The sequence below is a fragment of the Talpa europaea genome, assembly GCF_964194135.1.
Source record: "Talpa europaea genome assembly, chromosome: 4".
Classification (NCBI taxonomy): Eukaryota; Metazoa; Chordata; class Mammalia; order Eulipotyphla; family Talpidae; genus Talpa; species Talpa europaea.
The window spans coordinates 114,215,226-114,287,314 of NC_140070.1; the positions used below are offsets into that span (position 1 = coordinate 114,215,226).

Genomic DNA, 72,089 nt, shown 5'->3' on the forward strand with positions numbered 1-72,089 from the left:
AGGCTCAGGGCAGCAATCCCAATGCCCACCTGTGACTATGCAGGTGCCTCTTTTCACCAACTCTCTCCCTCTGCAGGGCTGCAGCTTCCAGCCTGCCTGTGACCTGTCAAGGGCTCCCGCCTGCAACCGTGCAGGCCTCTCTTAGCAAACCTGTCCCTTCTGGGGCAGCTCTTCCCGCCCTCTTGTGTCTATGCAAGTGTCTTTAACTGTTTTATCCTTTCCCTAATAAACCTGCCCTTTAAATATAACTAATGTCTGTCTTGTGGAGAAACTCACCAGGAAAACTCGCCACATGTCGCTGAAAGGGGAGCTCTGGTGAAACCTTTCCCAGAGTGAATCCAAGGACCACGCTTTCCAAACCCACAGACTCCAAAAACCACAACACTCCCCATGGGTCCCTCACCCACATCTGTTGCAACCACTCCACGACCAAAAGGCAAGCACAGTTTCTTCACGTGTCTCTCGGCTCCATGTGTCTCCTCCAGGTCTCCTGGCTCCATCCTGCTTCCTTCCTTCCTCAGTCTCCTCTGCAGCTTCTTCTCTCTCTGCTCAGCTCCACCCTTCCTTGGGGAACTTAGAACCTCCCCTTTCCCTGGGGACCACCCTGGTATACTGGTCGTGACATCTTCCTATGGAAATTTCCAGGTAGTCTCATTATTAAGGGGGTATTATATGTGCCTTCTCAAGGTTCTTACTTTATTTTCAGTCTCTTATCTGATTTTAAGTGTTAGCCAAACATTTAAAGTAGTGTCTTGAGAAACCATTGCTATAATAGTTTGTTAGAAGTATGGGTTTGGATCTTCAACTAGTTAATCACTTATGTTATCATTTGGTAAGCATAGCATATAATAAGTGCTGTCCCTCAATAATTTGTTTAAAAAGAATTGTCTTGAGCTGGACAGGGACTGTACAGTGCTGCTCCCCTCTTTATTATTCTCTTGCTGGAGAAAATTAGAGGTTAGATTCTTCAGCTATATTAGCATCTACTGAAGCAATTCAGAGTGTGGCACTCAACATTAAATTCTTCACAGTACTTTTAAAACCATTTACATGAAGATAGGTAAAGATGTTAATAGAGTTGGAGAAAATTGAAAAAAGCATGAAGTGGCCTATTGAATTATGAAAGGACTGGGCTTAAATCCATTATCAATGCTTATTAAACTTTAGTGTGTAACCAAAATATGGAGGTCTCTACCCTTATAGAGACTAAGATAAAAGTGCATTAATCAGTACATCTAAAACTGGTATGTATAAAAATCAAAGAACGATCTATTTGAAATGCAGATACATGTGGATTCTGCCCATTCACCCAGATTCATTAGTTTGATCTGAGGTGGCACCAGTTTTTTATTTTGAAAAAATTTAACCCTACAGAAAAGCTGTAAGAATAAAACAATAAACTCCAAATGTTTGTCACACTTTCCAGTTGTTAATAGCTTATGATGTTTGTTCTCTCTCATATTAATCAGTGACTTTTAACTGAACTTGTTCAGAGTTACAGATGTAGTAGTGACACTTCACTCCTAATACTTCAGCATTCCATCCTCAAAACAAAGATATTCTTTTCTAAAAATATCATTATAAACCCCAAATACAAGAGATGTACAAAATATCTAGATTCAACATTTCTCAAGTGTCTCAATAATATAGAATCCAATCACAGATCACACATTATATTTAGTGGTTCCATCTCTTTAGTCTCTTTTAATTTAGAACAGTATACCCCTATGGAGAAAGGATTTTTTCATCAGAAATTCTGTTATGTATATATAAATAATATGTGTGTATATGTTGTGTGCTTGCTGTCTTGTGACCATATTAACCTGGTTTGGCTGTTTTTTCTGTCTTGATAATATTGGTCTTTTTGAAGTTTCCACACTGGTTTTGGTTTTTTTTGGCTTTTTTCCACAATGTCCCACATTTTTTAAAAAAAGATTTTATTTATGCATACAAGAACTGGGGTACATGCCAGAGGTGTGGGGGTGAGAGGACTCACTAGAGACAGAGTGGGGAACAGAACAGGCAGATGTACTGAAATACACTGTTGAGGGGGAGTAGCAGATGAGTTAGGAGAGGTCTACTGGGCCATGTGGGTAGCTACCTGGCCAGGATCAAACTTGTGCTGCAGTGGCTGCGGATAGCTTCATAGGTTACGTCTTTATCCCTGCCGCCACCAAGGAGGCCTACAATGTCCCACATTTTGAATGTGTCTGATTGTTTCCTCATAATTAAATTCAATTTCAACATTTTGAACAAGACTATTACATATAGGTGGTGAAGTAGACTCCTTCCATCACGTCAAGACCATGTGTAAATAAAATAAAAATAAATCTTTAAAAAAAAAAACTTAAGAGGATAATTCTCAACTAGGTGATCAAAGATTAGAAAATTTGACAATATTCAGTGGGATAACATAATCTTCTGTTGAAGGAAATTTAAATTAGTGTAATTTTTTTTTAAAGATTTATTTATTCATGCGTACAAGAACTAGGGCACAGGCCAGATGTGCGGGAGGGTGAGAAGATTCACCAGGGAGAGAGTGGGGAACAGAACAGGCAGATAGACCAAAATACACTACTGAGGGGAGCAGCGGGCAAGACAGGAGAGATCTGCCGCGCCATGTGGGAATCTCCCTGGCTGGCTGGGAATCGAACTGGCACTGCAGAGGCTGCGGACGGCTTCACAGCGCTGCGCTCAACCCACTGCACCACTGGGGAGGCTCCAATAAGTGTAATATTTTTGAGGATATTTTGGTAATATGAAGAATTAAAATGCATGTATCCTTTGACCCAATAATTTCAGATAGGATTTTTATATTTTGCATGTAACCGCACAAGCCTCACCGCCCATTCTCCCCTCCACAATGAACGAACACATTCATTCTTTTCTCGTTATTTTATTTTTTTTTCCATTTTTTTTCATTTTTTTTCATAATAAATTTTATTGTTATATTCCCCATACAATTGCAGCCCCCCATTCTGACCCCAATCCCTCCCCTCCCACCCCTGCCCCCCTAAAAGTGTCTCTGGTTCATAGTTTTTTGTTGATTTTGATTTTCACTTTCTTATAGTTATTCATTTTCCTGGTCCCTTATTTAAGTTTTCTAGATTCCTGCTATGAGTGAGACCATCCGGTATTTTTCTTTTTCTTTTTGGCTTATTTCGCTGAGCATGATCCCTTCCAGCGCCATCCATGTTGCTGCAAATTGCATGTGTTTATCTTTTTTGAATGCTGAGTAATATTCCATGGTATATATGAACCACATCTTCTTGATCCAGTCATCTATTTTTGGGCATTTGGGTTGTTTCCAAAGCTTAGCTATTGTAAATAGTGCTGCTATAAACATAGGGGTGCAGGTGTTCTTTGGAATTGATGTTTCTGTGTCCTTTGGGTAAATACCTAGGAGTGGAATTGCTGGATCATATGGAAGCTCTATGTTTAGTAGGTCCAGAAATCTCCACACAGCTTTCCACAGTGGTTGGACCAGTTTGCACTCCCACCAACAGTGTAGAAGAGTTCCTTTTTCTCCACACCCTCGCCAGCATTTGTTGTTGCTAGTTTTTTTAATATGTGCCATTCTCACTGGTGTAAGATGGTATCTCATGGTAGTTTTGATTTGCATTTCCCTGATGGCAAGTGATGTTGAACATTTTTTCATATGCCTGTTGGCCATTTGCATTTCCTCTTCAGATTAAAGAACTAGACATAAGACCTGAAACCATAAAATATATAGAAGGAAATATAGGCGAAACACTACGTGATTTGCACATCAAAGACATCTTTACAAACACATCACCCAAAGCAGTGATAGTGAAGGCAAAGATAAACAGCTGGGACTACATCAAATTAAAGAGCTTCTGCACAGCAAAAGAGACAATAACAAAAACAAAGAGAAACCCCGCCAACTGGGAGAACATTTTTGCACCCAACACTAATGATAAAGGACTGATCACAAAAATCTGCAAAGAGCTGATGAGACTCAACAACAACAAAGAAAATAATCCAGTCAAAAAATGGGCAGAAGAGCTAAAAAGAAACTTTTCTCATTATTTTAATAGTAAAATCTAACTAGAACTCTCCTAATTACCTACAGAAAAGAGATTGGTTAATAAATTGTATGCTGTGCATATTACCTAGTCATTAAAAACAGTGAGGCTCATTTTCACTCTGGGAAGATAGAATAGACACACTTTTCTTTCTCCTACTAGGTACAACTGAAAACTGCAAATTCTGGACATTGTACATATAGCAGACATAAGAAGACTGAGACACCAGGAAAAGAAGGCAGAGTGGGTAGGAACTCTGAGATACATGGTGGTGAGCTCCTTGACTTTTCTTCCTGCTGCACATATCCCCAACTGGAACTAAAGAGGTCAGCAACCCAGGAAAGTCAATAGGCACCCACCAAGAAAACTCTACAAACTGCTGTCTATCCAGGGCCCCAGAAAAGGGGCATCTCAGGAAAGTGGAAAAGTTTGAGACAACAACTTTATTTCAACCAAAAGCCATAGAAGAAACCGTGGTCCCATCCATATCCACGTGACAAAGGCCCCAGTAAGAAATGAGGGACACCAACATCCCCAACACCAGCACCAACACCATGGTATCAGAGGACACTGCAGGGAAGCCTGTCTCACCTCCCTCTGGCAGGAACAAAGGCAGTCTTCCCTACCACTGGTGTGGTGACAGAGGCCCAATGGAAAATCAGGACATCAATTAGGTCACTCATGGCTGTGTCAGTGGAGACCCTGTCAGTGCTGAAAGTCCCACTCTGGTCCTGCAGTATCAAGGAACACCCCCTCAGGTATCACCCCAAAATGAGGAACTTGGACTTCTAGCACCTCTGGTATTAGAGAGGTAGAAAGTTGTGCCAGAGTAGTGTCCAAAAAAAGCCAGCCAAAAGATTGAAATAAGATCTGATAAGCGCGTGAAAAAAATACTCACTATCCACTAGACATTAGTGAAATGCAAATCAAAACCAAAAGGAGATACCACTTCACACCCACTGAGATAGCATTATAAAAACAAAGTGAAACAAACAAAACCCAACAGAAAATATCAAGTATTGACCAGGGTATAGAGAAATTGAAACTGTTTTACTATGTTGCTGGGAATCTGAAATGGTGCAGCCACTGTGGAGAATGAAATGGTGATCCTTTAAAAAATTAAACAGAATTAGCACATGACCCACCAATCCTACTTCTGTGCTCACTGAGTCCACCTAATCTGTACTTCTGTGACTATAACAAGATACCACAGACTGGGTTGTTTACAAACAACAGAAATTTATTTCTCACAGTTCTGGAGGTTGCAAGTCCAATATCAGTGCCAGCCTGGTCAGGTTGTGGGAAAGGGTAGCAAACTGCTGACTTCTCACTGTGTCCTCAGATGGTGAAAGTGTCTAGAGAAATTTCTGGAGTCACTTTCACTTTCATTTACTAATTTCCAATTGTCAAATAAGTCCTTTTTCTGCATAGAAAAACTGGGGTGTAGGCCAGAGGTGTGTGTGTGTGGGGGGGAGAGGATTCACCAGAGACAGAGTGGGGAGCAGAACAGGCGGATCTACTGAATAAAATATACTGCTGAGGGGAGCAGTGGGAGAGACAGGAGAGGTCTGCTGTGCCACCTGGTTAACTTTCCTGGCCAGGAATCGAATTCAGGCTGAACATGTGACAGTGCTAAGACTTAACCCCTAGGTCACCAGGGAGGTCAGTCAAATGAGCCTTTATTGAAATATTTTCCTTTGCAGTTCTTAACATGGGGGTGTTCCACCCACCACTGCTGATGTCATGAGGGTGTCAGCCATCAACATTATCAACATTGCAGCCCACAGATCAAACATTCCCAAGATCTCTTTCATGGTTCCAGAGAGTTCTCTAGTTAAAGATTAATGTCTGATCTGCCTGACAATGCTAGCAATTTCATTAAGGGATCTTTCCACTGTGCCTAGTATTTCTGATTCTTTCTGTCATATGGCAGTTTCTTGAGGACTTAGTCCATGAGGGCAGAAGGTACTACCTGAAGGTACCACCAGGATAGCCTATTTGTTATGAGTGATCAGTTTCACTGCAATCCTCAGATCCTTCCAATCACCTTATTGAAGTTACACCCAGGGGGCAAACTTCGGTGGCTAGAACAGTCGTGGCACTGACTTCCCCACACATGCCCCTTAGGTATACAATTTTACTTGTTGGGTTTGAATTTAGGTGGCATGTTGGAGCTGGATGATATTGGATGAACCAGATTCAGCCAAAACCTAAAAACAATTCAATGGATGAATGGTTGAGATGTACAACATCTATGCTGCTCAGTTGAAAAAAAAAAAAAAAAGGAAATCTCTGCTAATTCATATGCACACCATCTGGAACAATCTCTTAACTATTATACTGAGTGAAAAGAACCAATCTCAAAGGTTACATAGTGTAAGATTCTATTTACAGAAAATTCTTGAAAAGACAAAATTATAGGAATGGAAAATAGATTAGTGGTTGTCAGGGGTTAAAGAGGGGTGGGACAAGAAAAAAAGTGCGTGTGACTATGAAGGGCGACAAAAGAGAGCCTGCGGTGAGGGAACTGTTTATATGTTGACACTATCAGTATGATATTGTCCTGTGCTTTTTCCAACATGTTACCTTTGGGGGAAACTGAGGAAAGTGTACCTGAGATCTCTTTGTATTGCTTTTTAAAATTGCATGTGAATCTACAACTGTCTCAGGTTAAAAATTAAAGATTTAATTAAAAATTGAAAGAATTTTAGGATAACATGGTATAATGGATTGCGTTCTGGTGCTTAAAATAGCACTGGAAAACAACGGTGACATCATTACTTGATCTATGTGCACCAAGATACATTGTAAATGGAAAATACTCATTGAAGAACATTCTATTGAGTCAGACCCTATTTATGTTCAAGATGGATCAGTATATGCATAGTTTTTTTAGAGAACCATGTTGTCATAGTGTTAGGGGGAAATGATGTCCTGAGTTAATCCCATACAGGCTTTGTGGACCCCACCCCCACTCCAGACTAAAGCCATCAAGACATTGGGAAAGACAAATCCCGTCACCACCAAAGGGAAGGTGGCTGGGACCTGAGAGTGGAGTTGGGCAGCCAGGTTGGATATAAAAATCCAAACACGTGGGCCTTGGGGGTCTCTCTCTCTCTGGCTGGAGATCGCTTGCCTCCTGGCTTCACCGCTCCTGGCTGGCGGCCAACACTGAGAGCGCCATTTTGGGATTCCTGATCAGCAGATTGGGTAGGACTCATTTAAAACTTTGTCTCCCACTTTTCTCCACATTTCCTCATTTCCCCTTCCCTTGTAAATAAACCTTTTATTAACCTTTCACGTGTGCCTGCAGTAGAGCATTGATAAGTCCTTTTAAGCGCGCGGGTGAGGACCCACAGTCAGGCACCCCGTTTTGTATCGGGGTTGCTCTACAACAATAGTTGCTACAACCGTGAAGAACCATGTTGCTACAAACAAATGCTGTGTGGTTTAAACAACAAGAATTCATTTCTTACAGTTTTGGAGACTGAGTGACCAAGATCAGGGTGCCAGCAGGGTTTGTGTCCGGTGCAAGCACTCTCCTTAGGTGGCAGATGGCAGCCTTCCATGTGTCCCCCCACATGGTCTTCCCTCAGGCATTGGTGTAGAGAGGGAGAGGAAACAAGTTCTCTTATATATAACAATTTGACCATTTCTGGAAAGAAAATGATTTCCTTTAGAGGGAATGCATAAATGAGAGAGAAGAAAGCTCTGATGTTTTACCCAATATACTATTATTAAGTTTATATTTTTTTGTTCTGTATACTTAAAGTACTAAACTTTTTAATAATTATAATATATAGACAGAATTGTTTGCCCAAAATTCATATGTTGAAGCCCCAATTCCCAGTCTGACTGTATTGTAAATAGGACCTTTTTCCCCTTTGTTTTTTACATCATTGTTCATTTTTAAACAGTATTTGCTTCCCCCACCCCTCAGGTGTAGTCCCCATAGAGTTCCCTTCACCAATGCACCAGTGCACCATCACCTCAGTCCCCTGTGCGCCTCCCTCCCTCCCTCTGATCCCTCTTCCTCGTCCTCCCCTGCAGGATGTCTCTGAGGTAAATAGGACCTTTAAAGAACTGATAAGATTAAATGAGGTGATGAGGGTGGGGCTCTAATCCAGTAATACTGGGGTCCTTAAAGAAGAGGAAGAGACACTGGGGGGTGGGGGGCACATGCATGGGGAGAGGCCCTGTGAGGACACAGTTAGAACAACAACTAGCTGCCTGCAAGGCAAGGAGAGGCCTCAGAAGAAACCAAACCTGTAAATGCCTTCAGCCTTCTAAACACTGAGAAAATACATTTCTGTTGAAGCCATTCAATCCGTGATGTTCTGTGATGGCAGCTCCAGTGAGCTAACAGATAAGAAGTGTCATTCTTGGAATACAAGCAAATCTCACCACGTCTTGCTGAAAACAAAATATATGTTGGAGTGTGATTACCTTATAATTATAGAAATATTTCCTTTCTCAAATGACCATAATAGGCTTACTTAAAAACGATTTATTCTGTGATTTAATTTGTAAAAATGAAGCTACATTTTTGCATTCTGTTACCTCTTAAAGTTTGCTTATTCTCTTAGGATCAGCTCAAAAAGTCTCCTGTTCCTTGTACCCTTCTTAATTACCCTAAAAATGTAGTGATTTCTTTCCTTTGGATTCCCATAACCATTCTGTTGTACCTCTCTTATGATATTCATCATATTCTAGCTTATAGTTTATTTTATTTTTTTATGTGTGTTGAAGTAATGTTGATTCACAGCACTGTCTATGTTTTAGGGGATAGGCTCACGCCTTTGCAAATGTAAGTCATCCCAGCAAGCCACCATCAGGGCACAATAGTCTTCCACCATAGTCCTTGGGACCCTTCTCCCCTTGGAGAAGCCCCCGCCTCCCCTTCTGCTAGCCTCAGTTCTATAGGCAGATTTCTAGGGTTTGTTTGGGTTTCGTTTTGTCTCCTTTTCTGGCTTGTAGGTTAGTATATGTGTTTCATCTTTTCTAAATCTTTTAAACAGCTTTTAAAGTAAACCTCCTGAGAGAAGGGAATATGTTTTATGCATATTTGTATCTCCCACAACAGGAAGATGAATACTTTTTTATTGAGGTGTAATTTACATATTATATTAGTTTCAGGTATACAACATACTGATTTGATATTTGTATATATCGCAAAATGATCATCACAGTAAGTCTAGTTAACATTCATCATCACACATAAATATTTTTTCCTTGTGATTGAGAACTTCTGAGATCTACTTTCTCAGAAACTCTCAGGCATGGACCTGTGCTGCACAGTTATGTTTCAGTTAACCAGGGACACAGATACAGGGGAGGCTCCAGACAGAGCTAGGCATGTAGTTGGCTTCCCATCTTGCTTGTGAGAATCTACTCTACAACAATGAAATCACCCAGCAATGTATCTCTTTCCCATAGTTAAGAGATGCAAGAATATATACAATACAGATTATTAACTATGGTCACCACACTGCATATTACACACCCCATCACAGAACTTGTATATTTAAGTCCAATGCTTTGGTGCCTTATTCATTTCTACGAGGTACAACAAATGTAATAGTTTAAAACAACACAGTTTTAGAGATCAGAAACTCAAAATGGGTCAGCAGAGTTGTATTCCTTCTGGAGGATCTAAGGAGGAATCTGTTCTCTGTCGTTTTTAGCTTCTAGAAGCTGCCCATATTTCTTGGCTTGTGGCCATGTCACTCTGACCTCTGCTTCCATTATGGTCACATCTCTTTCTCTTACCTCACACTAATCCTCCTTCTGTCTTATTAGGTCCACAAAGATAATTATTAGGTCCACATAGTCTTAATTAAGACTACTCTGTCTACCTCAAGATCTTTAATTTGGGCCTCCCTGGTGGTGCAAGGAGTTAAGACTCAGCACTATGAAGCTATCTGCAGCCACTGCAACACAAGTTCGATCCCCAGCCAGGGAGCCAACCCACATGGCGCAGCAGACCTCTCCTGTGTCGCCTGCTGCTCCCCTCAGCAGTGTATTTCAGTCAATCTTCCTGTTTTGTTTCCCACTCTGTCTCTGGTGAATCCTCTCACCCCCCACACCCCTGGCCCACACCCCAGTTCTTCTATGCATTAAAAAAAAAAGTTACAGGCAGGTGTAACTTTCTGGTGTGCCCTGAGACCCTGAGACTGTTGAGGAAATGTTTCAAGTCTTCAAGTCTTATTTGAAGGGAGAAGACAGTGGCAGGGCAGTGCCCTCTTTCTGAGACTTTCATTTTTATTTTCCTTTAATATTCTTTCAAAAGGTAAATTTAAAACTTTATATTTAGCCTTGATCTAAACAAAGTAAGCTAATGTTGGGGACATTTTCACTGATCTCACCCTGACTTTCTTGGATCCCTTTGGCTATAAATTGACACAAGATAGATTTGCAAGGGAAAAGGCAAATTGAACTTCCTGCACAGGAAAGTACATAAGATGTGGAACCTAGTAAATGACCAACACAGGCAATTTGTACAGCTTTTTAGGCAAAGAAATAATAAATCTGTGAAGAAAAGACAGGAAAAAAAAATTCTTGAAAGTTTTGGATTGGACAACTAATTTGCGAGCCAAGCAAAACTGTTTATAAAGCTTTCCCCCCACCCCTAACAAAAAGGGGATCTCTACCTCTGTGTAGGAGTTACCTTTCAGGGGAAACTGAGAGATAGAGATTTAGAGAAAATTCCTATCTAGGAAAGAAAGATTTAGAGTATCATTCATTTGTTGATTGATTCCTTAGTTCAAAATAATCAATATGCTACTTTGGCACATCTTGAGGTGGCCTGATCTGGAATCTGACAATATGTAGGTTACAAAGTAATTTAATAACCTTTGGAGGTGAGAGATCTATTATGTCAAGTACATGAAAATTTCAAAGTATTAGACTATACATAATCCACATTAAGGTTAAGAAATCAAGAATATGTCCAACCTGGTATCAGGGATGACACCAGACTCATGGAAAAAAAGTCTTATTTAGTTATTATATATATATATATATATTTATAATTACATTCAACAAAAGTTACAGAATATTTTCGGAGGTGTTTTTCCTGGGTTGTTCACATTGAATCTTCCTTTTATTGGAAAACACATACAACTACGTAGTGTTTCTTTAATCTACAGACTATGTTTGTAACAGAAACAAATTTGTTCACTTAAACTGTTAATGAACCTGATGTCTCTTTTGTTAATTGATTTAAAAACTTCAGATCTTGTGTTTAGCTGTCTCTTTGCTGGCTGTGCAGGCAAATAAATTTATGCAAGCAAAATAAAATGGTGATTCTAACAGATTAAATCTTTCTGGACTAGATGGTGCTGTGGGAACCTCATTTAGTTGATTTGATGGTTAAAAAAGTCAGAGTGCATTTCTATATGAATTAAGATTAATTGGATCAAAATTTCTCTGATAACATAGAGATATATGGAGCAAACACCCACAGCTCTGTGCATGACTCAGCCCCAGGAGAATGAAGCTAATGATAGGAAATTAGCTCAGTGTGAGCCAAAGGGGATCATGCATATTTATGGTGATTTACTTCATATCTTAGTTATTTTTACCTTTTTAAAATTACCTAAACTGATTGTAACAAATTCAAACAATCAGAAGTATAAAGACTGAAACTCCCTTCCCTTCCAGGTCATTCCTTGGTGAAAAGAATTGTTGATAGCCTGGTATTCATACTTCTTCTATGCTTATCCAAGTATATGCCACATAGAATTAATAAAATATTTTACTCTATAATTACTGTGCAACTTAATTTTTTTCTTTTCTATTATTTATGTGTGTGAGTTATTTTTTCTTTTCTTTCCCCACTGTGCAACTTTTGAGAAAATAAAGATTAAAATAAGAGTAAAAAAAGATAGATGTATATTTGTGGACAGTGGGGAATCACCAATCCTTCAGCAAGGGACAGGTTGAGGTACAATTATTAAACTTTCTTTTGGGGTCGGTCCCTGTCTTCTAATTTTGGCTGCTTTTCTTCTCTGCAGTTACCTTAGCTCCTGGAGGTAACAAAGTAGAGGACATTGGATTGTAGTGTTGACCCTTGAACCTGAAAGGGGTTGGAATGCTAAGATTCCTCTCCCTTGCTTGAGTGAACTAAGGATGAGGGTTCCCTGGGCAATTCCTTAGGCTAGCTAGCATGAGCTGGACTTTCAAAGCTTCCCAGACACCTCTGAATAGTTTGTGGATCTGGTTAGATTCTTTACGCTCTTATGGGTGTGAGGCCTCCACCTTTGCTCCCCACTCAAATGGGGATTTTTGTCCCCTTATATTAAAGTCTTTATTTTTGGTTAAAGTTGGAAGGTTGAAATTTAACCTCTGTCCTCTATTGAAAGCACACTGAAATAATGGCACAAAGTCCTGTTAAAAAGACTTAAGTACTCAAGAAAATTGGAAGGGAGACAACAGCCCACAAAGCTTCTTAAATTGGAAACCAACGGTGAAATGATGTCAAAGTTAGCAAACAGTAGAAAGCCTAATCCTGAACTGGGAATAGGGGGAGCTGAGAAGCAACTCCATTTATGGTGTAAACCAACTACAAAACTCAGGGATTGGTGGCATCATGTACATTTGACATGGGCATGAGAAACTAAAATATGAACACTCATTGAAAATCTTTCAAAAAACAAATTACAAATTGCCAGAGCACAGTGGAGCAAACATATTTCCACCCTTGGGCACCTCCAGACTGCTGAATCCAGCAGGGAAGAATTAGTACCAGCTCCCTGCCCAACCTGGTTTAGACCCTGTGGTTACAGAGAAAACTAAAATAAAAATGGAGAGGCACTTCACACAAAAATTTGCAGGAAATCCCCAGAAAGCAAAGGAAGAAAAAAGAAACACAGGGATCAGAAAAGTCCCCAGGCTAGTCAATGATATCCTAGAATAACCAGGGAATCCAGAGTGAAGAGGGAAGGAAGAATCACACAAAGTGAAAAACAATTGCCCAGGGACTCAGGCACAGGGGCATAAACAAGAGTGTCAACAATGTCTCCAAATGTTCATGAATTTGTATGGTTTGTATTGGACTATTCCTGAGGCCAACCAGAGACCAAAGAGTGAACTCTGGTTATGCTTATGGAGAGGCCCTTCACAGGATTGTGGGATACTGATGGGAGGACAAAATCTCTTCTCAGGTCCTCCCTGTTGCAGATGTGACTGACCTTCCCTGCTCCAAGAGCTAACCCCAGGCCTGTGCTGCCCAAACTCCTTTTGGGGAGCTACTGTGGCCCCCACATGTGATCTTTGGAGGATTTCCAGTACCCAGATGGGAACACTGGTTTATGAACACACTAAGGATGTGTCCATGCCTGCTCCTGCTTTTCTCCTTGCAGCCCCCCAGCTCCCAGCAGCAGTGTTCCACCTCCTCTGACTGTGATTCAGATGTTGAACTTAAAATTAGAACTTGGATCCCAATTCTGTCTGCAAGACAATGGAATAGTGAGGCTCCAAACACTCATGACTCTTTTCTTTCCCAGCCAAAGTAATGAGAAGAAATGTGAAATTAAATAAGGAAAAAAGATATCCAAAGTCCTGCTCTTACCCGATATTCTCTCCTTCACTCCAGGTAGTCTAGAGGTTTATTCTCCAAAGACATTGAAATAGTAGGTCTCTGGATGAGGGCCCTAAAGAAGGTACAACTGAATTTTGGTGGTTTTATCATGTTGTTGTTAGACTTGGGAAAGGCCTGCGAATACCCACAGGGATTTAATTTTCTGCTCTATTTGCCTTAACATCACCAGGCCTGGCCGTCCTGTCATAGGCATCTACTGGACAATCTATTCTGTTACTGTTGGCCCCAAGTCAAGACTTTGGATTGGATCACATTAAGTTTGGCATCAAATAGGGATTTCTACCAATAGTAAACAGTTGTATACATGAGTCTGGTGACCATGAAAAAGAGGGTAGAAATCAGGTTGTCAGACTTCAGTTTGGGAGTCACTGGCATGTTTGTCATTCAAAATCACCAAACTAGTTGGTCTCATCTTGGAAGGAAGTGTATGTATATGAAAACTAGGGATCAGACTGACAACAACTAAGTTCAGGGAAGGAGTAAGTGTGCGCAAAGGAGTCTGAGGAGAGGCCAGTGAAGAAGGAGAAAAAGAGTGGGCCAGACCAAGAGAATAAAGAGTTTTAAGGAAGGCACGCTCAACTGTTCAAATGCTAATGAAAGATTGTTCCTGTGATACCAAGAACCACCGCTGGGTTTGCAAGATGGATGGTATTAGTCAAGTTCAGAGGAGCAGTTTCAGTGCTAGGGATGAGAGCTTGATTTGTATGGGTGAAAGAGTAAATGGGGAGTTAAAGTTCCATGTGTAGTCGATTAATATGATCTGAAAATCTACCTGCAATAACTCCCAGAAGTTAGCTCAAATACAACAAAAATTATTTTATATCCACATAAAGGAAAATTGATATCTGCAGATACCCAAAAAGAAAAAGGAAGTAAAAACAGGTCAAAGTAAGATACAAGTTGATTCTATGGTACTTAAAGGCCCACCTGGGATTAGTAGTGGCTTCTTGGATTTACCAGTGGCTTAGTTCAATTAAAAAAAAAAATCTATTTTGTAATCATTCCAGCTTTGCAGAAAAGTTGCAAAGACGGCATGCAGAGTTCTTGATTAAATTCCTCACCCAGCTTCCCCCACTGCTAACATCTTCATGTTCAAAGTTTGAATTTATTTTACCAATGAAATTCCCCAAAACTCTAAGCTGAGAACTTAATTGTCCAAGCACAGTGACATCCCAAGACTCTTGGCAGAAGAGAGAAATGGATCTGCCAGAACTCTTTTTCATTCAGGCACAATGGATTCTCTGAGGAAAAAGCAAGCCCTGCTGCCGATGAGCTCATAATCAAAATGTACATGGAAACAATTCACCATGTGTAAGTGTCAGTACTCAAAACAAATAGTAGGATTCAGGGGCCATGAGCTTCAGATCATAGAAACACTATCTGAAAGTGAACATGAAATAAGAACAGTTAAAATGACTAAGACATGGAAGAACTGAATCCTAAGAATAAGACTCTATATAGAAAGTGGAGAGGTGAGTGAAAAACAGAGTTAGAGTTCTTCCTTGTCTTATCCAGGTTTTGGTCTTTGTGCAACTGTGGGAACAAATAAGAACCGCCAAACTGAGAAGGTAATTTGTGTCCGAAGAATGAAGGAGGCACACACATTAATCACACTTGTTTAGTGACGACAATTTGTGTATAGAGGTCCTCCACCCCGGAACTGGTGGACAGGAGTTTGGTTGGAGGCAGAACCCTATCTCTGCTCCACCTCTGCTTACTATGTGTGATCTCTCTTGTGTGAGGATGTCCGGTGGACAGGTCACATGCATCTGTTCTAATAGGATTAATAGAGTCGTGTATAGATCATAAGCATAAGTTAATACACATGAAAAAACAATGGGGAAATCGGCTGAATTCCCAGGGTGGGACAATTACTGGTAACAGGTCTAAGTTTGGTTCCATGCCACATGGAGTCACTTTGGTTTTCCAGCCTCTGGAAAATCCTTCCTATCCTCGCCTCTTTTTTTCCTTTTATTTTTAGTCATTGTAAACATAGGAGAAGGATAAAAAAAATTTTATAGTTTAGTAAATGAAACTTACAAGTGTTTATGTCTTTCAACTAAAGAGACAGTAATTTAGATATTATTCCTTGACCAGTAACTTCCTAAGAATGAGAACCACCAAGAAATCACACTTTAAATGATAAAGGAACTTACACAAGGCACAAAATAATCTCTGAACCAATCTATTTCTTTTACAATTTTTCTGCTTCTAATTCCCCGAAAGTCTGCCAGCTCATTTACATAGACCCCCAGCTCTCAAGGGAGCAGGACTTGCTCCCTCTGTGATTTCAATGTTATGAACTATCTGTGGGTTCCTTTAATGTGAAGGTTCTCACACTGGGACATCTGCATCCTTTGTGTCACAATCACTTTGCTCATTTCTGTCAATACGTCCATCCTCACATAATTCTTCTGGTTGTATACTTAGTGAAACCAGCCCCCAAGAATGAAAGCTTTGCCAAACCTAGTTCCGCGTTTTTCTGCCCATAGCTTAGCTGTTAATCAAGTTATCTTCTGCTTTACCATCTGACTGGTTAAGTCAATAATGTAGTTACTGCCGCAATAGCAAAACTCACGTGTTCTTCCTGAGCAGTTCTTTCTCTAGATTAAAACACACACACACACAACAAAAACATAGCTGTTTAGGTCCATTGCTTTGTCCACAAGCCATCCACACACCCAACAGGCCTGGGCAGGGCAGGGACGGAGCTGGTTTCTATGATCCCAGCAGACCAGACTGCTAAAAGAGGCATCCTGGAGCCCTCCGTGGCTTTCTCAGGCTTTCATTGAGCTTTTACATATAGTGTGGCAAATAGGTAAACGGCAGGCAGGGGTGCTGTGGGGGCCAGGAGGCCCAAAGGCCTCCAAGCCCCCTGCAAGTCTTCCTTCTGGGCTTCTCTCTCTCTCTTCTGGCTTTCTTTCTCCCTTACTCTCTGCTGCTGCTTCTTCTCATGGCCACTATCTCAATACTCCTCCCATGGCCCACAGAAGTAAACAAGACAGCTTACAACAATGTAACAACTGCAGGTGGCCCATGAGGCAGGGCAATTATAATGGTCGGAGGGCAGAAAAGCCTGAGAATCATTTACCCTACAGAGACACAACATGGGTTTACATCCACAGCTAAGGAACTGGAGAGGTACCTGGGGTGTAAAGGAAAGAGGAGGGCTCTCGCGTGACAAGGAGGGTTGATTTTTTTTTTTAAGATTTGTTTATGCATACAAGAACTGGGGTACAGGCCAGAGGTGCGGCATGGGATGAGGGTGAGAGGATTCACCAGAGACAGCAGGGAGCGGAATAGGCAGACAGACTGAAATACACTGCTGAGCTGAGCAGCAGACAGGAAAGGTCTGCTGTGCATGTGGGTAGTTCCCTGGTAGGCTGGGGATAGAACTCGTGCTGCAGAGGCTGCGGACATCTTCACAGTGCTGTGCTTAACCCCTTGCACCATCAGGGAGGCCTAAGAAGGTTCGATTTCATCTGATAAAACCTGTTTCTAAAGGTTTGTCCTGCCTCAAGATAGATTTATACAATGAAAAGTTTTATTGTAGGTTACTACAATAAAAACAAATCTGGGTACCCTGTATTCTTTGAGTTATTGTTACAGTTTGTCCTGAGGCTCACAGGGCCTCGATTCACCTTAATTCCACATACCAAGGTGACATGTATTGAAGAGCGTGCTCTGGACATCTTAGGGAAAGTCTTTCTGAAAATTTTGGGGTGTTAATCTTACAGAAGGGAGGCTCTTGTTCTCTGTGGTTTGGGGTCTATCCACACTAGTCTTCTAGGGATAGAAATTTTTTATTGCCAAAGTCTTCAGAAAGACTCTTTTGAGGTTCCAACATCCTCCTAGTACATATGAACTTTCACATATAAAAGAAAATCATATCCAGATAATACAAGGAATTAGTAATTTCTTAGGCAAACTGAAATTATATAGAAACTCTCAAGAACAAAGACAAGGAAGGATAAATGTACGCATTTGGAAGAGAAAGCACATTCTCCCAGCAAGCCTGTCTTGTTTCCTATAAAGACCTTCATTTTTGGGCTTATCCTCTGGGGGGCAGCAGTTCCCTGTAAACCAGGAGCTAGAGCCTCAGGAGGAGCTGGGCCTCCTGCAATTCCATCTCCCATTACTGCAGTGAGGGAAAGCTTGTTTCTTACTGGCACTCAAATCACATCTGAATAAGATTTAAGCCTAATCACCTCTCAAATATAGAAACATTTGCTGAGAAAGTAAAGATTGTTGGTTCTTCTGAGTCAGCAACTCACTGATGGTCTCCACAGGTCTTATGGATCACCTTTTGTAATGTCAGCCACAGGACAGTATAGTCAGAGCAGCAAAAAATACCATATTTACCATTTTCTCACCCACTGCAGATTTTCCAGCTGTTTGACATTAAAAGGTATCCACATATTTGTTATAGTAAAAGAATTTTGGGAATCCAATCTAAGAACATAAACATGGTCATGATATATGTTGAATAAAAAAGCAGAGATTCTTTGTTATAGTTATAGCAAGAGTCTCTCTTTGGAATAGACATTACATATAAACATTTGGGGAAAACATTTCTGGAACATTAGAATCAGAATTTGTTTCCTTTGACAGGTAAGATTATAAAAGTTTTGTCTTCATTATATTATTCTGCATTTTCTAAATTTTCGTTACTAAACATTGATGTACTATAAAGTAGTATATAAAAAGAAAGAATATTTCAGGAACTGTAGAGAAAAATGAATAGGTAATTTCAACATTTAAATGAATATTTAAATATGAATAACCTCAATAGTAGTCCTCCATTTTCCTGTTATTTGCTCTGGCTTTAATTTATTAATATTTATCTAACACATTGTTTTGCAACCAGGCAAGGTAGGTTCATCCATGGTTCAAGTGATTTAAAAGAGAATTTTGGAAACCTTGGCATCATTTCACAGGTTTTAATGGTAAGCAGGGGAAACATACAAGCAGGGAGACAGAAACTTGAGGCCCTTCCCCCATTTTTTAGATGTTCACAACAGAAACACTAACTATAGGGAAGACAAATCTACTTGTTATTCTTTCAGAGAAACTGAGCAAATGTCACTGCCTAGAGCTTTCTCCTCTCATTCTATCAGGGTCTAGATTGTCTCTCATAGAAGTCTGGATTCTTGGACAAAGGTGGACCACAGCTGTCACCTGCTACCTACCTCAGAAATATCTTTGCCTTAGGCCTCTACTTCACCTCCTCCAGAGATGTGGTGTGCAGGTCTTTTGCTGGAAATGCTTTTTCTCTTTTGTCTTCCCAGAGAACTTCTCATCATTCAACATTCAAATCAGGTGCACTGATTCTGTGAGGCCCAAGTGGGACGTCATCAGTGCTTATGTAGTGGACTCTATGATGAGAGACCTGAGTTCAAACCTGTTTTCCATACTAACATTTGCAATGTGATCTTAGCCAATTCATCTCACCTCATTAAGCCTATTTTCTTACCTATCAAGTAGGGCTCTGTAGGGGGGCAGGATGGGCCACAGTGCAGGTTTTCTATGACCCAAGCAGAGCAGACAGTGTAAGGAGGAGAGAGTCCTGGAGCCTTCAGTGGCTTTTTCAGGCTTTTATTTGGATTTACCAGGTACACAGCAGGGATGGGTGTTGTGGGGCTGGGGGCTGGCCTACCAGCCTCCCAGCCCCCAGCAAATCTTCACTCTTTCTGGGCTCTCTGGCTTTCTCTCTGCTTTTCTTGTGGTTTTCTGCTTCTGCTTCTCGGCTTCTGCTGGTGTCCCCGTGATGCCACCCTTAAAAACCCAGTCTTAGCCCAGGTGAATCCCATCTACATATGCCCACGCCCTATTCCTGGTGCCCGCCATCAGGCATGCATTCGGGACCACAGGGTTCTGTCATCTATCCTAATGGCGGAGGGCAGAAAAGCCTGATACTTTTTACTTTACCCTACAGGCTCACAATGGGATAATATGTATGGGATATTCAGAGCATGACTGGTTTATAAAGGGCAACTACTACTGCTCATCACAGCAGGGATTCCAACTGTGATTTGCACATTAAAATCACTTGCAGAGCTTTTCAAATATATCTTAACAGGTCTGGGTGGTCCTAGCAGGACATTTTAAAAATCTACCCAAGTGACTGTAATGTATAGCCAGGGTTGAGAATTGTGACACTTGATCAGCAGTTCATGAAAGTATGGTCCGTGGGAGCAGCAGCAGCATCTCCAGGAACCTGCAAATTCTTAGACTCCACCACTCACCTACTGAATGAGAAACCCTGGAGATGGGCCCCAGAAATTTGGTTTTAACAAGCATTCTACAAGATTCCGATGGACTCTAATATTTGTGAACCACTGTGCTATTCTCAAAGCTAAGAAAAGGCACTATGTGTGTCTCATTTGTTGCTGTACTCCCAGTGCCATGCATAAACTCAGTTTAGTTCAAGAAATGTTCAGTGAGTGCTGATTTTCTCAGCTTGCTTCCAGCCTATCAAACTTGGCCTTTCCTTCCTGTTTTCTCTGCCCTCTTATATACTTCTACCTACTGTTGTAATCTCCAAGCTGATTAATATATGTATATATTTGACATGGTTACCAAACTCAAGGTGTTCGTCCTCTTTGCATGTGCTAACCAATTAAACAGACCAAGTCAGAGATTAATGGTAAACAGAGTTTATCATTACTTGAATCAAGTAGGAGACTGATGGATTAGTTTTGCCTCCAGAAAGGCAGTTAGGATTTTTATCAGATTATTGATATTTGCACAGCGAGGGGGAGAGGGTGGGATGTCAGGGATCTTGGCCTTGATCATGCCTCTGCATGGATCAGGTGTTCAGGAAATGGCAGCCAAGCACCCCCTTGGGCAAGAATTTAATTATGTAAATGAATGTTAATGCCCGGTAATGTTGGGTCACCCAGTCCTCTCTGCTCAGGTTGCTTTGGTGTTTAACCAGTTTGGGTCAGAAAGAGTTCCTGATCCTTAAATAAGCAGTTCCAAATAGCTCTTTGTGTGTTCTTTCCTGACAACACAAGCTTGCTTTATAAGCTATCTGGGAAACAAAATGTCTTTGTCCTTCACTACACTGATTTCCTTAGGTCAGAAACAGCCTTTCCTCATTTTTTACATGGTGGTCAGAGGCAGTTGTGTGGCTAAGCCTGGTTCTGCTTTGGAAAGCAACTGATTGCTTCTACTAATGCCAAGTGATGGGAAAAGACCAATGGGTTAGTCGAATTTTGCTCAGAGAAGCACAATCACTTTGAGTATTATGGTATGTTAAAAAAACAAAATTCATCATAATGTAGTTAGAGATCTAACTGGCTTTTTAAAATGATTCATGAACCAGGCACTATCCTCCCCAGCAAGTATAAAGGTTCTGCAAGGACTTGCACAAAATCAAGGTTTACATAGTCAGAAGGAGGGTGGGACAAAGGTGTTAGCACAAGAAAATAGATCCTTTCAGGCAAAGCCACTTTCCCTCAGGATAAGGTGGGGACAGGGAGAAGATTTTATCCTACAGATTACCTGACTGGGGGCTGGTTTGGAACCCCCATTGATTGAAGTAGAATTCCACTTTGGGGAGAGATGGAAACTGTAATTAGGTTAAGTATTAAGTCTTGGTGTGGCTTGGCATGAAAGACTCCTTTTTGGACCTGTTTTTTGCTTGAACAATTGTAGGGGATTTATCTTAGAAATTAGACCTTACACTATTGTGGCAAGAGCTAGTGATACCGGAATTGTCAGGCCTAGTCTCCCAGCCAGGAACGGATTCCAGGCTGCAGGGCAGCGCTGAGCCCCAGCTGCTAGACCCCCCACGGGTTGGTGTCTCACGAAGCCGCAGCAGGAACTTCGCAGACCTCAGGCAAGCAAGCGAGCAAAGGCAGGTTTGTTTAGAAGAAAAAGTTTATTGAGGAGAAAAAGAAGAGAAATAAAGTGGGACTCCCAGGCCAGGGAACCAGGCCTGGGAGGGGCAAGGAAGCCAAAGTGAAGTCCTGTCTCAGGGAATATATACTTTCTTTCCCTGATTATTCTAAAGCTCCACCAGTCTCTTTGTGATTGGTTAGTTTTCGGCTGTCTCACTTAATTTGCTACTGAGTGGGAGATCTTCACATTCCTTATCTAACAGGTCTGTCTTTCCCCATTTGTTATATCTTTATCTTTATGGTCTAGCCCTCCCGGTGAGCATCTTTACACTTTATCTTATCATCTGAAGAAAACCAGGACCATCCTTAACAAGATTATCTGTGGTGCTAGGATGTTTGTTTTTCCCAGTGGAATTGGTTTCATTTCCTTGCTCGTCCTTATCTCTGAAGCCTTCCTGAATTCTTCAGAGGTCCCCTCCTGCACTGTCCCTAAAACTGCCTAATAACCCTAGCTTGCCCTGTCTCACTAGGAAAGTAAGATCTAAAAAGAGAAGTTGGAGGAGCAAAGGAAAGTACCCATCAGCCTTTCTCAAGAATTGGTGCTGTGAATCAATTAGAGCTTCTAGGGACATCTGGACGAACACATTCAGCTGCCTAGAGTGTCCGTGAAGGAACCTGTGGAAAGCCATGGCCCTGCTGGGCCCAGCATGGCTCTTAGGTCAATGTAACAGCAGTAGGGAGGAGAGCCCAGGGCAAAAATGGGAGGATGAGACCAGACTGTGCTCTATAGCACCTGTTTTTTTTTTTTTTTTTTTTCCGCTTTCTGCCTCTATCATATGATTTTAGAGAGTAGTGGTTCCTGTGTCTTTCCATCTTTCCATCTTTTTAACCCTCACAGATTTCTTCTTTGAACAATCTAACCCAGAAACATAAAGAAAAATTTTTTTCCTGGAAACATAATTCCTGTTTAGCTAAGTTGACACAATACTAAATCATACAGCCAGTAAATATTACTTATGTAAAATGCTGGTACATATATTTTCTCCCAGAGCGACTGTTTCATCCTTTTTTAATGGTCCTGATAGAATAGGGTAGAGTTTTTTTCACATACTCAACATGGTACCATCTTCAAATGTCACATAGAAAAGATAAAACAGAAAAGTTTTTATAATAAGCAGCTATATTTTGCTAAATTTGCATTTCTAGTTCAGCACTAGAAATAGAAATTAAGATTAATTTCAGAGAATAATTTCTTTCCTTTCTGTTCTGTTGATAGGGAGTCCTGTAATCAGGATCAGCCATGTCCTCCACAACCCTGGTCCATGAGTAGCTAATCATACTCCCGTATCCATACAGCTGGTGCTGCAGAGTAAATGAACTGATTTGATGTAGGATTTAGTAGTTTCACTCTTTGTTTATATATTGTTTATCTTAATATCTTAAATTATATTCATTTTAGGTCAGACTGTTTCTTCATGAGCTTCTAGAAATCTCAGACCAGCTCCCAGTGTCTCCTAGGGCAAGTTATGGTTAAGTAGGCCGCTTCAGGGATAGGGACTTCTGGAGAGTTAAAGAGGCTTCTGAGATAAGGACAGAAAATTCAGAGAGGTACTGTTACAGGAGAGAGGGAGAGGGAAGGGAGAGGGGCAGCCCAAACCCTGCAAACCTGCCTATTCTAAATGGGTTCTGCCATCCGCCGCATCAACACAAAACATATGAGACTTTAATGGGAAGGAACTTTAATAAAACTAGGAAACAATACAGGAAAGGCAAAGAGTCTAGTTTCTAAATGAAGCACCCAAAGTTACCTGTCCCCTCGTGGGTAAAAGTCCATCCATATGGGATCGGCCCAGAGCAAGGCCCCAAAGCCTGCCCCAAGTCTAAAGCATCGTCCAGTGGGGACCCACAGAAAAGGGTCAGAAACAACCAGACAAGCCCGGAAGGAAAAGAGCAAAATCAAAATCAAGATAAAAGCTGCCATTGTCACCTCCCCATGGGTCTCTCACCCACATCTGTGTCACCCAGTCCAGGACCAAAAGACAAGCGCAGTTTCTTCACGTGTCTCTAGGCTCCATGCGCCTCCTCCAGGTCTCCTTCTGGCTCCATCCTGCTTCCTTCCTTCCTAAGTCTCCCTTGCAGCCTCTTCTCTTCCTGCTCAGCTCCACCCTCCATTTGGGTGAGGCAGAGAACCTGGAACCTACCTCTTTCCTGGGGACCACCCTGTTACAGTACAAACCAAGACATATCCCAAAAATGAGGACAGAAATCCAGGAGGGCTAATGGGGGGAGTAAATTTTAAGAGACCTTGGACAGGGGTGGTAACAGAGAAACTCTAAGATAAGAGTTGGGAAAATGGGCACATCTTCCCAGAGTATGGCCACTGGGAGAGAGAGCCAATCACAGAGTAGGATGACGAGATTTTAGAATAGAGAAAAAAGGTTTAAACATCCCTAGATACAGCTTCTTTGCCCCTCTCAGGTACAGCACACCTGTGAGCCCTAGATTTCTTTAAATAAACTGTTCTTTACTTTCTTAAACAGTTTGCTTCTTTCTGCTTATCTTTAAAAGTCTGAATTCTTTTTTTATGAACTGTGGCAATTCAGAGCTAAATAAACAGTGCCCACTGTCTTCACCAGTTTCCTTGTTTGTGTCAGTAAAATGGCTATTTCCTTAGACACCTAGACAGGAAAACTTTTGGTCTTTTTTTTTTTTTAAAGTCGCTTTTTTTTTAAAAAAATATTTATTTATTTATTTATACAAGCACTGGGTACAGTCAGAAGTGCAGGAAGGTGAGAGAATTCACCAAGCCAGAGCGGGGAGCAGAGCAGGCAGAAGGACCGAAGTACACTGCTGAGGGTTGCAGCGGGCGGCGGGAGAGGTCTGCGCGCCATGTGGGACCCTCCTCTGGTGGCCGGGGAGCAGCCGGGGATCGAGCCAGCACTGCAGAGGCCGCAGGCAGCTTCACAACCCAGTGCTCAACCACTGCGCCACCGGGGAGGCCCAGTTTTGGTCATTTTTTATTTATTTCTGTCCTTCATTTTTTATACTCAGTAATTTGTTTAGAAGCTTCAGTTTAACACTGTTTTACTTTACTAACTTTGTCATCTGGTACTTTCCATTCTTTTGTGGCAATCCTCATATATATCTACTTTCTTTCATCCATCTGCCCATTTATCCATCCATACAGCTCTCCTGAGCTTCATAACCCCCCTATTTTCAAAATGATTTGAAAGAGTTCATAAAGTACAACAATGTAAAACAAAAATATTAAACTTCAAAAGAAAACAGAGTGGGACTCAAGCAATTGTTCTCATGTCTGATGTGTCAGAGTTAATAGAAAACTTCTGAAAAATACTGATATTCAGGACTATAAACAGAATTTTCGTTTAAATGGTCTGGAGCTCCCTAGATGATTCTAAAGTGCAGCCAAGGTTGAAAAATGTGTAGAATTGGACAGTCCACTTGATATGAGCTGATTACAAAATTTGAATTCTAAGTATGATTGCGAAAGGATGTATGCTGGGTAAAATATATCTCATTTTCTGACAAAACATTTCATTCTCCAGATTCAGACTCTCAAAGTATTATAATGAGTATGTTCTAGTAATGCAACAATAGCTACCCTTTATTAAGAGCTTACCATGTGCTAAACATTACACCAATTAAAGGAATTACCTTTTCTAAGTCTCACAACATGCCTATGAGGTGAGTATATTATTAACTTCACATTTCAGATAAGGAAACAGGGCTCTTGAGAAGTTAATTTGACAACCTTGCATACAGGTTCTCTAACTCCAGAATCCTGGTCTTAACCACTTCACTCCACCACCTCCAATGTGAATATACTGGGCAATGTTTCCAATTAATGTTTTGCAAAAAACATTGTGTTCAAATGGAGGTTCTTGGAAAATTAAAGTTGAAGAGTTAGCCTTAAATAATTTAACAGAAGCATTTTTGCAATTTGTTGAGGTAATATTTTATTTTCTGTTCGTGTAACTGCATACAGGGAGAGACACTGGTTCTGGAGGAGTCATATGTTAACATACCCACCAGATCTTCTAGAGTCTTCTCATAGGAACCTTGGGGAAGTCTGTTCTCCCCTGCAAGGTGAGGGCACAGAGCACCAGTGCAGGGGGTAGAGCTTGATCACTGGGCAGACTGTGACGATGCCCACAAGCTTTGTTTTTGGAACCAGGCTTACAAATGGGAAATGGAAGGTAGAGTAACAAGCCAATAAGGACATCTGCTTCAGGTGCTAGGTCCAGACAACAAGAGGAATGTGGGTTAGACTGGACAAGAGCAAATTCATGCACTCAAGGGGAGCATAAACACAATAGGTTGGGTGGTTCCAGAACCAACATCATAAACATGGGTGTGCCTTTGGCTGGTGTGTGGGAGGGAGGCAAAGATATTTAAAGAGTGAAAGGTAGGTACTGGGTCACAGGAAACTCATGATTATTTTATTAATGAAGGTTTCAAGTGGAAATACTTCATGTGGTTGAGTGAAGACAGAACTGTAGGATTTACATCCTACCTGAGTATAGGTACTTAGAATACTACCTCCAATATTGCATTTTTTTCAACTCTAATCAACACTACCCCCCAAAATGGGTCTTAAACACTCTTTTATCATATGTTAGCTCACAAACTATAAAAGACACTCTACTTCCTACTTTGGTCTAACTACCATTTGGGCTCCATTTTACCTTTTCAAGTTGGTTCCTCCAACTTTTCAACATCTTCCGATCACCTACATCAGATTGACTCACTGTTCCATAAATAACGACTTGGATTAAGTCTCAGAATCCAAAATCATGTTCATGCATTTTTTCTCATAATGACAACACTGATAATACAGCCTCATGGTAATGTGGTGTAATGGAGTCCAAAAGGTCTGAGTTTGAATGCCAGCTCTGTTGTATATTAACTGTGTGACCCTGGGCAAGGCACTGTGAGCTACCATTTCCTCATTGTAAAATAAACGCTATCACAAGGACATTGAGTGGTTGTGGTGAATAAGTTACACACCAAAAGGACAAGATCTAACATAGTAAATGGTTATAACAGGTATTCACTAAATGGATTTTATTACAGAAGGGCAATCTCCACCACTTTTCATTCTAAACTGACTTCCCATTTTCTTCTTTTTCTGGATCACAAAGATAATTTTAAGTTTTCTTTAACTCAAAGGTTAAAGATTTTCTGATAATGAAGCTATGGAAACAACCCAAAAATCCAAAAATAGATGACTGAATCAAGATGATGTGGTACATAGACACAATGGAATATTATTCAGCAATCAGAAAAGATAAAGTAATGACATTTGCAGGAATACAGATGGAGCTGGAAGTGATCATGCTCAGTGAAATAAGTCAGAAAGAAAAAGAAAAATAGCAGATGGTTTCACTTATAGGAGGAATGTAGAGGATCCAAATTAGGGATCAGGAAAAAAAAGTAATTGTAATAAAGTAAAAATCAAAATCAACAGGCAACTATAAACCAGAGATATTCTGCAGGGGGGATAAGGGAGTAGGATCAAAACAGGGGTGGGAAGAGCACAAGGGACTATGGTGATGGTTCACGAGTGAATGGGTGGTAGGAATTTCACAGGGACTATAACCAAGATGAAAATGCATACATTGTTAAAAAATAGAAAAGTGATGTAAAAATATATAAAATAAAATAATAATAAATAATAAAAACAAAAAGATTTTCTGATAATGAGAAGTTGGTAGACATCCTATTTTTTAAAAAGATTTACTTATTTATTTGTTTGTTTATTTATTTGTTTATTTATTTATACAAGCACTGGGTACAGTCAGAAGCGTGGGAGGGTGAGAGAATTCACCAGAGCCAGAGAGGGGAGCAGAGCAGGCAGAAGGACTGAAGTACACTGCTGAGGGGAGCAGCGGGCGGCAGGAGAGGTCTGCGCGCCATGCGGGACCCTCCTCCGGTGGCCTGGGAGCAGCTGGGGATCGAACCGGTGCTGCAGAGGCTGCGGGCAGCTTCGCAACCCAGCGCTCAACTGCTGCGCCACCGGGGAGGTCCGGTAGACATCCTATTAACATGGAATTTTTTTATTTTTTGGTTATTATCTGGATCATAAGAATGATAAAAAAAGATAAATTACTCTTCACTTTGGGCTGGAAATCAGGAGAGGATGAGAAAAACAGGTAGACAGTGTCCTCATAATGCTTGTGGAAATAAGTCAAGGAAGCACTTCTCTCTTTGTCCCACTAGGTGACAGTGAAAGCAAGCTGCAACCTAAATTTCCCCCCCAAAACCTCCAGATTCTTGTGTCACAAGGATGAGATGCTGACTGTTGTCCATTCCCTTCCCCCTTTCTTGTTCCTTTATAACTCTGGATAAATACCCCTGCACTCTGCCAAAGAGCAGGATGGTGGTCTTAAAGACATGTATCTGCAGCCCTCCTCCATTTGTAAACAAACTGCTTTCCTTCTCAAACTCTGTTTCCTTTCATTGGCTAAGGGAAGGGAGACAGACTGGTATTTGGTAATAGGCATATGGCCTGCTAACCTTACTTAACAACATGACAGGGTCTTGGTGGTAAGCAAGCCCCAACTACGGGATTCTTGCCTTGATCAGCAAGGGTACTTCAGAAGCAAGCTCTGAGCCCCTGCAGCGCAAGCCATGGCACTCCATCACTTGACTGTTGCAGGAGGGTGTGGTTGAAAGGAAACCACTGTGAATTAATCAGGACTGAGACTATCAACACAGAACTTTATTTAGCTCAGCAACAGAGTGATGAAATGACATTCTTCTCTACTTAAATTCCATCTCATCTTCTTGTCTGTGCACTCGGGGCTGCTGAGAGGGGCTGGTGGGGCTACTGTGCCTGCTGTGGGGGCGCTGCCTCACTCTCAGGAGCTGCACCAGCCCCTGCCTCCTGAGGATGGACCCGGTACTCACAGGACTTTAGGAGCCCCTGCAAATATAGCAGAACTCTGTTAATCTGATGTTAGCATTCAATAAAAGAAAAATGAAGCTGACAAGATGAGCCTTTTTTTCCTGATATCATTGATTTTTTATTTACAAATACAGATAATATTTGGAAAGGTTTTAAACTCAGGCTCAGAACCTTGCCAATAAAGTGAATTGGCAGTGGTGCACACATGCGCAGGTGAATGTAGCTTCTAAAGCCCTATTTTGTTTCTCAAGGCAAAATCACAGCATAAGTCATAAAATGTACGTCTCCTTCTCATGATAAGGCAATGAAATTTTCTCTTTTGCAAAAATCAGCTCTTCATTGTAGTAGCAAAAAGATGATGTGATTATAAAGTAAGGCCATAGAGGCATTTCCTCATTTTGTTTCTTCATTTTGTCCTGGAATAATTTGTATCACATCTTGTGATATTCCTTTATTATTAAAAAAGGGGAGTTTCTTAGCAAGCCTGCCTCTGTATTTCTTCTTCTGTTTTCCGTTATTTTTCATTAAACTTAAATCTGTTGAAAATGAAGGATTACTCAATCTAGCTTCAGCAACAAACAGAAAACTCTTTTTTGAGCCTTATTGCAAAGAATAGTTAATGAAGTTAATGAATAAACAGAAACTGTTGACTTATGAGAAACACTCTTATGGAGAAAGAGGATTTTTAGCTTTGTGAAGTGGGAGTAATTATATGGTATAGTATAGCCCATATTATAAACAGATGACAATTCATTGACTTTCCACTTTCCTCCCTCTGACCAGTCTGTCTTTCTTTCTATTGTTCTTCTTTGACCTTTGGAGATTATTATTATTTGCCCCATTAAGTTCACCATTCGATCTCTTGACTTTCTTTATTTTCTCATGGGTTCAGGAACCAGATGCCAGTTTATTTAGATTGTCAAAATCAGTGACACTTGTTTTAAGGTATAGATTTGTTATCAGAAAAGCAAATTATTTTGTCCATTTTCTGTGCCAGTTAGGAAAACTTGTGAGGCAGACTCAGAAAGGATTTAGATTCTTTTTAGTTTTACGTTGTCCATAGAGATTGACGGTGTTGGCATTGAGAGGATCACTACTTTCCTCTAGGCTCTTCTGAAGTTTTATGTGGTTTGGGACATGATATCAGGATATTGGGACAGTGGGGGAAGAGGGTGATAAAGTGCTAAAGAAATAACCAGGGCAGCATTACTTATACAACGCATCAGAAAGATCAAAATCATGAAATTCTTTCATTTCCACAGCTGGATTCATTTCATTAACTGGCTCCCAGGGGCGCCCGGGACATTTGGGAGAAGTTGTTTCTGGAAAATCAGATATCAGACTAAAGGAAAAGCTATTTGGTTCTACCTGGATGTTAGGGATCCAATCATCATCACTCTCTGTGGGAGCTGGTGATGGATTAGGCATCACCGCTGCAAAGAGATCTGAGTCCTGAAAGTCAGCAAAGGTGACTGTTACCTCTGGCTGGGCTAAAGAAGGAGTGGGCGTTGGCCCTTCTGTCTTCATTTGTGTCTGTGTAGAAGGTGTAGTGCTGTCTTCAGAAGAGATTGCCAAATGCTCTGTTTTCCTTCCTTTGTGCTTTCCATTGCTTTTGTTTTTATTTTTGTGTTTTCCATGGCCATGACCATGCTCATGTTTATGCCCATGGGCGTGGCCATGACCCCTTTGATGTCCATGGCCAAATCCATGTCTCCTTTGGGATTCAAGATCATAGTCAAGTTCCCGTTGATGTCCAACACCAAAGCCATGTCCCCTTATGTGTCCATGGCCTTGGCCATGCTCATGTTTATGGCCATGACCAAGGCCATGTTTTATTTGTTTTTTATGGGCCCTGCCATGCCCATGAGTGTGTTCTTGGCTTTTTTCTGAATACTGTTCTTCATCTTGTACAGGTATCATGGAAGTGTGTGGTGAACTTACAGTTGTTTCTTCTATTCCATCCATCATTGCTGATCGGAAAGGTGAAAAACCTGGAGGCCTTTTCCTCATCATAATCTAAACAGAAATATTAAGATGAATGCATTACTCTGAAAAGCACACTGTCAATGAAGAAAGAAGAGACAGAGACCAGGCAAGGCTAACTCAGTTACAGGGTGCTTGTCTTTGCCAGATTTTAAATACTATATTTTTATTCTGGAAAGTATGGGAATGAATAATATCCTTTCCTTTTTTGATTAACTATAATTTTTAGACATTAATTATTGTTTTTAATAATATACTAAAGCAAGCTGGGGAGTCTTTATTTCATCTGGAAAAAATATATAATATCAGGGTAACTTCCAAGCTTCTGATTATATAAATCTGTAACACATTATTAATTGATACAATTTCTATTACCAAAATTACTGCTTTCATCCTGAAAAGCTCTAACTGGCTCCATGAGTTGAACATATAGGCTTAACATATCCAGAAATACTTTCTTGGGGAGAACACTTCAAGACACGTCCATGCAGTCTTTGGGCTATATTGCTTGTGTTAGACTATGTATAACCAACGCAGAGCAAAAAAACCTAAATCAGCAAAAAGTAAAAAGAGGCAATTTGTAATGAAGATATGGATTTGTGGATTATTTATCCTTATACTGTTACTACCTGTGTGGTGGTTAAGGCAGGATTCAGTGGTATAAAGAGCACAGTTTTTGGAGTCTTGGCAAACAGGGTGGAGCCTGGTTTGATCTGGATTTGAACCAAGCACCACTTCTTCCAACTGCACACTAAAAATAACAGCATCTTTCTTGTAGGGTTCAGGAGGAAAATGTATTTGAACTTCTCAGTGCAGAGCGTAGGACTGAGGATGCACTTGGTAATGTTATTATTTACTCTAGGAGCATAGATCTTTCTAATTTTTAGTGTCTTATCTTGAGAATGGGGAAAATACTACTCACCTCCCAGAATTCTATTAAGAATTTTAAAAAATAATGAAAACTTATGCTTTTTATACTTGAATATGGGTATGATTCCCTGGGGATGGTGTCAAAATGCAGGTTTTGACTCAGAAGATGCAGCATGGGGGCTGAGATCTGCATTTCTCCCAAGATCCTGAGCTCTAAACAGAGGGCAGTGGAGTCCTGTTCCTCATCTCAGACACCCCAGGAAGGTGTGCAGCTAGTGTTAGCACTCCACAGCAGGGTCTGCACAGTATGAGGAGAGAATCTATCTCTCCCTGGACACTGGCAATGTGCGTTAAGATGAAATTAGTGTTAAGAGGTAATTAGATGAAACTAGTAATTAGATGAAACTAGTATTAAGAGGACTGCTGTTCTCATTTCCAGCCACAAAAGAGAGTAAACAGAGAAACATGAGATTTCTTCCCATTGGTAAAAAATAGTGACCCAATTCATTTCATTAATAGTTCATGTTAAACCCTGAATATCACTTTTCGAATGAGCCAAGATGAACCCAAGATGACTATAATCAGAATCATACCATTGTTTTTGGTTTACAGTTGACAGTCAGTTCAATTTTGTTCATCCAAGCATTACAGATTAGAGCTTTCTATCAAGAGAACAGAAGCCAAAAGAGAAAACACTGTTATTCATGAGATACTTAACCAAGTTTGAAACATCAAATAAGCTTCCAGGAAATAAGTAGACAATTGCATTACTGCTTACCCCTGGTTCTTTGGTCTCGCAACTACTAAAGAACTCTGTATTACTTTCCTTGGAACATGTGGTTTCCCTGGCTGTGAATTCTATATAGTATTTCTTTCCATCCACCACCTGGAAAATTAATTAGAATAAAGTAGGTATACAGCCTAAATAAAATTGTATCAAATATCTGCTTCTACTCTAAGGACAAAAAGAGAGAACACTGACATTTTGATTACATGCTAATTAGGAGCTATAACAAATCATTCAAATGTCTGACAGCAAAACTTCTGGCTTATATGCATGTGTGAAATATTTTACTATTGGCTGGTCCTATTTCTTTTCCTAATGGGAAAAGAAGAGCAGGATGTAATGTTTATAATTTTCTGAGTTTCATTGTTCAACAACTACAAAATTCACGGGTAATTCAAGGTTCAGGTTGTACTGGAATCTAAAAGGAGTAGGAAGAAAAACTTAAAACATTTTCTCTATACATGACTTGTCTTGCTAAATCTTGAAACAGAAAAACAGTCTCACTATGGATATTATGTTAATTAAATGACATGATTAGGAAAACTCTTTGGGTTTTCAGTTTTGCTTCTCTTAATTTAAAAAAAAATGTATTTATTTGTGAATACAAGAACTGGGGTACAGGCCAGAGGTGCAGGGGGTAAGAGGATTCACCAGAGACAGAGTGGGGAACAGAATAGGCAGACTGAAAATACATTGCTGAGGGGAGCAGCAGGTGAGACAGGAGAGGTCTGTTGCACCATGTGGGTAGCTCCATGGCTGGGTGGAGCAGGGGGGCGGATAGAACTGGTACTATAGAGGCTGTGGACAGCTTCACAGTACTATGTTTAACCCCAGGTGGCACCAGGGAGGCCCTCTTAATTTTTTTATATTAGAAAACTATTTTCATTGCCAGTGATAGTTTAAATCATGATACAATGCTGTTTTCCATTAAGCAATTTGTGGTTCAAGTCCTTTTCTTCTTTTCTGGAGGGTTGTAAAGAAGCACACAATTTATTTATTGTAAAAATTAAACTCATTGTGTTTTATAAAATACTCTGATTTCAACAAAATCACAATTGTGATATTTTCAACATTTATTAATGCTATTCCTGTATCTCTTACATACTTGAAAAAGGCACTTGATATAATGTTTTGAAATTATTTTAAAAAGTTAGCTGACATTACCCAATTCTACACCAAGTTATTGAGCACTTAATCCAGGATTTAAGTGTGTGTGTGTGTGTGCGTGTGTAAGAGAGAGAGAGAGATTATGCAGCTTTATAAAGGAATAATCACAGGGATCTGTGACCTTGAGGGATGATCATTATTGAAAAATGATCTGTAGAGTGAAGTTAGTGTAGAGTACAATCCCACTTTTTTTGTTAAGGCAAACCACAACATCTTCCCTATCTCTTTAATTTTTCTCTTTATGTTGATTTAGCAACTGAAGGTAAGTCATTTTCCTCAATACACAACATTACCTATTGTTGATCATCATTAGCATAAACAAACACACATATTCTATAATGTTAACTAGTTAATTTGCAATGACAGATATAACTTCTAAGAGGACTAGATAGTCATGCTTGAGAATAGCTGGTTCTCTCAAGACTAAAACACTGACATTCAATATATGGCATAGTTTTGGACTGTTCTGTCATCACTAAGAATAAAGGAATTTCACAAGAAAGCAGAAATACAAAGTGAGAACAAGTAGAATGACAAATAAAAGAGTAGCATGGTTTGGGATCCCCTTCAAGGAAACTTTATGTAGGTCATATGCCAGTGAAATCAGGACGAGGGTTGTGTCCAGGACAGAAATTAAGTGCCTGAGAAGTAGAGAGATTAAAGTGTCAGTTTTTGATTTATTTTAACACAGTTTGATTATTTCCCCAGGAAATTAGAAAGATGAAGTACACTGCTGAGGGGAGCAGCCGGAAACAGGAGAAGTCTGCGCGCCATGTGGGACCCTCACCCAATGGCCGGGGATCAAACTGCTGCGCCACTGGGGAGGCCCAAGCATGAACTTTTCTTAGTAAGACTTTTTGTCCAGATTATAAAGATAATGTTGGTTTGGTCTGACAGTTGGTTCTATTTTGATTATTTTGTTTAAAGCCTGTGTTTAAGGAAACCAGTTTTGAGGTTCTGTAATAATAATATGCCACAATTACATTAGGCTGTTGGAGCTGGAAGGGATTTTTTTTTAAGATTTATTTATGCATAAAAAAGAGCTGGGGTACAGGCCAGAGATGTGGGGGGTGAAAGGAACCACCAGAGACAGAGTAGGGAACAGAACAGGCAGATTGACTGAAATACATTGCTGAGGGGAGCAGCAGTGGAGACAGGAGAGGTCTGCCTCGCCATGTGGGTTTCTGCCTGGCCGTCCAGGGATGGAACTCGTGCTGCAGAGGCTGTGGATTGCTTCATGGTGCGGTGCTTAAGATCTTGCGCCACCAGGGAGGCCCTGGAGCTGGAAGGGATTTGGGCTCCACTCAACCAGCTACTTCTGCTACAGATGGGGCCAAAAAGACCGCATGAGCCTGAAGGACAGTCCAGGGGCATCCAGGACGTGAGTGGTTGGATAAGTGATAGAGCTGGGTGTCCTGAGCCCCAGACCAGGGCTCACCTTATCCTCTGCTGACAGGTGTGGAAGACAGAGGACACCCCAGTGGTTACCCCAGACAGGGAGATTGGGGAAAAATGACATGGATATGAAAATGTGAAGAGTCTGGGTAATAGCAACTCACTGTTGTGACTGAGCTCAAGGAACTAAGTATGTTACAATGAGAGATGAAATTAGAGAGGCATAAAATAAGTCTTCCCTTTTTTAGCCCTGAATTTGATTAATCATGTAACAGCTACTAGTATTTATATAGCACTTGAGAGTTTAAAAAGTGATGACCACATATCCCCTTATTTGATCATCACTGCAGACTTTACAGATAGAAAATGGAGAGACTATTCTGAGTGACTTGTTCAGGATCACACACTAAGCTTGCAGCGAGGTTATTATGTGAACTTCATATCTTTCAAATTTCATTCATCTGCTATATTATTTCCCAATCCAGAACCAAGATCTTGGTACAATCAGTAAGCAGTTTGCACCCAGGCTACAATATAACTATATTTGTAGCATAATTTACAGACCTGAACTGTGGCTTTTTTCACATTGTCAATCTTGAAATAGAAAGTTCCATTATTTTCTGCATTCAGCTTTTTGACAGAATGATTCAGAACCTCTTTCAATTCTGGACTGTCGACAGGGATCTCTTTGGGACAGTCTGCGCACTTTGTGGGAGTAATCTTCACCGCTGAAAGAATCAGGTTTTAAGGAAGTGTGTACAGAGAAGGAGCAATCTAGCCTTGCACCTGTCTCATTCATGATCCAGTATCCATTTACAGAGGGTCGTGTGGCTGCCCAAGGGTCGTGTGGCTGACTTTCTGGCCTTTGCCTGCTGCCTTTCCTCTTACTTCTCTCCTCTGACCCCAGGGTATTTAGGGAATCAGCCAATCAGAAGGTCTTAATGTCTCAACCAAAATGGTGTGCTTTACATAACTTATGTATTTTTGTTGTAGACTGTCAAAGGCAATTAATTCTTAACTTAAAGGGATCACTCTCTAATGGGAAAATTTTAAGTCCTTTGTTCCCGGTGAGCTGGCAGCTTCAGGAATGCTACTTACTGTGGAGTCCATACAACTATCTTGCAGGTGGGATAAAAGCCAGCTCTTGGTATAGAAATACTGACTTGATCATAAACTCAACCATTTTCCTGATTATAACATGGAGAGAGAGGAAAGAAAAACTTTAATTGAGAGGATTTTATTCTGAGCAGTTAAAAATGTGGTCAGCTTTACCTAACTGAACATCCCAGGGCTTAGGGACAACTCATAACAAGGAGGCCCAGCAGGCTCAGAGAACAGAAAGTTCCCCTTGTGGCACAATATCCCTTGTGGACCCCTGGGTGAGCACTCTCAGTTCCACCTGCTGCCACATAGCTGGGCAGAGATGGGGTTCAGCATTGTCAGAAGGGCTGAGATGGGGTACAGCATCCACAGCACGGCAGAGATGAGGTACAGTGTCCTCAGCAGGCTCTGAGGCCACATAGACTTTGCAGCATAGGGTGGGAGCCCCTGTCACAGCTGCTGTGTCATGACCAGAGTGGTGTGGCTCAGCATACACTACTGAAGCACCAATGTGAGTTTTCTCATACCTGGAAAATGTTCACAGTTCTGTGTGAGGGAAGAAATTCTTTGCGAAGTGTCCATGAATGCTTTATCTGTGCATTCAGCGAGATCCTGGTTTTAAAAAAGTACACAAGTGCATAAGTTAAAAAATGTTCTTAAGAAACTTTATACAAGTAGTGAAATAAATTTACTAATAGATTAACTTTACAATCTTTGCATAGAAAATGAAAGTCTAGTTTTAAAAAAGAATAAGAAACAGTTATGTAATAGCATCAAAAATAATAACACATACACATATACATAGAAATATGAAATAAGATGGCAAGGAAATCTAATGTAGAAATAATAACCATATAAATGAATGGCAACATTTTCATTTAGAAAGGCAAAGACTTTCAGATAAGTTAAAAAAATCAATTGTTTGTAACTTTAAGAAAAATATCTTGTAACAAACTATAGAAATGATCCGTGAAAGCTCCTTTTGGTACAAAATGGATGGATCTTGAAGTGATTGTGCAAACTGTAGTAAGTCAGAAAGTGAAAGACAGTTTTCTGATGGTTTCACTCACTTGCAGAAAATAGATGTAGAAAAAAAAATTGATGAAGCACAACAACGTCATTCTTAGGCTCTGTGAAGAATGTACTGGCTACTGGAGGGGGATCAGGGAAGCGAAAGGGGTTGAGGGACACAAAGGGGCTCGGGCATCGACTGGAGCCTTGGTGGCAGGTGAGTGAGGCATGCGCACATAGGGACGTTTCAACTTGCCCTCCTCAAATTATAATTATGCAAAACATTTGTAAACCAATAAAATAAACACTATGATATTAAAATAGAGTATCTTAAAAATAAAGAATAATATCTTATACTAGGATAAAGGAAACTGAAAGCAAATACAAACAAAAAAGGAGCAGAGTACTATTAATACTGGGAATAATAAGATTCAAGATAGCAAAAATTTCATGAAGGTAGTGAAAAGATTAAGTTATTCTTTTAAAAGAGACAGTCCAGAAGTATGGAATCAAAATAAAGTAGAAACTATAAACTATGTGAGTTGAAATGGATAAAAATAAATGCGGTAGGAGAACCTTATATGCGCTATTAATGAAGGAAGGCCGATGATAAAAAATATGGCTATAAAAGAGTTGAATAACATAATAAGCATTTATTTAAATGGCACTTTCATATAAAACACAATTTATAATACTTTTATAGCTAGAGCACAAAATAATTTAAATTACCTTTACATTAGGTCACAAGAAAGGTTGGTTTTGAAGATATAAATACCAGACCAGTAAGTCATATATTTAAATATACTTTGAAGCGATGGCTGTGAACAAATGGTGGCCTTGGAACAAAAATAGAGGACAGATCTTTCATATGAAACCACTATGGGAGAAATGTCATCTCAAATGTGCGTGGAAGGGAAGAAGCCTAAGATATCTGGTGTTCTCTTTGGGGAAAATCAGTTGGCTCCCTCAAATAAAATTAATTCCACATAAAATTTAAAACTATTTCTGAAAACATTGACAAATAGAAAGAAAACTAAAATAACTGCTGAACACATGGTGGAAGAATTTAGAAGGAAAATATCAATAGATTTGGTCACTTATAAACAAAACTATTTGTAAGTCAGAAGTATTTAATGAAAACTAAAATGTAAATAACCGAGGACACACAATAAAGCACTGATCCCTTTATAATATGAATGCTGTTTCCCAAATCATTCAGATTTATCCCACTGTATTTTTATGACTGATGCAGTGAAACAGGACAGGTTTCTCTTCCTGCCACATCAGATAAGCATTCCTATCTGTTGCATTTAACACGTTTATATTCTTTAAGTCCAAGGAAAGGGAGTTAAAGAGCAGTTGCTGACAAAGCAAGCTGGCGCCCACCGGAAATCTCAGAAATGTCTGTATGCCTGCATCAAAAGGACTTACTGACCTTTCCCCCCTTTTCCCTTCCCATTTACAGACCCTTGCTCATCTCCCCTTTTTTTCCCTCTGTATAAATAACCCTGCACTCTGTCAAAGAGCAGGACAGTGGTCTTTCTGCTGTCCTCCTCAGTTTGTCGACAAATTAAATTACTTTCCTTCCCCTCAAACTTTGTTTCTTCTTATTGGCTAAGGGAAACTGAGGCCAGCATTTGGTATCAACTCTGTGTATATAGTTTTATGTGAAACTATTTTGTTTATATTAACCATTTTACTATGTCACAAAAAACTGAAGTTTTTGATTGATTAATCAAACTCTTCAACTTAATTTTTGATGGCTGCATCATCTTCTATTTTATGGATATACTGTCATTTACTTAACTACTCCATAATGTTGAAAATAATTTATTTTCCAATGTTTTCCTAAAAATAACAACACTGAAATTAGGTTCTTGCAGTCCTTTTTTTTTTTTTGCATTTAATAAAATTTTAGGTGTAGAATTACCATTGATAAAGCCTTTGCAACAATCATTTGCTTAAAGCACAGACTTCTGCTAAAATGCAAATACTCCAGAGAAAGTTATGCCTTAGCCATCTTTTTTTATTTTTTTAAGATTTATTTATTCATGCATACAAGAACCGGGGTATAGGCCAGATGTGCAGGAGGGTGAGAGGATTCACCAGAGACAGAGTGGGGAACAGAACAGGCAGACTGACTGAAATACATTGCTGTGGGAGCAGCGGGTGAGACAGGAGAGGTCTGCCACGCCATGTGGGATTCTTGCCGGCCAGCTGGGATCGAACCCACACTGCAGATAGCTTCACAGCGCTGCGCTCAACCGCCTGCACCACCAGGGGAGGCCCCTATGCCTTAGCCATCTTAATATGCACTGACTACTGCTACCCAGATTAACATAATTAACATAATATCTTGTTCAAATAATAAAATATCATACTGGAAAGGGTCACTAGGGATAGAGACTCAGGATATGTTTATTAAAGACAAAAGGAGGGGAAGGAAGGTGACAGTACCAACAGAGGAGCTGCCTTGAATGGGCATCTGAACACCAGAGGGACAGAGCATGTGGGGAAGGAAAGGGAGGAAAACTTGAAGATGGGGAAAGATAAACTTGACAATGATGTCGCATTGTCTCACACTATTCCCAGTCCCTGGTTATCTCTGTAAGTGCTTATTGCTAGATGTGCAAACTCTTTGACCATGTAGGTAAGGGCATATTGACCAGTGATGTGACCTTCAGCCTTCCCAAGGGACCGTGAATGACATCTAACATTTTAGTGGCCGAATTCTAACACAGCTGGAGAGTTCTCCTGTAAACCCTGGACACACAATGCTAAAAAGATTATAATTAGATCGTTGCTTACTTACGCCATCTGACAGGATCTGGCAGTCTGGAGTTAATAACGGAAAGTCCGCCTTGGAACAATTTGTTTCCATAATTGAGTAAGAAATGTCGAAGTTCCATCCAGCAACCACCTGGAACAATTTTGGATCAAATATTTAAATGGCAGTTGAAACATTATTCACAATGTTATGAAGATACTGCCTCACATATCATAAACACCCAAGAAGTATCAACTGTAATTATTAATAGACAAAAGTCATTACTAAAAAATATCGAGCATTTTATGATTCACACAACCCTTATCACAATATACATACATTCATCTGAAAATGAAAAGCAGTATATAGTTGGAGTTACTATGGATACTCAGCCAGGATGCAGGAAAATATTTTCTATTGCGTTTTGTGAAGTAATGCTATACTGGATAGATTAAGAAAACTTAGAGCTCAAGTAACCTTTAGGTCCTCAGGCCCTTGGACTAGCTGGCAATAACATTTCTCTTGCTTTAATGTGGGCCAGTCCTGCCATCATAGCTGGATATGGACATAATTGAGCAGCTCATGTATCCTTCAGGAAGGCAAATTGGAAGGCGGAGCAAAAGCAGGGAATGTTGCCAGCCAAAGCTGAGTCATCATGATTAAAGTTGTGCTACAATGGACCCAGCCAATTGTCAGCCAAGGCGTAGTAATCTGAGGCAATGAAAGGATGTTCTATAGATATTTGCTTCCCCACGAACCCCCAGTAATACAGAAACTAATTTAGAGGGTGCCTGGAAAGCAATGCCAACTTTTTTAAAGGTAGAATTTAATATTTTGGAGCCATGTTTGTCTCTTGATAGCTAGGTGGTGTTAGAGTTTTCTTAAAACCTTCAGGCCAGAATGACTTCTTTCACCAGCTCTGGAAAGAACTTCTAATGCTGACCACCCTTTCATTCCAAACAAATCTCCAAGCAGGGAGCCTGACGAGCCACCGCAGAGCCTTTACATGTTGCAGTTTCCTTCGGTCACTTTGACCGAAGAGGACACAGAAGGGCCTCCCCTGCAGCTGTGGAACCCCGTGTTTTTGTTCAGCCAATAGTTTACTTCAGTTGATGAAATCCTAAGCACAAAAATCTAACAAATTTTAACAATACTGTGCAAAATGAAAAATGAAAGAACAAACCTGTTTATAAGCACTTTTTACTTCTTTAAGAGCAAAGAGGTGGGAATGCGAACTGTGGTTGTTAAAATGCATGATGATTTGATTCAGGGCATGGTGCACATGGGAGTCTGCAGCTGATACTGGGTACTTGCAACCCAGGCAGTTGTACCGGGTCATCAATATGGGGCCCTCCCCTTGACAGAGAGCAGGCAAAAGAAGAAGAAGTATTAATGGAAAAAACCAGCAAGTCAGACAATCTAGAAGGTCCTGTTAAACAAACTTTATAGTAAATCCAGGTATGAATTATTTTTATTCAGAGAGAAAAAAACTGCAATTTCCTTCGGACTGTCTTAGATGTATAGTATAGCATTGTGCACAATTATTTTATGGTTATTTTAAAGTCCTTTAATTATAGGATACATGAATTTATCCTACAAGATATGAAAACATTGCAGTTTTTTTTTTTGAGTATTAATTAAAGCTCTATGAAGATTGACTTGGGGTATAACACTTTTTGTAACTTTGCAATCCACCAAACATGCCTTTTGCCCCTGCTGTGATGCCAGGTGTGAGTCCCCATGTGGGGTTCTGGTAGACTCCCCATGCCTGAGCATGCAAGGTCCAAACTGGGTCAGGAGACGGGCAGTGTCTGACAGCTCTGCTGGCAGGACAACTCAACTCCCCTCAAATATTACTTGGCTTTCTCTCCATAAGTATGTGTGTCAGTCCCCTCAAATATTACTTGGCTTTCTCTCCATAAGTATGTGTGTCAGGAAAACGATTTATGAGGTGAAAACTCATAGTCCATGCCCCACTTGCAGATGTTATGTTGAATCAGAAAAATGGGTAAAGTTAAAAAACTAGAGAGGAATTGGATCTGAAATTGAGGAATTCCTGATGGAAGAATGTGGAAAGATGAAGACAGGATTTGAAAGGGGTAATGGAAAAAACAAACAGACAAACAAACATAAGTGGGTTCTGACTTCAAAGAAGCTCTGACTGGGGGTGAGAGAAAAGAAGCAGCCTTTTCAGGGTGAGAGGAGTAGGGAAAAATATAAAACCAATTTTTCTGGGAACAAAATGGTTTTCTTCTTTGCCTTAAATTTTTCTAGCATTTCCAAAGAGATTTCTTTAGCTAAAGATTTAAAAACTTTGAATTCTGAAACTCCACTGACCAAAAAAACTTTCAGATAAGGGACTATGAAACTAAAGGAATTTCCAAAGCTGTGGCAAAGAGCGTTTTCTCTCATAGTACATAATGGTCTATTCTGGATAATGTTATAATTTGCTTATGAGAGAAAGTTCCTAAACTGAATAAATAAAAAACTACTCCAAAAAAAAAAAAGAATTTAATTACTTATGGTTTCTTTTCTGTTTTGGACTGTTTTTCTTTTCTTTCTTTCTTTTTTTTTTGGGGGGGGGAGGGGGCTGTTTTTCTTCGAATGTGACTTTTTTACAAGAACCAGAACTCCAGGAGTGTAGTTTTCGTGGCTTTCATATGGACAACTAAGGCCAACACAGAACAGCCACCACTATGGTGATGTTCTGTAGTGAGATGAAGATGCTGTTTCAGGGCCTCATTTTCTAAACTCAGTGGTGCAGACGATAAATCCCAGCAGAGTTTTTGTGATTGACATCACTTAAATGTGACCATTTTTTCCTCCTGGCACCTCTGTTACATTAGGGAAGGTACTAATAGTGATGAAATGTGTTGACAAATTGCTCCTAATTATATATGTAAGGCGTTTTTTTTTTTTTTTTATCTGGGGTCTATTCTACCAACTCTGCTAATTATTAGTTGTGGGATTTTGGGCAAGATACTAAATTGCTGTGGGTTTCAGTTTCTTCATCTGTAAAATGGAATGTTAATATTTTCCTTATAGAGGACTAAAGGAGCTACTATAGATTAAATGACACATAAATGCTCAACAAATGCTAACATTACCTGAATCCTGATTATAATTAATACATTAGTATGATTGTACCTTCAGGTACATCATCTAGCATTCTTCTGCAACAATCCTGGTACTTGGAAGGCCACTTGTTATCCCCTTTATAAGACGATGAAAAAGGAAAGCCGAGAAGGTAAAGAAGTTTAAAGAATATGGGCCCAGTCTGACCTCAAGCTTTTTCCTCTCGGGGAAGGGGCCTACAACGGAAGGCAGGACTCCGCACCCCGACCCCACTGCACATCTATACAATGCAGCACTGCAGGGAGAGGGTGGGGGTAGCACTGCGGTGGTGACTGGCAGCAGCCTGGGCCCAGGTCAGGAGAGTGGGGTTTTATCCACCCCACTCTCCCTGAGGCTGCAAAAGGCACAGCTCCTGCTGCCCTCCCTGCAGGAAGGGGGCACTGCCCGGGCTCTGCTCCAGGCACACAAAAATGACTGATTCTCCCCCTAAAACAGCCCCACTGGATGTATCTACTACCTGGAGTGATCTGGCAGGTCTGGGTAGCTATGGTGAATTTATTATTCCTGGATTTTGCCACGGTGACTGTGCATTCTCCTGTAGACTAAAAAAAAAAAAAAAAAAAAAAAAAAGTTATAAAAGACACCATTTATCTTAATCTTTCAGATGAGGACATCCACTTAGTACTAACACTAAATACAATTTCATCTTAAAAAAATGGCTTGTTAAGATTTTTCCTAACAGAATTCTGAGGCAAAAGAATGAATGTTTGTATAATGGAATGATCATTTTTTACCAATCACTGACATTCATGACAGCTTGGAGGAGAGGCACTATAAATGGTGAGGCTTTAAATCTCAGTCTTTGCTTTGAGGCCTGGAAATACTTCCTTTTTTAACAAAATATACACAGTGCATTAGAACCAAACTTCTAACTCTCCTCTTGATGTACCTTTCAGTTTCCATGTTCAAACTGCGTAGAAGATGCCCATGTTTCACACTGAAGAGGTGAATGCAATGACAGTGAAAACACTAGCTTGTTGCTGAGAAGATCCCATCTGCAATCTCCCTGAATTGAGGCAAAACAACCAGCTGTGGAGTGGCAAGCCCTTGTCAGGCATTTGGTTAAGATAATCGCTACTATGAAAACAAAGTCCTTTGCATGAGATGTCTCCTTTCCTCCTCCCTCCATCCATGGGGTCCCTGTGAACTCTTCCTTTACAGGGGAGGAGCCAGTTCAGAGTGGTCAGCTAGCTGGAGGCAGGGAGGTTTCCAGCTTAGGCCTGTGAAGGGAAGGGCCCCACTCCCCTCTCACCAGCCCTTGACCTGTGCCCAAGGGCTCTGATGTCTCTGGGCCTGTCCACGTGTCCCAGGGGGTCAGCAGAGTCGCCTTCTCAAGGGGAACTTTTCTCGTGTCTAACCACTGGCCTCTCCCTGCCCTTTATGTCTATGTGGCAACACAGACATCAAGCATGGGACTTTTCTGTACATTTGATGGTTCACGGGCAACCTCAGAAACAGACTCACAATATTTCTCATCCCAGCACCAGAAGAAATTTCTGGTAGTCTTGACACAGAAAACCAGAGGTTTGGAAATAGCTGACACACTTACAGCATCCGCAGATTGTTTGTAGTCACAGTTCTGCCAGGATTTGCCACTTTGAACAGGACAGTCACCCTCCTTGACTTGGTACTTGAAGGAATAATATTGGTTCAAGTCATCCTGGAAAAAGGAAACCAAAGATACAAAAGGTTCATCCTACTGATGTGACCCAACAGTGAATCATTTGAGTATGGTCTGTCGTGGTTAGGAATATTCAATAATGGTTTGATACAATTGGAGCCAAACATGCATTAAAAATGCCAAAAGTTACAAATATTTACTTAGACAAATGTTCATAATGTATATACATATATTTAATATATGTATACATATTATATGAATATGAGTTAATTGATTTATTCAACAAATTGAGCAATTATTTGCCCAGTATTGGGGATATAGCAGTTAACAAATTTCTTCTATGAATATATGTTTATACTTATATATACACTTATATGTATATAATTATACATATAATGTATATAATTATATGTATATAATTCATATACATATAATTATATGTATATATTCATATATATAATTCATATAATATATATATATTTGAGTTACAAAGTAGTATCCATAGCATTAGGTCATATTTGTAGAAATCAGTTTATATATAGATATGTGATTTTTAAATGTCTGAAAAATTGTGCTACAAAGGGGTTAAAATGTCTCTCAGTGGTAGAATCACAGCTGTCTTTCACTTTCTTCTTTAAACAAACATTCCTGAATTGCCAAGCTGTTTTTTAAACAAAAATATATTAGTTTTATAGTTAGATAACAAACAAATTAAAGGGCTTTTTTCACTTTTGCAAAAAATGATAACAGTTATTTCTGGATAGTAGGATGGATTTAGGTGAGTTTAGTATGTTTATTTGCATTTTGTATTTACTGTCAACATTTGAATCATGTCATAATGGTAAATAAAACTTTTAAAACTCAAAGGTGGTGAATTGGATGAGCTTTCAAATGCACAATCCTGGCATGTAGGACCTCAGAGGTGGTGTTGTCCAGCCCTCCACTTTGCAGGTGAGAGCCAGGAGGCCAGCATTCACGGCAGGAGGAGGCAGCCTTGCCACCTGGAGAAGCAGAGGCTGAGGGTCCTGGGCTTCTGACACCCAGGAGCCATTCTCTCAGAGCCTGGTGGGTCATAACCTTAGCACCTGGAGGGGCTGGAGTCAGACAGGCCCTCTCTGAGGTCCACTCCAGGTCTCAGATTTCAATGTGGGTGGTGGTCACACTGGAAAGGAGAGATAAGTGATTCTACAGATATTTTTGAATGAAAGTTGACATCTGCCATGGCAGCCAGTGAAGATGCCACCAACACACTGGACAGACCTAGAAGCAGAACTCCTGCCTGAGGACTCTAGATTATGGAACCACATGACTCCTTTCATTTTCAGAAAAAGCTGTCCTCCTGGGCTTTTGTCTTAATCCTCATGTCAAATGACTGATTTTATTATTCACCAAAGTAAACAATTAAACAGCTATCACAGAGACACAGTATTTTACAGTGAAATTCATTTGAGAGATTTATATTTCTGATATGAAATTTCTTATCAGAATTTGTCACCAACCTGCATACATCAATCAGTGATTAAAAAAATATTAAAAACCACCCAGAATACAGCTGTTACCCTTGATGTATTCAGGCAAATGGACCTCAAGGTAGATACTTTGTTTATGGCATAGAACCATGCTAATCTCATTTCAGGCTTAATTTAGACCTAACTCCCCCTCTCTCACAGCTTTATTAAAGTATAACTGACAAGTAAAAATTATATATATTTAAGGTATACAACATAAATTGATTTATGTGTACATTGTGTAGTGATGACCAGGCACAAGCTAATTAATACATTCATTGCTTTTTAATGGTAAAAACATTAAATATCACTTTTAAACAAATTTTAAATCTAAAATACAGTGTTATAACTGCAATCATAATACTATACATCAGCTCCTAGAATTTTCCCAACTTACAACTGAAAGTTTATACCCTTTGACCAAAATCTCTCCACTTTGCCTACTACCCGGCCCCTATAAACACCATGCTACATTCTGCTTCTGTGAATTTGACTTTTTTAGATTCTGTTATAAGTAAGGTCATATAGTATTTGTAGGAGTTCCCCTTATGAACTCCTCCCCAGTTGAGGTCTGGAGGTTTTTTAACAGTCACCAGCAAGTTCTCTCTAGCAAGTCCCTTTCAAATGACTGCATCTACCTTTGTTCTACTTCACCCCAGGATTCTGCCTCTCTTCCCACCTGGGGAGGCAGCCTTGGTGCCCAAGGACTAGTCATCCCTACCCCTCACCACCAGTCAGAGGGCGGTGGTCCCTTCTAAGGGCTATAAACTTTTACCTCGGTTTTCAGTTCTGTTGATTGGTGGGGGGAGGGGAGGAGGGAGAGGAGAGTGTGGTGGGGAGGGGGGAGGGTGCCTGGGCTCCAAGTGAAAGCAAATTTCAAATGCTGTCAGGGTTTCATAGCATACTCACAATCAGGGTGACATTACTTATACGGTACAATACAAACTGGTTGCCACTTTTGTTTCCATCATTATATTTCTTCAGCGCAGCATCCACAGCCTTAAATACATCCTCATCATCGCAGCCAATTTCCTGTGAGAAGGACTCCTGGCTCAAACTTGATAGCAGCCTGGAGCAGAGGAAAAGGATGGTAATTAATCTCATGACTTAACAGTCTCCTAAGTGTTGAGGATATCTCCCCAAGAGTTGGAACTTGATTTTAACTACCTCCAGCCTCTTATTTCCTCTGCCTTAGCACTCTGGGGCGCTGATTGGATCCCTGCTCCCGTACACTATTTGCCCTATTCCAAAAGGACAAATGACTCTGCTGGGCTGTCCAAGCATTACAACACTGGGGTTATTGACCTGCTTGTTTGCATTTGGGAGGCCTGTGGGCACATAGCTCATGTTCCAGGTAATTGCATAAATTTATATAGCAAATCAGAGCAGAATCTTATAAAGGAGGAAGAAAAAACCCTAACCACCTCTGTCATCCCCATGGAACTGCATGTGGTAGCAATGCAACAGTGACTACAACATGCAGACAACTTTCAATATCATGGCAGCACTGTTTACAATAACCTAGATATGGAAACAATCTAGGTGCCCAGACAGAGACAAGTGGATCAAGAAGATGTTGTATATACACAAGGACTATTATTCAGTGAGCAGATAAAGTCCAACTTAAAAACTAACCCTTGAAAGTTGACTGTAGAAGTGAGGAATCTGGGGAGAGGGAGGGAGAGAACAGGGTAGGGAGGAGGCACAATGGGCTAAGGTCGTGTGGACAATGGGTGCTTTGCTGGTGGATGCACTACAGTAATTACACCTGAAGGGGGCAATCTGACAATTCCTAAAATATGAACAATGAATAAATCAACATTACCTCTATCAAAAAAGTTATTTGTAGGATATTTAGCTGCAGAGAAGCGGGCTGCTACCGAGCATATTGCATGCTTGGGATCCAAAAAACAGGGCATAAGCAAGTGTCAGGCATTCCACACCATGACAACAGAGCAGCTGAAAATAAAATGTGAGTGTCCTATCTATTCTCTGTCCAAATCAGCCTTTCTCCACTCATTTGTATTAGTTCTGGGAGGGAAATTCTCCCCAGGTGAGGAGACAGGGGGAAACAGAGAGGATAGGTTGAATGAATCTCTATCCTTGCTTCTTGTTTCTGCCTTGGTGGATATGTATATCTTTCACTCACTGGGCCGAAGCAAACTTTTTGATAATAAGGCCATTGGGGGTGGGGGGGAGGTCTAAGGTTGGCTAAAGACGTGGGCTAACCCTCAGTAGATGTTTGTCCTCAAGTGTTATTTCCCCCTACCCCTTCCTTTCCCCCAGCCCCTCTAGTTCCCAAGAAAGGATGTTTGACTTATTTGTTGTTGTTTATGGAGTCTCTGGTTTGATGATTCAGTCTCCTTGAGAGTCCCTGAAGAAAACGGGTCAAGGTGTTTTGAACAGTGGCCTTGTAACAGAGTGGCAGGAACATGAACTTGGCAGTAAGTACAACCTTGATTCCAATCTAGCTCTTCAACATAATTGCCAAGTGATCTTAAGCAAATCAAGGTCATATAGCCTTCCTCACCTCACTTTTTTTTTTTTGTAGAATGTGGAAAATTATAATAGCCTAATATTAGAGATAATATATGTGCAGGGTCTAGTAATTTGTTCTTATAATCATATCTAATAATAGAATGGATGGTTAAGAATCTCGACTGAAGCAAGCAGTTTCAGATGCATGGTGATGACAGAAGGTAGATTCCAGTGTGTTTGGGGGTGAAAGCTGGGTGAAAGAGACAGGTGTTTTCTTACTCTGGGAAGGAGGGACCTACAAAGATGGAGAACTTGAAATTGGGAAAGTGAAAGGGAAATGTGTTGTCAGCATTTGAAGAGGAGAGGAGCCCCTAAGCTAATTACTTGCTTAGGGTCTTGTAGTCAGTAAATGGAGGAGCTGGGATTAGAACCCCAAGCAGAATGTAACCCAAAGTCACATTCTTTCCTGTTTATTATACTACTTGAAACACTGCACATGTTGTTTCTGAGTCTTCATTGGAAGCACCCAGCATGACTAGCCTCTCATTCCTCTCCACGCCCTGCCTCACAGGTCACCATCACTGGTCACTTTATTCTCCCAGTTTTAGTTTCTCCATCTTTGCAGGCTCCTCCTTCCAGCCTAAGAACAACACAAATCTCTTTCCCCTTTAATTTTTTCCCCTTCACTGCCCAGTTCAAGCCTATCTGCCATCAGTTTGTACCAGAAATGACTTGAGTAAGTCAGGTAGAAAGAATTTGAATTCTCATTAACCTGCTTGAGCCCTGATTAAGGAGATGGGGAAAATGGAGTCCTCTAACACTGAAAATGAACAAGAAGTTATTAGAGACCCCAGAGCCTCTAACCTCAGGAGAAGATATGAAAATTGATGGGTCCTTAAGGAGAGGACTCCTTCACCCTACTTTCTGGTCATACAGCCTGGAGGGGAGCAATCCCAGGAAATAATAGCCACAAGGCAGTCATGCCCATTAGCAGGCTTCCAGAGACTTCTCTACCCCCAATTTGATAAGGATAAAGTAGACCCAAGAGAGATGTGAAGAGAGCAGTTATTCTCCTTAAGCAGGGGGCCCCGATGGGCCAGTGATAAGAGCCAGACCTCCTCCTTGTGCCCACCACCCACATACTATGTGAGCAGTATGTGAGATTCTAGAATGGTGGCACAGTTTTGTGTGGGGAGTAGCATGATGAAGCAAGTCCAAGAAGGAGAGATTAAATTTTTCATTAGCCCAGCAGCTTGAAATAGAAATAAAAATTAATTTGTTTTGAAAAAACAAAAGAAATAAAGTGGTATTTCTTATGCACCTGAATTTACAATTATGGTTCATGCCTACAAACATCTTTGAAATGTATAACCTGAGCTTTGTTTGCTTATAGTTGAATTTGGATCTTATTTTTCCAATGAGAAATTTAGAGGGCTAGAAATTACAAGTAGGAGAAACTTTGGGTCACTCTTTTAAGAATACTCCCTTACATGATAATACATTCCACCTTAGTATGTCCAGCTACACTTAAGCACTAATAAAGGAAAGAGGCTGGAATTAAACAAGTCCAGGAAAGAAATTCTGAAGATCAGAGATTTGTCAGTGACAGAATAAACTTCTTATTTGTAGCCCTAGGATCTTTCCTCTCTTCCTCAAACTTTTGCCCTATTCTAAGCATGAAAGTAAAGTTAAAATAGTTTGCAATTTTGCATTTATTACTAGTCACATCTTATTTATTGTCTAATTAAGAACATTATTCATTTTCCCATCAAGGAAATCAGATTTTATTTTGGAAATGTGTCTGCAAAAAACTTGGAGACTTGGGGGAACTCACTCTTGAACTTCCCTGGACATGATTCAGAGACTGATTGAGGGAAAGGCTGAATCTCTGGCTTTTGAGAGTTGTGGTTTGGCATTGAGAAGATGGGAAAATTGGCTTCAGGTGAAGGTAGAACTTCATCATTTTTCAGTGGAGGGAGTGAGTAAACATATCCAATTTGTCTCCTTTCGAAGTGAAAGTGTCCCTTATCTGGACCTCTCTCTTCTGATTGTCTATGAGGTGGGCCATGGCCTGGGTGATGGTGACTTTGGCTATGGGGTGGTGGGTCACAGGGTCCAAAATCATGGAAATCATGGCCATGGGGACGGTGGTGAGGACGGCGTCCACGGTGACGATGTCTATGGGGACGGTGTCCATGGGGACCATGTCCATGGGGACCGTGTCCATGGGGATGGTGTCCATGGGGACCATGTCCATGGGGACCATGTCCAGGGGGACCATGTCCATGGGGATGGTGTCCAGGGGGACCGTGTCCGTGGGGATGGTGTCCATGGGGACCATGTCCGTGGGGATGGTGTCCATGGGGACCGTGTCCATGGGGATGGTGTCCATGGGGATGGTGCTCACTGGAATTGTGATTATGAAAGGGTCCACGGGTTCCATTAATGCTAAAATGGGAGTGATTACATCTTGACCCTGAAGGAAGATCTCCTTCGTGAGACACTGGTCTGTCTGAGTCACTTTTGTCTTCCCCAGGAGCTGGGCATCTAGGTTTATGTGATTTGTGAGAATGATGGTGATGTTTGGATCCATTGGCCTTGAATGGAGACTGGCCAGGAGGAGGATGCTTGTGTCCATTAGAGAAGAGGAGATGACCCAAAAGGCGATGTATGCCACTGATGTTTCTATGTTCCTGGTAAAGGACACAACAAGTGAATATCAACATGTAACACAAAAGGATAAGCTAGATGTTCACCTTGATCTAGACCAACAGTTCACAGACTTTTGGATTCTACAGATGAATTTTTAAAGTAGGATAGCAAAAAGAGTTCTTAATTTTTATCTAGCAAAGTTAGCATTTAGAACAGAAAATAAAATTATCATCTACCACTACCATCATTTCACAATAGGAATAATATTGTGACAACACTAGAGTCAGAGTGAAAACTGGTCCTTTTGATGGAGTAAGTGTATTATGAAAAACTCCTTATTACCATTATTTTTCTCATTTCAACAGAAAGTGTTGAAATTATAACCTGCCACTCACCTGTAAACCAACATTTGGAAAACTAGTGTCTTATAATTTATATTCTTAACAGAGCTCTAAAATTTGTGATATAAGCATCCCTTACACCTAAAGGATGGACACGTCACCTTTACTCTCCTTTTTAGATTTTAATTAAAAAAAATCAATGGAGTGATGTTCATGGGGACAAAGTTGCCCATTTCCCTCTTGGTACTTGGATATTTGGATCCTTTAGGCTCTTTTTCCTGATATCAAAATTACTGTAAAGAGTATTTTGGTATAAAATAAAGCTTTCTGGGAGAGATAAAACATATTGTTTTACACCTTTCCTTATACACCTTTACATAATAAATTTGAGGCTAATTTACTCCCCTTAGATTCCATGCCTACAAAATAGTCTCAGCACTGGAGTCCTGATTACAGACGCTACTTTCAAATTCATTAACAGCTAATTGAATTAGTCATGATTTTACTTTTATGTCAAATTTACCCCTCCCCAATTCTTGGGAAAATTTTCTTATTTTTTTGTGGCATACTAATAATTGTATTCCTTTCCCCAGGGGCTTATTCTGTGTGTACTTCTCTGCCCACTCCACCATATAATATCTTTTCTCTCTTTCTCTCTCTCTCTCTCTCTCTCTCTCTCTCTCTCTCTCGCTTGCTCGCTAGCTCTCTCTCTCACACACACACATACACAAAGCAATAAGAATAAAATACAATTAATCTGGCACTGATTATGACAAAGGCTGCTTAGGAACTCACCTCAAGGTTGAACACTTCACAGTTTATGACAATATCTTTTGGGGTTTCCAAGTCAGAGGCTCCTACATCATAGTACAAATCTGCTCTGCAGAATCCAAAAGCCTATAAAGAAGAGAGAACCCTGTTTGTGTGTATGTGTGTGCGCGCACACATGGCTGCACAAGTAGTAAGATGGTGCCCAGGTAGAGTTGTGAACTTCTAGACATTGGGAAAAGAAGAAGAGCTTAGAAAAATCAGGGTTATATTATCAAATATCTCCACCAGTTATTTATCAATCTTCCCTAGTTAACAACGCTTTTGGGAAGTATCATTTCCTAAGACTTCATCACAAGTTGCTGTGTTCTCTTCCATGAGTGGACATGAGCATTGGCCTTCCCCATGGGTGGGAGTGGCAGTACCACATTATCAATGTCTTTAATTCAGCCCTGCTGCACCGAAGATTTGAGTTGCCTATGACAAGAGAGAATGAAGACTGGTATAGCAGAGGGATTTTGGATAATTTAAATCAGTCATTTGGATTGCTGAAAAGGAGGGAGATACTATAAAGAAGAGTTTACATGAACCCTGTCAGAATAAGTGTCTGCTGGCCCTACCCTAAGTACAGAGGCTACAATTGGCTGATACCCCTGTACCCCAGAAGCTCTAAAACCCAATTGTCAAACTTCGACTAGGACAAAAAGAAAATCTTTTTTAGAAGAGCCTATTTAGCACTGAGGGTTGGAATACAGTTTTGGAGCTATACACACCTATGTAACTTCTGGTTTCACTATTTACTAGCAGTGTGTTTAAGTAGATTACATAAAATTCCCCAAACTCAGTTTTTTTTAAAAGATCTGTATAATTCTATCAACCTACACATGGTGGCAGAACTTAATTAAATGAGATAATGCTGTAAAACACTGAGCACTGAGCTTGTCTTCAGCCAGTGTGCACTGAACTTGCACTTATTTGCAGATGGGGTTGGAGAAGGAGGTGGCCACTAAGCAGAATTTTAGAATTGCTTCAGGTTAAAAAATTGGACAAACAGAAAAGGAATGGCTTCTTTTGAACTTTCCTAATGAATATTTTCAATCTTCCAACTCTGGAGAATGTGCTGTTAAATGTCAGAGAAGTTCTGGCCTTAAAATCAGAACAGATCACCATTAAAATCCTACATCCTAACACTTTTCTAGTTAAGTATCCTTAGGTAAGTGGCTAAACTTCCAGGCCCACCTGTTTTAGGGAGAATGGAGCAGACACTTGTTTCTCTTCAAGGGGGTTGCCATGGGGTTCCAATGAGACAGTAATATATGTGGAGGTGTTTCGTTAACTATAGGTCACTGTGAAAATGGCAAGTATTGTTAAGATCTTCCTGCAGGTAATCAAGTTATATATGATGAGGGAGAGAAAGCCCACTGGACTGAGCATTAGAACTGGATTCTAATCTCAGCTTCATTGGGAACACTGGGCAAGACCCTTAATTTGTTAAGATTTGTCACATGAACCATAAATAAGGTGAAATGAATGAATAGGTAGATTCTTAATAACAGCTAGTTACAGTTTTAGTTGTTTCTAACTTAGTGGGTTAAAACACTCAGTTAAGTTTAGGTATATATCATGTATATAATAAAATCATGTTCTCATAATTGTGTGCTTTTTTCTGTGCCTCGGTTTCCCCATATGTAAATCTGCAGTAGAAACAGGATGGTGGTGGGATTAATATGTTATCATATATCTAAAGCATTTAGAAGACTGCCTGGCACATAGCAGGTGCTCTCAAAATATCCCCTGGCATTTCGCAGATTTTTATCATACTCACATTAAAGTGTCTGGGAAAATAATGAGCAGAGCAGTTCCTCACAGAGAAGTCCACATAGTAATTGGTTCCTTCCTCTCCTCTCTGGAACAGATTGGATCAAAGCAGTTTCAGGAACATTAAAAAGGTAGACAAACAATCAACAGGCAACATGCATATATTATACGATATACTGTGAGGCAACCCATATGGACCATATTTCTTATAGTCCCTGCCTTTTTTAAAATTTCATAACTTAAGTGATTAGGTGAATATAATTTCATTGAAGAGGACTGATGAAAAATCAGTCTCTTTGCACCCCAACCTCTCCTCAGAGGTATCACTATCATCTGTTGGATGAATTCCTCCCTCTAGCACGCTCCTAAATATGTTGCTCATACACACAAATGTCTAATTGTTTCACATAAGTCGGCTCATAATCTTAAGTATTGTTCTGTGACCTGTTTCTCCCTCATCAGTATGGCTGGGACTCTTTCCAGTGCACTGAGGTCCAAAACACTCTTTTTTTGTAATTTTGTTGTATTCATTCCATTGCTTGTATGCACCATAATCTAATTAACTATTTTCAAAATGCATGACAGGGCCTCCCCTGGGGGTGCAGCGGTTGAGCGCTGGGCTGCAAAGCTGCCTGCAGCGTCTGCAGCGCCGGTTCGATCCCCGGCCACCAGTGAGGGTCCCACATGGTGTGCAGACCTCTCCTGCCACCAGCCGCTCCCCTCAGCAGTGTATTTCAGTGTATTTCGTCGGTCTGCCTGTTCTGTTCCCCGCTTTGGTGAATTCTCTCACCCTCCCGCGCCTTCTGACTGTACCCAGTGCTTGTATAAATAAATAAATAAATCTTAAAAAAAAATGCATGACAAACATGTGTTAGCTTCTCTCAACAACCACTCTATGTGAGAGGCAGGTGGATCCTGGAACTGAGACACAAGAGACCTGTTTACTTACAGCCACACAACTGGGTGTGGTGTGGGAGTTTCTCTAAGTCTTGGTTTCCCATATAGCAAGGAGTTTAGGACCCATTGTTTTTAATGACTCACATCACCCTAATATGCTTTTCTGTCTTTCCCTCCTTCCTTTTTGGGTGTTTCTTCTCTTCCTCCGTGTGTGTTCTTGCCCCACTCCACATCATAAGAAGATACGAGAGAGCAGACCTTTGGTATTTACCGCCTATCTAAGAGACTGCAACAGGGGCTTGAATTAAAAGGCAGCTGGCCAGTGAGGGCAGTGGGCTGGTCCAGGCTGCTGTTTGTGCCTGCCAGGATGGAGCCTGTGCCTTAGACTCTGGCTGGGCATTTGTGGACACTCACTGCTCGTGTTACTCTCTCCACCTGGTCCACTCTGAAATGTGCAAAGTCAGCATTCTCTCCTTTATACTTCTCAAGGGCTTTGTCAGCTTGTTTTCTGTAGAGGTCAGTATCCTCAAAGAAATCCAGAAGAACGGGGCTATCTTTGATATTGCTCAATGCTGAAGAGACTAGAGAAAGAAGACAGCAGCTTTGTAGTTACTGGAATGAAAGTAGGAGTGACAGTGCTGGGATTAATACATATAAGCATGGGAGCAAGGTCAAAAATAGCTTCCCTTTCATACATGGACAAATTAAGGGTTGGAGAAGCTAAGTTATTTGCTAAAGATTCAATCAGCCAGTCCACAGTGGAGCTGAACTTGAACCCAGACCCTTCTGATGCTCAAGTCTCTGTCAAGACCCCTATTCATGATTACTCTCCCCGCACCCCACCCGTAAAGTATTCATGTTTTAGCAAGGAAGGGAAGGCACATTAAATAAAGTTTTGCCCAGAGAAGGAAGAAACAGCTCAACTTTTCTTAAAGGTGACCTCCTGAAGCAGTAGCTTGGTTGTTGAATTTTTGTATATTGCGTCATTTTGAAATTTCATATCTTTAAAGAAATTCTGTGATAATTCTTTTTGAAAAAGTAAATTAAAAGAGGGCCTCCCCAGTGGCGCAGCGGTTGAGTGCTGGGTTGCGAAGCTGCCTGCAGCCTCTGCAGCGCCGGTTCGATCCCCGGCCACTGGGCGAGGGTCCCACATGGCGCACAGATCTCTCCTGCCGCCCACTGCTCCCCTCAGCAGTGTATCGTCAGTCTGCCTGTTCTGTTCCCCGCTCTGGCTCTGGTGAATTCTCTCACCCTCCCGCGCTTCTGACTGTACCCAGTGCTTGTATAAAAATAAAAAAAAAAAAGTAAATTAAAAGAGCATGGAATTTAGAGTCAACCCTGGTAGGACAGAGTCATGTCTTCAGCACATTTTTCTTGTGTTCCTGAGATTAACTCACTGAACTTCTTTCAGTTAGTACGTTATATCTAAAACAGAAAGCATCGTCATCTTTACTTCACAGTCCTTTTGTGAGATTAAATGGAATGAGGTGTAAATAATTTCTTTAAAAACTGTAGAGTAATACATATTTAGATGTTAAATCTATACTTATGGATTACTAAGTACTCTGCAAAGTATGCCTCATAGATCACCCTATTTAATGCTAACAAGAACTTGGAGGTCGTTGCTATGATTCTACCCTAACTTCGGCTCATTTTATAATGAAGGAAGGATTAAAGCAGTTAAGTAAATTGCTCTCAAGACCACATGCTTGTAAATGATGAGGATGGGATTTAAACTCAAGCAAATTTGGCCAGCGCTTATGTCCCCAACAATGATGCTCTACTGCCTCTGATAATTTCTATTTTTATGTGTTGAGTTTCTTTAACGGAAGTTGCATCAATAACAAGGGATAACCCTTTCCCTCTCTTCTGAAGAGAATGAAAAATAATCAAGTCCATAAGGGCAGAAACTGTTTCTAATATGTACATCGTAGTACTATGTATGATTCAATTCTATATTAATCTAAAATTAAAAATTTAGGTAAGGTTACCATACCAGAACTTGTGGTGCAATTAAAGTCCTTCACTTTAAGATCCTGATGTTCATTTGAATGTGTTGTAGCTATTACCTTACATTTTCCGATCACCTGTAAGAAAGAGGTTTTTGTCAATGCACATAGCTTTCCTCAGGGGACAAAAAAAAGTATTGTCACATATTCCTGCTATCCATTTAAAAAATATTTGTGCTTTGTCTTACCCAGTTCTCTTCAAAACCCTCATAAGAACCAGGGAGAAACTGTTTAAATGAATCATGTCCATATCCCAAATACTTTTGTGTGTAAATGTCTTATTTTCTGGAATTGAAATGTTAGATCTATGCATATTCATCTCTGTGTTCCCTTGTGGCAGGAAGCTTGGGATCTAAGTACCTGGATATAATGTCCATAACAAAATCCTATTCCTCACAGTAACTGCAACAAATTCCTTTGGCCATTCCTGCTAGTGGACCAGTCTTCATAAGACAAGACTACAATCATAAGTTCTTAGACTCACAGGCTATCAGTGCTGGAAAGAACCCAAGAGCTCACATACTCCAGCCCTCTTACCCCACCTTGTACAAAAGGGGAAAATGTCAAAAGACATTAGGTGATTTGCCCAAGGTCTTGTGCTAGTCATGCCACCATGGGTCACAACCCCCATTAATATATTTTGAATTGAGTTCTTGGGTATCACTCTCAAGAGACTATTGTGCAAGTTCAACACAGTTTTGCTCTTACTCTTTTACTCTCTCAGCCCAGGCACGTGGCTATCCTGAGTGAGCAGAGTAGACAGAAGTCAAGTATCATAAGAGGAGGGAACTAGTATCCTGTTGACTTACTATTTCAGATGGACGTCTAGACACATCTGGCTTACAGTCATGCCAGTGTTTCCTGGATAGGACTGAACAGTCGGTTTCTTCCACATCTAAAACTAAATAATAGACAGTTGTGGATTCCTGGAGAAAGACAAGAAAGCAACAAGTGAGTAACATGAAGCACCCTAGAGGTTTTCTCAACAAAAGCAATCGTTTATTTCTTAAGCATTTCTGGGCCTCCTCGGTGGCGCAGCGGCTGAGCACTGGGTTGCGAAGCTGCCCGCAGCCTCTACAGTGCCGGTTCGATCCCCGGCTGCTCCCCGGCCACCAGAGGAGGGTCCCACGTGGCACACAGACCTCTCCTGCCGCCCGCTGCTCCCCTCAGCAGTGTACTTCGGTCCTTCTGCCTGCTCTGCTCCCCGCTCTGGCTCTGGTGAATTCACTCACCCTCCCGCGCTTCTGATTGTACCCAGTGCTTGTATAAATAAATACATAAATCTAAAAAAAAAAAAAAAGGAATTTCTGCTCCTCTCCAAATCATTGCAGGTGACCCTTTTGTCATTTGAGTTATTTATTTGAATAAGTAGCTTAACAAATAGCAGCAAAGATTTACTTCCAAATACCCTTTTTAACTGATCCGGATGTTGCTTCTACCTTTAGCTTTAAAGTGCCATCACTGACTAGCAGAGTTGGCTTGGAAGGAGGTGTTGAAGGTGCCAGCCTAGAACTGTAAGTGACGATGGCCATGTCAATGCCTCCAATCTGTATGTGCAGTCATACCCTCTCACCCAGCTCTACTCCTGAACTTGGATTTCTAGCTTTGATTTCAGTCTGTCCCCACACGTTAAACCTCTCTCTTGCACATCAGTTCCCTGTCTTAAATTCCCTTGACTTTTGTCAGTGGCACTATCAATTATTTATTGCTTTAATCTCTGGTTTGAAAAATGTAAAATCAACTTTGATTTCTTCCTTTTCTTTGCTTTTGCTATCCAGTCACCAGACCTTACTGGTCTTTCTTGGAAATATCTCATGTCTTCTTTATTCTTGCCCTAATTCCTTCTGCCTGTGTCTGGTCTTCACTTCTTCATTCCTGAATGTGTAATGGGGGCCAGGGAGGAAGGAAAGAACATCATCCTTAGTGTATGAATCTGTATATACATGCCTAATATAGGCTATACATACACACTATATGACTAATGGTCTTTATTGTTTTTTATTAAGATTTATTTATTTATTTATACAAGCACTGAGTACAGTCAGAAGCGTGGGAGGGTGAGAGAATTTACCAGAGCCAGAGCAGGAAACAGAACAGGCAGACTGACGATACACCGCTGAGGGGAGCAGCGGGCAGCAGGAGGGGTCTGCGTGCCATGTGGGACCCTCGGGGTATTGAACCGGTGCTGCAGAGGCTGCGGGCAGCCTCGCAATCCAGCCCTCAAGCACTGCGCCACCAGGGAGGCCCAGATCTTTATTCTTTAAATTAAAACTCCTTCTTTGAACTGAGATTCCTACCCTGATGATGCCCAAATGAGTGCTGGACATTGATACCATCAGAAATTAACCAAGCAGGCCAGGGTGTACCAAGGATAAGATAACAACTTCTGGGGGTAAACATGACAAATACCAAGAATACCGACTATGATGAGCTATTCTGATAAACTGATTCAACTTGATGGGCTGTCCTGATGAAACAATTCACTTATGACTGCTTTTGTTCAACTCACTATAAAACAGCCAGCTAGAAATGAGACAATAGAATGTTTTCTTCAAGGTGATATGCCCACCATTCTCAGATTGCTGGCCAGCTACAGAATCAATTCCTGTCTCTGTTCATTGGCTTTCAGTAGTGACAGGCAGCAGAACCTGGCATTACTGGTAACATGTGTACAAAGCTTCCTACGTCATGTCCCTGTCATCTGCCTCCATCTCCCTAGGTACAAGGAGCCCCCTGCACACCCTTTTTATCACTCAGAGAGAGCAGGGTGCTGACTCATCCTATGTCCTATCCCTAAAGCAGAGAGACTGGAGTGGGACTAATTGTCATTAAATTACGTATTGAATCCTAAATTCCTGCACTCTTATTCTCTGCACCTGTAGCACCTCTAGCTCTAATACTTTAACAAGTATACATTTCTTTGCTTGTCGCCTGTGATGCTCCATGATCTGGCTTCCCATTTTCAGTGATTCCACCAAGAGTAGATTTTTTTGAAGTATGGGGCTGGTGGGATATTTACCTCTGTAATTTCTATCAAGTCCTCAGATCCACTCCAAATAAGCATATAATCTGAGTGAAGAAATAGACTTGCTTTACTTCAAGATAAACCTACAGTTTCTCTTCCAGCCTGATGGTGCTCCAAAGTCCACCCAGAACTTCTGGAACCCTTCTACTTATGTTCAATTACTCCCTTACACCCTTCTTCCTGAAACCAATATAGGTGGTGTATCTGGAATTCTCCTGGAATGCCTTGTGCCAATCCATCTTCCTATTCAAATTCTACTCACTCTCCAGGCCCCAAATGAAGCCTTCTCCCATCAAATATTAATAGACCTGCTTTCATTAAATTATTCTAGCCTCTCTATCACTCACTTGGTCACTTGAATATATCCTATCTAACAGCACCTATGTATACATGTGAGGGCAAGACCCACAGTTTGTCCTAATTTTTCTCTTATACTACATAGTATTTGATCGAGTTCAGCCTAAGTACTTATAAGTATTTACAAATGGAATCAGAGTTAAGTACACACAAATAACAAAAATTAGCTAGAAGGGAAAAAAAGCAGTTGAGAGCAACAGGAAACTCAACAGAGAACCCTGATCAAAGTCATTCCATTGTGCAAAGCAGTAGAGTGAGGGGCTGGAGTCACATTTGTCCCTGGTGCATGGTCTCCCAACTCAACTCTGCCATTAGCGATTCCTCACCGCTTTGTCCAAGTGGGCATCAGCGACCCGCAGCAACTGGAAAAGGTAGCCATCCTGTCGTCCTTTATTGACCAGGTCTAGAGCTTTCTCAGCCAAGGGCTCAGTAGCATCGCAGCTTGTTGGAGTCACAGGGGAGGAATCCTGCAGTGTGATGGAAAGGAGCAAAAACAGTGCTACTGCGAAGAAGAAAGCCTTCATTTTGTTACAGTGTAAAAACCATCTTGTGCTATGGTGTACCGGTAGAGAATTTTATACAGACTTTCTAAAGCACACTCACAATCACAATTGATGGAACAAATTCTTTATACATTTCTATTGTGTAACTTGGGATGTTCACCTTGAACCCTGGTTAAAATGTCTGTCAACATGTTGTAAATGATTACTGGATCCTGGGATCAGAAAGTTGAGACATGTCACCAGTGAATGGGTGAAACCGTATCTGCATGAATCTAGATATTTCTGGTAGGTAGCAGTTCTAAAGTGTGCTTTTGACCATAAACACTGCCTGCATTAGTTGTGAGGGTTGGGGTTAGAAGTAAAACATCCTCCATCTGCTTGTCTGCCTTAGTCAAAAGGCTCTACCATCAATCTCCTGTGGAGAAGAGCATTAAAAGTCCTTATTAGAACACAGCTGCATTATCTAAGGGAGTAGGGGTAAAACAGTTGACACCATAAAAGGCACAGGTAGAATAGAATTATTAAGAGGCTGTTGCTTTGGAGTCAGATGTGAATTTCAACGCTGTCTGTTATTTCTTACCGTGTGGTGCTGGGTAACTATAAACCCTCTCTGATTCCCAATTTCCTCATTTTAAAAAATGGTGATTATGAGTGCATTGGTGAAGGAAATTCTATGGGGACTACACCTGAGGGGGTGGAGGGAAGCAAATATTGTCTAAAAATGAAAAATGATGTAAAAAATAATTAAAAAGTATAAAAAATGATGATTAATACCTCTTAGCAGGATTGTATAATAATAAATTGAGAAAATATATAAAACAAGCAATCCAATTCTTGACATAGGTTCAGGTGCTGAACAAATGATGCAATTTAGGTTGTTATTAGAGTGCCTGAGGAGTTGGGGGCACCCTCGTGTCATTCCAGTTTCCCATGAAACACAATCCATGCCAGAGAGAATTACTTCATGTGGAAGAGGACAGTGGTGAGGGTAAGAGTCAAGCATTTGATGCCCATCCCAGAGAAGAGGTGAAGAGGAACATACCCCTTGGGGTGGAGCTCAGCATCAGGGGACAGAGTTGGGGATTAAGTGGTTCCTCCACCCTCTCCCCACCAAAGAAACTATTATACCTGTATGTACCCTTTACACCGGCAGAGAACAGCAGCATCAGAAAGAACAAGAGGTGATTAGCCTGGGTTCTTTCCCAATTTCCAATCACACAAACAGCATCTCCCTTCCTCCCTGCTCTTCTCTCTCCTCTCTGTAAGGGTCAGTAGCAATGGTTCCAGACAAGAACCGTCCCAGAAGGTTTTAAAAATCCGTATGTTCAGGTTCTGCACCTGCTTCTGAGCAATTAAGTCAGGATCTCTGGGGGTGGTAGAGATCCAGAATATTGGTAGTTTCAAAACTCCCAAGTGATTCCAATGCACAGTCAAGGTTGAGAACTACTGGGCTCGAGAAACAACCTAAAACTTCTCTGATTCTCAGAGAAACTTCTCAGTCAGAAATGTCACTCTCAGTCTCTGAGGATGATGGACAGAATGAATGAGTTTGAGGAGAGAAGGATGGAGGGAATATGAAAAGTAGACTCACCCCTCAGCTTCACAGATTGGTTGAGCCTGTGCTAAAAGTGGAAGAAACACATTCTGAATTGTTTGAGATGGATCTTTAAATATTAGCAACACTTGCTTTTAAATGCCTGAATAGGACCACCAAATATCATTTAGAATGGCAAGAAGAGCATGGAGTCTGGCCAAAGTGTTACTAAGGGACTCCAATCCAGGGGACAGAGTAATGGAAACAGAACCTTTATGTTTCCAAGAGTCGAGTTCTTGAGTAAACCTTTCTATGGTTTCTATACTCGCCACACCCGGTGTGGAGTGACTGGGTGAGCCAAGTGCTGGTGGAGGGAAAGGGATGAAATGTGAAAAGCCACCAAGATGAGAATAATCTTTTCCTATATTACTGCTTTGCCGGGACTTAGGGTACTCACAAGAGCCATGCATTCTCTTCCTTTGCTTTATTGAACTCTGAACAACAACACAGTGCTAGTGATGCCATCCCAGTTACCAGGGTGCTTCAGGGAAGATTTCTCAGGGAGCAGATTGAGGGTGCTGGATCCATGATGGGGAGGAGGGATGAGGCTGAGTAGGACATACAGTCTGTCCTGAGGAACTGTCAGAAGATCTAGGAAAGGACATTTGCCTTGGGAAAGCTTTCTGGACAGTTCTAGACTGGAGAGTGGCCTCAGATATGGAATCTTGGGGGTGGGGGCATAACTTTTCCTGAGAGAGTATTGGGGCAAAATTGGACTAGAATGATCTTCCCTTGCACAATGTTATTCTGCCATTCTGCTTTTGGGGGACCTGCCATAGTATCTGAAAAACCAGTTAACAGAAATTTTAATCTTTAAAGCTTTGCTTTCCATAAAAGAATATGCTCTTTGCAAAAATGTGGAAAATACAAAAAGCATTAAAAAAACTTACCTCTAATTTCACTAAATGAGAAAAAACATTAACTATTATATGCTTCTTCATAGACTTTTAAAATTCAGATACTTGCAATATTATTGGGATAATTCTGTACACACAGGTGTATTTTCCTTTTTTTCAGGAGTTAATAAAAGCAATATAATATCAATATTTTCAATAAGATTTTATTTTCTGTAATTTTAATTACATAATTTTTAGTAATGAGCATAATCCCTGCACAAGGTAAAAGAAAAAAACAGAATTTTACAACATATGTAAGGTAAAAGTGATGTCTCTCTCCCATATCTGTTATTCTCCCTATGCATTCCCAAAGGAAGAACTTTCAATGATTTCTTATTATGTACAGTTTAAACATTATATTTTCCCTTAAGATTATACCAAGAGGATTTTCCCAAGTCAATAAATATTCTTCAAAAAGATTGTTTGGAAGGATGACATGATATTGTATGTTATATATCTAATATAATATATATGATATTGTATATAATATATTTATCTTTCTCCTTTTTTTGGCCATGTTTGTGGTTTCCAATTATTTGTTTTTATAAAAATGCTACAGTAAACATCCTTTTAAATTTCTGAATTCTTTCAGAATGACTAAATTAGTGGACAGAATTTTGTAACATTAGCTATTTGTACTAGACATTCTGTTTTAAAAAGAAAAGAGTCAGGTTTTTATCAGGTGTTAGATGTCTGTATTTTGTTAATTAATTTTGAAAAAATGGACTTTATTTTTCAGAGCAATTTTAGGGTAAAGCACACTTGAATGGAAGGTACAAAGAGTTCCAGTTCACTTCTTGCTTACTCTCCACCCTCCCACCCACCTGTACTGTAAATATCCACATGAGGTAGAAAGAACATTTGTCATGATCAATGAAGCCACACCAACACCTCACTACCACCCAAAGTCCATAGGTCATATTAGTGTCCACTCTTTAGTGTTGCATGTTTTTTAGGTTTGGACAAATATATAGGGACATGTATCTATCATTATAATGTCCTAAAGAATAGTTTTACTGCCATAACAATCCTCCATACTCTGCTTGTGCCTCCCTCTCGCCTCTCAATTCCCTGGCAACCACTGATACTGTTTCTATATCTTTGCTTTTTCCAGAATGTCATATAGTTGCAATCTTCAGTGTATTAATTTCTCTCAGTGATATGCATGTGTGATTCCTCCATTGCTTTTCCTGTCTTAAAGCTCATATTTTTTCCTTCTGAATAATATTCCATGGTCAGGATATACTCCAGTTTATTCATCCATTCACTAATGAAGGACGCTTGGTCACTGCAAAGTTCTGGAAATTATGAAAAAAGCTACCATAAACATCTGTGGCAGTTTTTGTGTGGACCTAAATTTGCAACTCATTTGAGTAAATACCGAGGATTGTGACCACTGGACCAGGTGATAAGAGCGTGTTTAGTTTTGCAGAACCTGCCCCACTGTCTTCCAAAGTGACTGTCCTCTCGCTTCCCACCAGCCAGGAACAGCGCTGTTGCTCCATGTCCCCACCTGCCTTGGCTGCTGTCACGTTGGATTCTGGCCTTTCTAATGGAGTGTGGTGCCAGGTCAGTGCTGCTTTAAGTTTTAGTTTCCTGATGACACGATGTAGAGAGATTTTCGATGTGCTGATTTGCCATCTGTCTCTCTTCTGTGGTGATCTCAGGTTATTTTTTACCTCTTTTTAATGGAGTTGCTCATTTCCTTATTCTTGATTTTTGAGGGTTTGTTATTTTCTATGCAGACCTTTACCACAAGTACTTTTTGTAAACATTTTTTCCTGGTCTGTGGCTTATCACTTAGCCTCTCAAGCAATTTTTTTTTTTTTTTTTTTTTTACCTTTAGGACAAAGAAAGGAAGTAAGCCTGGATACAATTTTGTTTATATCTTAATGATATAAATACACATAGTAAATAGTCATACATGTGCTAGATGCATATTCAAGCATGTAAATAATAGGGTGAATGATCAAAAATTTAGAAACCACTAATGAATGGCACAAGATTCCTTAAATGGCCTTCAGATTCTTACAAAATCTGTTCCTTCCCCTGCTCTGTCCTACTTCCTGTACATGCTGGGCTTTACACAGTTTCAGCTGCTACATCAGTCTGAGAAGTTTGGTGTTCTTTGTCCCTGGGCCACCTCACGCTTCTCCTGTCCGCCCTCCCTCCTCTCCTCTCCCCAACACCATCTGTCTCAGTGCCCTTCCAAGACCCACCTCATATCCCTTCTTCTTCAAAAAATCTCCCCTATGTTCCTATGAAAAACCTCACCTTTTCCTGGACTATTCTGTGCACAGAGCCTTTTAATTGTATTTTGCAGCTATTTGTTGGCATGTCTCGGACTGCCTGGTCTATTTAATTCAGTCTTATTCTTTGGCCTACACAGGACATTGCCTTATTTTACAAAGACTCAGATAAAATCTCTGTTCAGATGAACACGGTTTAAGACACTGCTTCCCTGTTCACCGCCCCAGGGGCAGAGGGAGAGCAGGGAGGCTCAGTGTTCTCTGCTACCCTCAGGGCCCACAACAGGGGTTGACACTCTGCCCTCTGCACCACATTGAGGATATTTTACTAAGGTCCCTGACATGCTCATCTCCTTTGCCATTGGGCTGCCCATTCCCATACTTGTCTCTATTACTCTGACATCCCTGGAGACGCCCCCACGTTCATCCACAGCTTTAGTCTGTCCTCTGCTGTCGTGTCACCATCAACTCCCCTGCTGATGGCCACCCACCCACCATCTGAGTGTCTCCCCCACCTCCCCTCCTCTATGACGCCTCTGTTTCTGCACACTCATGTCCCCACCATCACACCCTCATGGAACACGGATCTCCTTCATGGACAGCAAATCTTGCTCCACCCTTTTTCTGCCCTTTTCATCCACCTCTCTCTAACCCTTGGTCAGGTTCAACCTGATTTTCAGCCTCAGAGCCCTTCAGTCCTTCTGTCCACATGTATTAGTCTAATCCACTGGGCTCTCCTAGTTTTACTTCCTTGTCTGTGAGTCCCAACCCCAGTCAGTCATAATAATGATCCTCTATTATTATCTTCTGTGAATATTGACCCAGACCTGGTTCTCTCAGCTATTGCATCACTTTAATTCTCTAAGAGATTTTATCCTATATATTTCCTTCTTTCTGCTGTATTTTTAACAGACTCTTCTTTAATGCCTTTACACCCATAGCATATAAATATACTCAAATCTATTTTATTTCTTTAAATGCCTGTGATCAACCCCAGGGAGGTGTCACTAGGGAGCACCCACCTCTGAGGCCAGGCGGGCACTGAAAAGGGTGACAGCAGACTTTACCCGGAGGCCATGGCCTCTGAGGTAACCCAACCTGAGGTGAGGGCCTCTTGCATTAGCAGAACTAGATCACAAAATGGGGGCGTATATTGGCTTTGCCCTGTAGTTAATGGATAATAGTATTGAGCCAAGAAGATTCACCATGAAGGAGAACAACAAACACCACCCACTCACTGACAAAACAACTGATTTGGGGGTTTTGAGTTCAACCTTCGCTTGGCTGTGTGGATTCAGGCTTGTCATCTCTTCTCTCAGGATGTTGTTATGTCATTTAAAGAAAGAGGGGGTTGGCCTGCCCAGGCCAACTAGAACACTTCAATCTATAGCAGTCTATGATTCTATAAGATATAACCACACACAACATGCATGAGGACATCTTATGGGAGGAAAATAGAAACTATTCCATCACCTTCAACACCCCACTTTCACCAGCCCTCAGAGGGAGATCTACTCATTCTTATTTTCAAGATAAAGAAACTAATTCTAGGAAACTTGCTAGGACAATTCTTTAAACTTCCAAGCAGCTTTGTGCACAGAACTACAAACTGTTTTCCTCTTTCTACTCCTTCCTTGTTCAATAGCCTGGCTATCTGGAAGGTGCAGTTGCTGCCCTGGTGCAAGAAAAGGCCAGTGACAGTGATGGTGCATAGTGGCTTTAGTTTTACAAAGCTGCTGGATCAGTGGGAAAACCAGCAGCTAGAAGCTCGTGGAGGAATTACTACCCACCTTGTTTATGGGCAAATTCCAGCTATCTATCTGCTCTGTGATGACAATCCTTGGAAAGTAATACCACCTTCTATAAAATCTGCAAGTTCTGAACTTGGAGGAATTTGGTTCAGGAGGCCACATAACCTAGGGAGAGATTTCCCTGGGATCTCTGGCACCAGCAATGCTCAGCAGTGATCTGAGATGATTCAGCCAATCGTGGAAGCACTTAGAGATGCAACAAGAAGAGTCTTTGCTCTGGTCTCTCAAACATACACATCCATCATCACCTATGATTTTGCAACTTTTGTTGGGTTTCCTATGGAAGAGGCCATGAAAGGTATATTGTTACAATGGCAAACTGTTTTCCAATGTGACTGTACCATTTTGTATTCCCAACAGCAATGAAGGAAACTTTCCTGTTGGTCCATATTTTCACCAGCATTGGGTATTGTCACTCTTCTGGATTTGACACATTCTGAAAGGTGCATAATGCTATCTCATGGTTGTTTTAAGCTCTCATTCCTAATGACATGTTGAGCATGCTTTCATTTGCTTATTTTGCTGTTGTATGTTGTTTTCATGGAGATGTCTGCTCCAAGCTTTTACATGTTTTTTAATCAGGTCCTTCATTATATATATATTTGAATAAGTCATTTTTTTAAAATAATAAATTTTATTTTTATATTCCCCATACAATTGCAACCCCCCCATTCTGACCCCAATCCCTCCCCTCCCGCCCCCCACCCCCCAAGAAGTGTCTCTGGTTCATAGTTTTTTGTTGATTTTGATTTTCACTTTCTTATAGTTATTCATTTTCCTGGTCCCTTATTTAAGTTTTCTAGATTCCTGCTATGAGTGAGACCATCCGGTATTTTCCTTTTTCTTTTTGGCTTATTTCGCTGAGCATGATCCCTTCCAGCGCCATCCATGTTGCTGCAAATTGCATGTGTTTATCTTTTTTGAATGCTGAGTAATATTCCATGGTGTATATGTACCACATCTTCTTGATCCAGTCATCTACTTTTGGGCATTTGGGCTGTTTCCAAAGCTTAGCTATTGTAAATAGTGCTGCTATAAACATAGGGGTGCAGGTGCTCTTTGGAATTGATGTTTCTGTGTCCTTTGGGTAAATACCTAGGAGTGGAATTGCAGGATCATATGGAAGCTCTATGTTTAGTAGGTCCAGAAATCTCCTTACAGCTCTCCATAGTGGTTGGACCAGTTTGCACTCCCACCAACAGTGCAGAAGAGTTCCTTTTGAATAAGTCATTTTTAAAGGTTTATCAAAGAGAAATTTTAATACCACATAACGAGAAAGACCCAATTCCTGAAGTTTCAGCATTAGCATTACACGAATGCCAGCAATTTGCAAATTATTGATTATTTGAACACAGGGACCTCAAATGCTTCATGACTGCAGCAGTTTGACACAATAGGCAAGACTGTAGAATTAGCACCTGATGGAGTTTGCTGAGTAAGAAAGGAAGAGCAGACTCAACTGCAAGAGAAACAGCATGTAGGAGAAAGAGCCAAAGAAAAAGCTAAGGGCTTTAGGGGACATTGCAAAAGGGTCAGGGAAGGACATGGGGAAAAGTACATGGGAAGTTTGACTAAGAGCAAGAGTTAGTATTGCTGATGAGTGAAAGTGAATGACATGATGTGCGTCCTTTAAATGTAATAAAGTTAACTCAGCAACTCCGCAGTCAAACCCACTTCTCTTCCTACATCCCCTGTCTCTGTTGCTGGCACTACTGTCAGTGAACAAGGGATGCAACGTCAAGATGCAGTCTGCATTCTTTCTTCAGTAAATGTGTTAAGCAGCTTAACACCTGTGGGAAAATCCTCATGGGCTGGAAGCATCTTTCCTTTTTGCACCTGATCTGCTCCTTTCTTCCTCTTCTCGCTGTCTTAGGAGGATGACTCCCCTGCTGGCAAGTTTACTGCTGGGTCAAAGAGCCAATAGCCAAGGAGATCAGAGAGAGGGAGAGATAGATCAGGGTATTTATTACCTGCTTCTGCTTCAACCAGGATCTGGCAGTGGCTGCATCCCTACACAAGGGGGTCCCTGTCCACAGGCCAGCTCCCTGGCTTGGGTGAGGCCATGCCTCCTTCTGCCTTGGGAGGCCTGGACTGGTTGATGTCTCCTGCTGCTGCTTTTCAGCAGCAACCCCGGCCAGTCCCTTCACTTGGCCCACAGCCTTCTCTGAGTTTCCTTCACTGAAGCGTCTTTAGTTGAGCCACAGGAATGCAATTGTGACTCTGCCAGGCTCTTAAAGGGGGTCTGTGACACCACATGACACCCCCACAAAATCATTTCTCCATCTATATGAAGCAAGTAAGAGTAATAACACGTGACTATTGCCTACTGCTCTCAAGCTAATGATGCCACAGCTCATGAGCATCTTTTAGGTAACAGCTGCCAGGATGGAAGACAACGATTACACTTGTAAATTCTTCATCAAAATTTCAATATCTTTTATATAGGGGTTTGTGTGTGTGCATGCATGCGTGTGCACGTGCTTGCACATGGGGCAACCTGATGTAAAATTTTTCATACAGGTTTGTAACTATGGGGAAAGACTATGAATGTCATGATGGACCCTTTAATACTGTCCTCAGAGAAATTGTAAAGATAATAAAAATTGTGTTCCTAGGTGCTTAACACAGCCCAGATATACTTTTCTTTATGTGACTTTGAGAGCCACAGATTTCCAGGCAAAGGAAAAGTGGCAGAGGCTGGAAATGGTACAGGGAACGCTCAGTTAATGAACTTGGAACTAAAAGGGATGCACAGAATTTAGCCCTCTGCTGTGTCTCTGATCCTTGTACGAGGTGGTATTAGGGAAATTAATGGTATTAGGGTTATTGATGATTTGCTGTCATAGAAAGAGTCAAGCATATCCATAGGTGAAAGGGTAAAAATATCAGTGAGAGAAAGACAAGACAGACATCTAGCCAAGGCCTTGGAGGTTTAGGAGGTCGGCAGCCCAGTGCACAAGTGGACAGTTGACTTCATTATTTCCACTTCCAGTCAACACGTTGAGAGCAAGAGGAGTCAGAGGTATTTATTAGCAACTCTCTACATTTCAATTGTTTCTTTCCCCTTTTCCCACCACCTCTCATCTCCTTTAGCCACCAGATGACCACAGGGTCCTCGATGTGGTTCTCATGGAGGAAGAACACGAGGGTTTTCCTGTTGGGCTGGTCCTGGGCACTCAGCAGAGCGTTGTTCTTTGGAGGGGAAAGGTAGCACCAGCACTGTCTTCCTCTCAGGCCCCATGAAGAGGAAGGAGATATCCAGGGTATCTCCCTGGGGATTCCTGGTTAGATCCAGATGCACAGGGATGGCCCCCACAGGAACACTTTCCATTGGCTCAATTAATAAACTAGCAACTGAACGGGGCTTCTCATCATCTATGTCAGGAAGGTATTGGACAGTTCCTTTTGGCACAGCTGTGGCTGGTGCATCAGTGGGAGCTGCCTGTTTCTGCTGGGACTCTTCCACCTTGGGCAGGTGTGCAGGGCCTTGGTTAACAGCAGAGTTTTCACTGCCAGGAGCAGGAGCCTGAAATAAGAACAATTTCAAGAGAATGTCCACCCCCCCCACCTTGAAATCTCTGCCATACTTGTTACCATACAAGCTGTTCTATGCCTTCCTATGGAATGTTTCAAAGGGAGACCAGCTGTAGGAATGGGTCTATCTTTAAAGTGTTAAAAAGTAAGTCTAAGAAGGAACAGAGAAACTAAACATGTAGAAGCTTGATGATAAGTTGTGCAAACTCAGATCTGACAATGGGCCAGTGAGGTCCAATGACTTGTTCTATCCCCAGTGAGGTGTTCCCCTACTCCCAGAAGAGGCAGCAGTAGTCACCTCTTGATGGCTTTTCTTCCAGGCCCTCAATTCAGGTCCTAATGATAGGTTTTACAGTGATCTGGATGAGGAAACTGTTGCAACCTCTGGTTGGTGAAACAACCAAGGTTCAAAGAGGCAGTCTGCAACCCTGGTCACACATCTTGTAGCTGGAAGACAGGAATCAAACCTAGGAGGCTGATCTCCACCACCTCCTCTACTGTACTAGGCTGCCTCACAGTAAGTGATAAACACATACTTCTGGGAAGAGACTATTTCCTGGAAACAGCTACCCCAGTGATTCTGCATGTGGTGTTTAGGACACTGAATTTAATGTCAGAGGCCCGAGTAACCCAAACTAGTAGGTTCCTAGCTCTGAAGGAGCTTAGCTTATTCTGCAGGACAACAGTGTTTCTGAAACACAACCTCACATGTCTTTCACCAACGACCCTGTGGGTGTGGCATTAGGGCATCGTGAGTGAAGTGGTGATCCTAGACTTTAGGACATTATTAGGAGAACTGACTTAGCAGAAGTTAAAATAAAGATAAATCTGCAGGTTCATGAATCTACAGGAAGACAGTCAAATTTTTAAACACCTGTGATTCAAAGAATTTACAAGTCACGGAGACAAAGGTTTCTCCTGGAGCTTGGATCCGCGACCCTTGGCAAAGGCCAACAGGCTGAAAACATAAAGAGAAAAAAATATGATGTGGCATGAATATAATTATAACAACCATAAAGCTAATCAATTGCTTCCTGCTTATATAGATACATGACAATCAATATTTTATGCTCCCTCTGTGTAACAGGCAAGCTATTTGCCAGTCTCCTCTAGACCATTCTACCAAATCACCTGGATATTAGGCAAAGTTTCCTCCAGTGATGGAAACCTCAGGATTTCCTAGGTAACAAATCTGATTATTAGTAAATTCTTTGAAATGAGTAGAAATATATGTCACACAACTCCTACCTGACCTTATTTCTACAACAGCAGGTTTAATTCTGTAAAATACTTTTGTACTCTTTTCTCCAATATTCTTGGTAATTGGAAGAGCAAGTGTAAGCAAAAGATGCAAAAGTGAAAGAATCATCCTTGATGCCTTTCCCTCAAAAGT

At 40.9% G+C, this 72,089-nt stretch overlaps 3 protein-coding genes across 3 annotated transcripts in view; all 3 read right to left on the reverse strand.

Annotated features, from left to right (window-relative positions):
• Nucleotides 1-29,625: 29,625 nt before the first annotated feature.
• LOC311170327 (kininogen-1-like) lies at nt 29,626-46,868 on the reverse strand (the record flags this gene model as incomplete). Its single annotated transcript, XM_084232703.1, has 8 exons — nt 29,626-30,435; nt 31,967-32,158; nt 35,186-35,349; nt 36,250-36,334; nt 39,546-39,653; nt 42,959-43,177; nt 44,185-44,295; nt 46,674-46,868. 8 exons carry the CDS (start codon nt 46,866-46,868, stop codon nt 29,626-29,628), a joined length of 1,884 nt encoding a protein of 627 aa, XP_084088829.1.
• A 3,097-nt stretch (nt 46,869-49,965) lies between these two features.
• HRG (histidine rich glycoprotein) lies at nt 49,966-60,633 on the reverse strand (the record flags this gene model as incomplete). Its single annotated transcript, XM_084232704.1, has 7 exons — nt 49,966-50,935; nt 52,031-52,132; nt 53,829-53,909; nt 55,133-55,299; nt 56,715-56,805; nt 57,537-57,653; nt 60,436-60,633. The coding sequence occupies 7 exons, from the start codon at nt 60,631-60,633 to the stop codon at nt 50,027-50,029; spliced, it is 1,665 nt and encodes a 554-aa protein (XP_084088830.1). The 3' UTR covers nt 49,966-50,026.
• Nucleotides 60,634-70,289: 9,656 nt separating this feature from the next.
• Nucleotides 70,290-72,089, reverse strand: part of LOC311169357 (fetuin-B-like) — a gene marked incomplete at both ends in the record, with an annotated part of 7,611 nt that continues 5,811 nt past the window's right edge. Inside the window, 2 exons of the mRNA XM_084231209.1 lie at nt 70,290-70,688; nt 71,571-71,654. Of these exons, the coding sequence (XP_084087335.1) occupies nt 70,290-70,688; nt 71,571-71,654 (483 nt within the window). The remainder of the gene's footprint in view (nt 70,689-71,570; nt 71,655-72,089) is intronic.